The sequence below is a fragment of the Lepisma saccharinum genome, chromosome 11, assembly GCF_977018435.1.
Source record: "Lepisma saccharinum chromosome 11, izLepSacc3.1, whole genome shotgun sequence".
Lineage (NCBI taxonomy): Eukaryota > Metazoa > Arthropoda > Insecta > Zygentoma > Lepismatidae > Lepisma > Lepisma saccharinum.
The window spans coordinates 27,936,844-28,008,932 of NC_139239.1; the positions used below are offsets into that span (position 1 = coordinate 27,936,844).

General features: G+C 38.1%; 1 protein-coding gene across 1 annotated transcript; it reads right to left on the reverse strand.

The window, feature by feature from the left end:
• Positions 1–25,404: 25,404 nt before the first annotated feature.
• LOC145994978 (uncharacterized) lies at positions 25,405–27,099 on the reverse strand. Its single transcript, XM_083131511.1, has one exon. The coding sequence runs from the start codon at positions 27,097–27,099 to the stop codon at positions 25,405–25,407; it is 1,695 nt and encodes a 564-aa protein (XP_082987637.1).
• Positions 27,100–72,089: the final 44,990 nt, after the last annotated feature.

Genomic DNA, 72,089 nt, shown 5'->3' on the forward strand with positions numbered 1-72,089 from the left:
AAAAAGACAACAACAGGTATATCAGTTTTGTCCGATGGTGTCAATTCCTGCCATGTGCATGCTGTACTCGACTTCCCAACATATTTTCTTTCGTTTCATACGCTTGACACTTCCATTTATAAAAGCATATGTTTTTGTACCTTTTCATTTAGGCTACATGTTCTCAGTGGCGGCGATTGGGTTCCAAAACCTGCGGGGGCAAATACAGTATATTTCTCTTTGCAGATAAGGTTTAGCATAGTACGAGGGCAAAAGTGGCGAAAAGTGTGTGGGGGGAAACTGCCCTCCCCCTCGTTTGGCGAATTTGCCGTTCTTTTCCCCTCTGACCCTCCAATCGTGAAAATTGTAAGTGAAATAAACAAATACCAAAAAAAAATTAAAGTTTTTTGAGTTACGATATCTCTTCTGTTGTGAACGATCATCTTTTAAAAAAATCCTAGTTTTAAGGCACTGATAATTCACTAACGCACATTCTCTTACACACAAGATTCTCACTTAGTTTAGGCATAGAAATAAAACATAGTTAATATCGTTTAGCATTCTTCAGGTAGCATCCCGAAAATTTAGAAATGGCTGATTTAAAAAAATGTTACAATGGTGATTGTTCAAGTGAGTTAATACAGTTATATACTAGAAGTTATCATATGTTTTTTTTTTTTTTCAATTTGTTTCTCTTTCATCATGAACGAAAGAAATGGTAAAAGTGAACTCAACCTGGAAAGTTGGCAACCTCGAAGTTTCAAAGTGTGGCTTGTTTCTTTGCCTCCCGCTTCCGTTTGTCAGCTAGTCGTTGCGTGAAGAAAGAGATGATGAAAAAAAGGGAGCAGAAAAGCTGGGAAAAAAGCTATATGACATCCATCCTGCTGTGTGGGGTCGTTAACTCCCCCTTTGCTATATGTCATGGTTTTTTGTCTGTGTCATTCAGCTCCTCGACGCTAATGTTTCTATTATGTAGTATTTCATCCAGAAATATACCATCGTCAATGTTCTTGTCCTTCCAGGGCTTGGCATTTTTGTGAAGTATGTTCATTGGCGTAGATTGGGCTCACAGATGCCAGCCAAGTATTTTTTGTATGGTTTTTGGAGCGCTGACTTCTCAAATGACGTTGTGCAGGCACAATAACATCGAAAAACGTTCTTGAGTTACTTGGATTTTAAATCCACTTTATGCACAGGGCCTGCAGTATAGAGTGAGATCCGAACTACCAGTACCTCCACCGAGTATCGAACCTGGACACATTGATTACCAGGCGACAACGTTTCCGATGCGTACATCGTTGTCCGAAATTGGTTACGAGTGGTTTAAAATGGTATGCTAAACATATCTTGCATGCATACTAAGTCGCAAAATCATGCAAATTTAGATTTGTGATTATTTAGTCTTTCTTGCAAATGTCACCGCATTTTGCACATATGTTCTAGAACATTCTTGGAAAATCAAACATTTTCCACTATAAAAACATAATGTGTCAACGTGGTGCGCGCAATTATGTGCCTCTACCGGGTATCGAATCCAGAGCCCCTTCATTATAAGGTTACTACGTTACTATTAGGCAATCGGGGAGATTCGTTTTGTAAATATACGTATAACTCCAGTACATATCACTTGAAGCCGTTGACAAATCGATTGCTAATCAATTCCGTCAACTTAGAAAACTTATCTAAACGGCATTTTACTAGAGTGGTTGTAGTTTACCAGCATGCCAATTTTCGTAATTATAGTTTTTGAGTTACAAGCCAAAACGTATCTCAAACACAGTGACCAATTTTAAGTGTTGCACAATTGGACTTCGTTACAGAAAATAAACAGCATGTGCCAAAAGTTTCACTTTTAATATATTTTATCTTAGATAAGACATTCCAACAAACAAAATGACACCTATCTCGCAGATTCATTGGGGGGGGGGCAACCTCCTTTAGCCCACACTCAAAGATGATGTATGAGTGAACTTTATGCACAGAAAGGCTAATCGTGACTCAAGGGCGCCCGCAGGATTTTCTGGGGGGGGGCAGGGCCATATAAACTTTCATTATTATTATTATTATTATTATTGCTATTATTTCTGCTTGTATTGTTGCTATTATTTTTGTTACTATTATTATTATTACTACTTATGTTTTTTTAAAATTACATACATTTGTAATTTCCATATTCTGTATATCTATGTACAATTTGCACAACTGTATACTGAAAAAAATCTGTTTCTTATGGTTAGATAATCAGTGTAAAATAGACTAAGTTTGAATGTAATCCTACTTCAAATAATAATAATAATAATAATAATAATAATTATAGTTGCTGCTGTAACTTACGGCACAGAAAATAACATTTTTTGTTATATAATATCTCAACAAAGTCATCATTCGAATTACCTTAACTCTTTCCAGAAATCTCAGGGGGGGGGGCAAGTGCCCCCTTGGCCCCTCCCTGCGGGCGCCCTTGTCGGGACTGGATCTACAGTTTAAAGTAGGATCCGAACCCTGATGTGCCTCCACCGTGTGTGCACCCGAGACTACTGGATTAAAATGCTGCCTCAAAGAAAAGCGAAACAAAAAGAGAACGAAAGAGGACAAAGGGTAAGCAAAATAAAAGAATTGGGACAGGGAAGCGAAAAATAAAAAGATGTAGAGAATGAGAAAGTAAAGGATCCAATCAATCAAGATTCTCCCAAGCACCTTTCCCTTAGTGCATCTACATGCTTTCTAAATATACCGCTAGGGTCGGTAACAAACATTTATCTGACGAAACTTTCCTTTTTACCTGTTGCGCTAAAGTGCATCCACAAAAAGAGTTCATAATCGGAAAATTTGCGTACATTAATATACATGTTGATAATGCACCTTGGTGAAATTACAGTGACGTTCATGTGACTCGAAAATAACAACAATGGAAAGAAGTAGTGTTATGTAATGATAACATTCTTTTCACTTGTAGCTTACACTTCAGTGAAAGAATAATGCAATTTTTATTTCATCATCAATCTTGTCGATTGCATAAACATTTGTCATTAATGTGATTTGCTACTTAAAACACGGAAGTAAAATGTTCGGGAAATCACAATCCATTTGGTCTGTTTCCCACACTTGCAGTTATCCTTTGCTAGTCTATATTATTTCACTATCTAAAAGTCTAGGTGAGAAGGGGCAAAGGTGGGCTCTAGTTGCCCACCCTATTAACCAGGGAAAGTGGAGATCAAGAATCGTACACACACACAAAGAGGAAGGGGGAGAAAGAGGGAGATAGAAAGAAGAATTCAGTCATAACAAAAGGTAGAGTAAATGAAGAAATAAAGAGGGAAAAGAGAAACAAGGAAGAAAAACAGAAGAGAGAGAGAGAGAGAGAGATAAAGAGGGAGAGAGAAATAAAATAGTCACAAATTGAAAGTGAGGAAGAAAGGAAGAGAAAGAAAATAGTCACAAATTGAAAGAAAGGAAGAGAAAGAAAATAGTCACAAATTAAAGAGAGGAAGAAAGGAAGAGAAAGAAAATAGTCACAAATTGAAACAAAGGAAGAAGGGAACAGAAAGAAAATAGTCAGAAATTGAAAGAGAGAAAAAAGGAAGAGAATGAAAGAAGAACAAGGGAAATGAGAGAGAGACATAGATTTTTGACCAAAATTAGGGAGGGAGAGAGAGAGATAAGAGAGGAAGAATAATTGAGTCAGACGCTCAAAGTCGACTCTACAAGGATAGAATCAGTGAGGATGAGAGGAAGAGGGAGAGATAAAAGAGAAACAAGAAAGGATAGAAGAGAGAGAGAGAGAGAGAGAGAGAGAGAGAGAGAGAGAGACAGATTCTCTATGAAAATCAGGGGGAAGGGGAGAAGATTGGTTTGGTTTATTTTACTTGGCTTTTCTTCCAATTTTGGCTAGACGCAAAGATGAGCATGAGTGATGATATTAGATGAGGGGATCTAACAAGAAAGAGAGAGAGAGAGAGAGAGAGAGAGAGAGAGTTTCTCTCTCTCTCTCTCTCTTCCTCTCTTTCTCAGAAAATGAAAGAAAGGGAAGAAATCTCCCTATCTCCCTATCTCCCTCTCTCCCTATCTCCCTCTCTCCCTATCTCCCTCTCTCCCTATCTCCCTCTCTCCCTATCTCCCTCTCTCAGAGAGAGAAAGAAAGAGAGATGAAAAACTCTCTCTCTCTCTCTCGTCTCTCTCTGTCTCTCTCTCTCTCTCTCCCTCCCCCCTCCCTCCTTGCATAGACCGGAATTCAAACACGGGACCCCTGTCGTCGTAGCGCGTTGTGCTAACCACTCCGCCAAGGAGTTCGGTTGGCGGATTTCATTTGTTTTAAATAAGTGTGTACAAAAGTCATTTACCAAAAGTTATTTGAGGTCATAAAGAGTATCGATTGCAGAAGTGGATCAATGAAGAACAACGCTCATTAATACAATCTAACACATTTGCACTTTTTATTTTATATTTAATGTAAAGAAAACATTAATAAATTCCCACTAAACGAATATTCTGTGTACATTATGTTACTTTACATTAAGGCTGACATATTTTTGTTATTATTTAATGTCGCTTTTCTGCAACCTTTGGCTAATCGCGAAGATGACGATGGATCAAATTAATATTCTTTCTGCAAGAACTGATTTTATATTAACGGAAGGCTCTATCTTAAACATTCAGTGTTTTCAATGAAGATAGAAATTATAATAAAAAATATATTTATGCATGACTAAAAACGATCTATATACTCGTATGTGCGTGTGTGTTCGTAGTTGATTGAAACACGTAGAAGCAAAGATGCTCCTGACATCTACTGTCTATTGATGGAACTCTGTCGAGCTCTTAAACACAGAGCGCTCCAAGCGGTAGAATGTGGAACTTTCTGTAGTAACTCTGAAGAGAACACAGAGCTTTGCTGTAATAAGGAGTAAACAATAGAAGTAATTCATTGCTGCTTTCACAAAAAAAAAAAAAAAAATGATATATAGATTTATAGTAATCGGGATCTTCTTGGTGTAATAGGACTCCAGGATTATGTTTTATGCATCAATCTCGAAGAGTCATGTAACCAACATCAAAACCAGGGGCGCCGACTTGTCAAAATTATTGGGGGGTGGGGCTCTGATCACTGAAATAAATGAGTGAATGACTCTCCCCCTCCCTTTTTAAAAATAAAAATTACGTCCTCGCATAGCAGTTTGTAAGCAGCTATTATTATATTCCTCATGCAAATGAAATGTAACATGAAAAGCGTTTAGAAAATGTTTCAATGTCTCTTTTTCCCTTTTCTGTCTGCTCATTTGTTTTTTAGATAACAATTAACATTTTTATTGAAAGTATGTATTTACATTACGAGGCCAACCTAACAGTTTCATGCCGGCCTCGGTAGCCGAGCGTGTTGGGTGGTCGTCTCAACTCGCTTTGATCTGGTAGTCTCGGGTTCGAATCCCGGCGAGGGCATGGGTGTGTTTTAATGTCCGCAACAGACCTGTAAAGAAAGTTTATGTGACGGATGCAAATAACCTTAGTGTTGATGTACCCATAAAAATAACGAATATTTAACAGTTTTATTTAATTATTTACATACATGCTAAGACAAATCGCAGGAAAATAGTTTTACTTTTTTGTTCTTGCTACAATATTTTACTTTTTATTTACTTTTTAAATTTCTTCTTTAACTGTTACATTCTCCCCTTCAACTCCACTAGAATATCAAAAATGTCAATTAATTTGAAAATTCTCAAAAATTGAAATAAATTTATTATTACGTGAAGATGCAGTGTTTCGTCTGTCCAACCCGTGACACAAAATTGTTCACGTACGACTGCAAATCTGGGAAAGTATTTTAAGGGAGTTATGTCTATCTATTTATTTTAAAATGTTTTTAAGCTGCCGAGAACAGCTTTTCAGCCTTAATACAGTAGTATTACATGTTACAAGGTTACATATTACAAATACACAGTATTGGACAAGAGAGCATTTCAAAATATTTAGCAAACATAAACTAAAACTACAAGAATTTTAAAAATGCATTAAAGAATATACAATTGTTACATTTCAACTATAGATCTATAAAAGATTTCTTAAATAATTATCCATATATATGAAGTTGAAATTGTTTTAACAACATTATCAATATCTATCTCACGGTATTCGAATTATAACTGTTTATGAGATACAGAACATACTTGTTATTTTTTTAGTTCTTATCAAGACATAATAATTCGCTATTTCCTCTCAAATTGTATGATTTCACCTTAAGCCATATCATACGAAGGAGTTTTGGTACCATATAATTTCCCTCCAAAATTCCTTCCATATAAGATATAATTCGCTTTTCAGCTCTGACATCAAGTCTATCTATTTCTAGGTGATTCAGCAAGTTATCATACGCATAATAGTATTTGAATAGCTTGAATTTGTAATATATAGAAATGTGATAAATCTGTCTTGTATTTTTTCTATTGATTGTTTCATCTTAGCACTACATGTGTAATACCAAATCGGAATATTGTAATCCACTATAGGTCTGACAAAAGTTGTAAACATTAAAATTAGAAATTGTCAGTTATTTGAACAACTCCATTTTTTCATAATAAAGGTACATTGCTTTCTTGCTTTATTTATGATGTGATTAATATAGTCTTCAAACTTTAAGCGTCTGTCCAAAATAATGTCCAGATCTTTCATGTATTTCACATGTTTGATGATAATATTACTGATAAAATAATTAAAAATTTTGAAGTTTTGAAGTTTCATATTTCATTGCACAGAAGCTGTAAGAAAATGTTGCTTAACTATCAGTAGAATAGTTACTTTAATATACAAGGTGCGTCTGGAAAGTTCGGTGAATGATCCCATATTTGAAAAACCGCGCTGGTTAGGACGACGCGCCCGCGCATGCGCATTGAGAGACATGTCAACAAGCGCCCTCTATCGTGCAAATCACCGAAGTGAAGCAGTGGTGCACGCTGCGACCAAGCTAACGGAGTGAGTGTGCGAACTCGTGTCATTGCAACATGGAGCGCAAAATGGAGCAACGCGTTAACATGAAGTTTTGCTTCAAATTAGGGAAAACGGCGACGGAGACTCGTGGAATGTTAGTGCAAGTGTACGGTGTTGAAGCAGTGAGTAAAAAGTGTGTGTTTGAGTGGTTTAAACGCTTTAGAGACGGAAAGGAAGGTGTCGAGGATGAGCCGCGTTCGGGTCGACCGTCAACAAGCACAATCCCAGACAACATCGAAGGAGTGAGACGGATGCTTGCGGATGATCGGCGACTGTCGTTGAGAATGATCGCAGAAGAGTTGCAGATAAGCAAAGACAGTGTACGCACTATTGTTCACGAACATTTGAAAAAGCGAAAGATTTGTGCCCGGTTTGTACCGCACACGCTGACAGACGAGCACAAGCAAACTCGGATGGAAACGTCTGGAGATGTCATCGACATGTCTGACCGGAATCCGCAGTTCTTGGAAACCATCATTACTGGAGATGAGACCTGGTGCTACCAATACGATCCGGAGACCAAGCGACAGTCAATGGCATGGTGTTCATCGTCTTCCCCGCCTCCCAAAAAAAGTCGGCTGACAAAATCCAAGATTAAGACGATGTTGTTCGCCTTTTTCGACAGCAAGGGCTTGATCCATCATGAATTTCTATCCGCGGGTGAAACTGTCAACGCGGAAGTTTACGAGGGATTTGAAACGGCTGCTGCAACTCATCCGGCGGGTTCGGCCAGAACTGTACCGGAGTGGACAGTGGACTTTCCTCCACGACAACGCCCGTCCGCACACTGCGATCCGCGTGGTCAACTTTCTCGCCCAACACCAGGTGACTGTTCTTCCACACCCTCCGTATTCTCCAGATTTGGTGCCGGCAGACTTCTTTTTGTTTCCCCGCCTTAAATTAGCCCTGAAAGACTTCCGCTTCGCAGACGTTGCGGTTATCCAACAACGCGTGACCACGGTGCTTCGAGCGATTCCACAAGAAGCGTTTGCTGCCAGTTTCCAACACCTTTACAACCGATGTCAGACGTGTGTTGTAGCTAATGGTGATTACTTTGAAGGCCAGTAAAGGTATTTTGTTTGTAACTCTTGTTTCTTTTATTTTCTGAGACCATTCACCGAACTTTTCAGACGCACCTTGTAAAATATGTATTCTGGGTATCCCACGCGCGACAATGGGATGACCCATTGACACACACGGAACACAGAGAGAGGATGACTATAAAACACACAAAAATTGTAAAATTTGCAATATTCCTATGAAAAATTTCAACAAAATGTTCACTGTGCATATCGTCTACACGGAACAAATGCTGCTTTCACTTAAATATCTATTTATATATTGATATGATGAAGAAAGTAAAAGCCATTACTGTAGTGAAAACTCATTCTATGCTGTTCGGAATTTTTGATCATGCAATGTGAAACGGAACTATTTTTTAATTAACTCATGCATATCATGATTGATTTATTTTACTTCACTTTTCTGTCCCTTTTAGCTAATCGGGAAGATGAGGATGAGTGATGTGATGACATGATGAAATTGAAAAAGAGATACTCACAAACATACATGTACAGTCACGGACACTTTTGTGACGTCGCCTTGTAATCAAGGGGTCCCGGGTTCGATTCCCAGTGGAGACACATAGTGGTTCGGATTGCACTTTAAGCTGTAGGTCCAGTCCGGATTAGCCTTACTGTGCATAAAGTGGACTTAAAACACAAAATCAATCCAATCAACAGACCCTTCTGGGCTGTAACTGCCCCATATACTTTCAATGGGATCGCTACAACCCGGAAGTGTCCATGATTGAACAGGATACAACTCGAGCCCCTCTACACCCTGTCCCACCTAACTGTAGAGCAAGGCCGCGCATATCGGCAGAGGAGGAGGAGGAAAATCGAGTGGTGAAAGCGCAGTGTTGCCACCCGTACGGTCCAGACTTTAGTCCGTGCGCTAAATGCACGGCTTGTGAAAATTTGCTCTTGCAGTTTTATCCCTAATGTTTCCCTAAGAAATTCTTAAACAAAGTGTACGGACCTGGAGACAAAAATACGGTCCGTTTGCCATGTGCGTTCGGTATTATCGTTTTCAAAAGTTTGCAACGCTGCATAGCGAGGGCGTCGCACATTACATAATCCCGTTTCTCTCACTGTTCATTGGTGGAGCCGTCTCGCGTCACTACTTGCGCAGAGACTTGTTCTCGTTCGCTTGGTCTACAGTTAGCTGGTACGGAGTTTAAGAATTTTGCTGGCTGCAGGTCCAGACGCCAGGGCCTCGTTTGTCTGTAAAATGTAGTCCAGGGTGTGCTACGTGGAAGTGAGGTTGACATTTAGTCTTCGCAAAGGGTTGTATTGAACCCTTAAGGTTTGCACACAGTGTGTTTAAACAGTGAACATTCTCTAAGTGATTACAGTGTCATTATGGTATACAGTGTAAACTATGCCTTATCAAAAGTGAATATTACTTCATTCAGATCTGTAAATGATTATAAACTTTGGTTCAAGGATTTGACTATTTGGTTATTATAGTGTATAGTACATCATGATTTAAGTTTTCATTGTCGATGCAAAGAACACCAGTGATAACGTAACATTAAAATAAACAATTTAAGGGACAAAAACTTTGTTAAAAAAAAAAGACAACAAGAAAAACTATTGTGCTGGTAATGGTTGTTCTGTATTATAATGAACTATACTAATTTTATATTCATAGGTTTAATTAATTAACTTACTGCTTTTTGGTTCTTAATGGGTATTTAGTTGTTTATGCATTATTTATGCATACTAATAAGTATTATGGATGGGTACTGGTATTTTTTTTTGCTTACCAGGCTTGATAGTTTCTTGATGTACTTCTATATCGTTTCAAAGGAATTGCTAACATGTATGAACCAATAAATGATACACTCAGACAAGCAACCATCGGAGATGACGCTTCTTGACAGGGAGGTATGTTGACTTGTAGGTAAAAATTAGAAGGGTACTTGAAACGAAACATTACGGAGACAGGATGTTCTCGTCGGTTTGGAATGCAGACCTTACAAATTCCATTACTTGCCTCGTCCGTGGAAAGGTACCAGCCTGACAGACGGATATGAATCGACAGGTATTGGAATTTGTATAGCGAAGCAACCGAACCGATCTGAGAAGATCGGAAGGGAATTTCGGGATCAGTATTGGATTTGGTTTTGGTGTGTAAACATCGAGGAGGACTGAGCGCAGGTATGTACCTGGAGGACGGAGGCGTCACTCCGAGCATAGAATGGTCTGAGCCTTGTTACTGAACCTCTCGCTAGTACCTTTCCTTACTTACACCCCGGTAATAAAACAAAATAATAAGGGAAGCGGGAAACAATACAGTGGTTCAGATCCTACTGTAGGACCAGTCCCGATTAATCTATCTGGGTATACAATGAGCTTAAAATTTTAAAAATAATTAGCTCTATATTCTGGGCGGGTCGGTGGCCAAACGTGATTGTGATCGACTTGCTATCTCACGGCTGAAAGACCAGAATTCGGCAAGCTTCTAGTGTGGACACAGGCATTTCTTTGTAAGCAGGATGGCTACTCTGTGACCTACATAAAATTCAAGAATAATTCCGGATATTCAAGGTGAATTTTCAAAAAGAAATTCAAGACAAAAAATAATAATTGTTATAATAAAAATAAATTTGTATAAAATTTTTTACACTAAATATTGACGAACAGTTTCTTATACAGCTAACCAAGTACATACAGGGTGATTCTAAAGGTATAGTACAAACGAAACCCACAGATACTTCCCATGAAATAGAGACGAAAGTTTCCCTTCCACTTTGCCGAGAGATGCCTCCGTGAGGAGCTAGACAACGTCCAAAACGTGTGAAAATGAACTTCACACCTCTGTACAGCCAGTACCAGTGAAGATAGAAAGGCGGAACAAACGAAGTCAAAAGGAACACCAAAGTCGCCCATCCGAAAAACACTAGGCGGCAGCTGCGCAACGCATGCGCATGGGGTTCCACAAAGGAAATAGGAGTGTCCCGCAAGACAAGTGAAGGTAAAGGGTAGCGATCGACAACGGTAGAGAGAAAAGAAGCTATGAAGCATGAAGTAACAATTGCACAGCGGGAAACAAACACCATGACTGAAGCAGTGCAGTCGAGAAAAGTAGTGCGGGGTTGCAGAACCACGGGAGGATGACGTAGGATGTAAAAACACACCGAGAATGCAAGCAAAGTGGTCCGTGACACTCGACAGGCAACAGACGCGTACATGGTTCGGGACAGAAATGGCGGTGCTGGCGGTGCAGCGCAAGGGGAGTCCCCTAAACACAGTGGGGAGACACCGCAGCAAGAACACAGCACGGTGCACCAAAAGAGAAAGAGGACCGGACGGGGAATGGTACCTGCCAAGGAGACAACAAATGCGGGACGAGGGATTCCCCGTAGCAGCACCGAGGGGATGTCACACAGAGGTCGTGCGCCAGCAGGACAAACACAGCAACTACGGGCACAGGAGGTTATTGCTAATGAAAGGTGCACGTACAGATAGGACCACGTACCCCGTATTGACGTTGTAACAAACGTCGTGATGGGGCCCAATCAGCCTCTTAGAAATGAAGCCGGAGGCACATCGCTGGGTGGGAGCGGGCGAAAGGCTGCTGGAGTGTCGTACGGACCCCACCACTCCGTACGGTGGACGACACTAATGGACGAGGTCGGAATGTTTCCATCCCGATCACCAGGTCCACCGTTCCCAGTCCTGACGCGGCTGCTTGCAGCCGAACAACTCGAGTCCCTCCTCGGCCGCAGCCTTCCCCTCCGAAACCAAGCGTGGCCTCACACCACCGCAGCCGCACACTGCCGCGTGGGTGTGAGACCGGGCCGAGCAAGGCTGGACAGATAAACTGCGTGGGACAATCGTGTAATGAAGCTACGTGGGGGTATGCACGTCTGTTCAACTGATGGGTTACCCCACATTGGTGTACACAAACACCACACGATCGTACGTAGTGCTCCCCGTCGGCTCGAGCAAGACGGACGAAGTACGTGTTGTGGGTGAATGGGGCAAGAATGAAGGACGCTACATGTGATCCACGATGACAAGGCCCCAGAGTACATGGCCCCACCTGACGGCAGTGGTCAGGTAGTGAAGAGCACAGGCACGGGTGGCTCAGGAACGTCAGCTGATTGTACCACAGCGCCGTGCGGACGTGTGGGCTGATTGGAAGTGCAGCGTCAGGGAGCGTGTCAGTGAAAGAGCCGGTGCGGTGGTGGTGTGCTTGACGTACGACAATTGAGTACGTTGTTTCGAAGCCGTTGTGACCAGTGTGTGTGTGTGCCACCTGTGCACTGCAGTACAGTATTCCATAATTGGCACTATCCTCACAGTACCATGGAACGCTACACATTTGAAGAACTGAGGGACATGCATTTTGTCTACGGCCTTGCAGATGGCAATGGCCGAGCAGCTGCACGCCTTTATCGCGGACGGTATCCGGAGAGGCGACAACCCGACAGCAGGTTGTTTTCGAACGTGCACCGTACCCTTGGTGAATCGGGTGTGTTACGTGCAGGCCATCATGTCGGTCACCCAAGACATGTGCGCACCGCGGCGGTCGAGGAGGACGTACTTGCTCGCGTTGGACGACACACCGTCCACTAGCACCCGTAGCATTGCACGTGCAGTGGGAGTATCACAGTCGACAGTGTGGCGTGTCCTTCATGATGATCTGCTGTATCCCTATCATCCACAGCGATTCCACGCGTTGCAGGCTGGGGATTACCCACGACGTGTGGAATTCTGTCAACGACTGTTGCAGTTTTGTACCGACGATCCCCGTTTTTTGCGCCATGTACTTTTCACGGACGAGCCAACATTCACCCGTGAGGGCATCTTCAATTGCCGAAACAGCCATGTGTAGGATTATGAAAATCCACATGCAGCAGTCGAGGTGCACCATCAGACCCAGTTTGCAGTGAATATCTGGGCAGGTATCATCGATGAACAGATTATCGGTACATACCTGCTGCCACCACGTTTAAACGGCCGCCTCTATCGCACCTTTCTTGCATCAGTCCTTCCAGAGCTTCTAGAAGGTACCCCTCAACGTGCGACATCGTATGTGGTTTCAATTGGATGGAGCGCCTGCACATTTTGATGGCACAGTGCGAACCCTTTTGCACCATACCTACCCACAGCGCTGGATCGGCAGAGAGGGCCCCGTCCCCTGGCCCGCCCGTTCGCCTGACCTCACACCAATGGATTTCTTCTTGTGGGGCCATGTGAAAACACTCGTCTACGAGACCCCGGTGCCTGACAAGGAAACATTGGTAGCGCGGATACTTGCAGCATCGGCCGAGGTGTGTACCATGCCAGGGATTTTTGATAGGGTTCGCCAGAATTTCCTGCGACGCTGCAATGCCTGCATTGAATGTGGTGGTCGTCAATTTGAGCAACTTTTGTAACAACGTCAGTCCGGGGTACGACTACGTACTATTCCTATCTGTAAGTGCACCTTTGCGTGGCAATAAACCTCCTGTGCCCGTAGTTGCTGTGTTTGTCCTGCTGGCGCACGACCTCTGTGTGACATCCCCTCGGTGCTGCTACGGGGAATCCCTCGTCCCGCATTTGTTGTCTCCTTGACAGGTACCATTCCCCGTCCGGTCCTCTTTCTCTTTTGTTGCACCGTGCTTTGTTCTTGCTGCGGTGTCTCCCCACTGTGTTTGGGGACTCCCCACGCGCTGCATGTGTTTGTTTCCCGCTGTGCAATTGTTACTTCATGCTTCATTGCTTCTTTTCTCCCTACCGTTGTCGATCGCTACCCTTTCCCTTCACTTGTCTTGCGGGACACTCCTATTTTCTTTGTGGAACCCCATGCGCATGCGTTGCGCAGCTGCCGCCTAGTGTTTTTCGGATGGGCGACTTTGGTGTTCCTTTTGACTTCGTTTGTTCCGCCTTTCTATCTTCACTGGTACTGGCTGTACAGAGGTGTGAAGTTCATTTTCACACGTTTTCGGCGTTGTCTAGCTTCTCACGGAGGCATCTCTCGGCAAAGTGGAAGGGGAACTTTCGTCTCTATTTCATGGGAGGTATCTGTGGTTTTCGTTTGTACTATACCTTTAGAATCACCCTGTATATGAATAAGTATTGCCCCACTTCCACACGAGACGTCCAAAACTAACAATTAACATCCTCCTTTGTACGTCCTAAATGATAACTCACTCTCTTACCATACTTGACGTATGCTTAATCGCTTTAAAAAACAGGACACTAATTGTATTTCACCCTTAAAAATATAAGGTTTAGTATAGTGCGCGAGCAAAAGTGTCAAATCGCCGCCACTGAATAAACACCATTTTCTTGGTATACTTAGAAGTCATTAATGCAAAACAATTGAAAATCAATATAGCAAACGTTTGTTTGGATGAGTTTTATTCAAGTCTACTTTATGCAATGGAAGGCTAATCGGGACTCGGCCTACAGTTTAAAATGGGATCCGAACCACTGTGCTTCCACCGGGCCACCATGTTGGCGACACGAAATAACGAAACAACGATTACGGTTTGTCCTTAGGTTCAGAAACCCGTACAAAATGTACAGGACAAGTTTTGGAAGTGGATAAAAATAATTCTCTAAATATAATATTTAGCTACGGCGCAACGGAACATAATAAAAGTGAATTGCCAGTAACTGGGTCACGATCCGTTTTGGCAAATCACGTAATGCAGGATTCGGCCATTTTTGTAATACAAGACACCGCGTAAAATGAACGCAGTGTAAGAACTGTAAATCATGTCCTTGTGAGGCGCCAAAAGTACAGTCATAACAAGTTCAAATTCTAGTAATATGAATGTTTTTCTCCCTGCCTTCAATCCAAACCCCATTTCCTCCCAATTGATATTGAAGAGAAGAGAGACGAAGTACCTAGCTTGTCAGTACTTCCCTCTTTGAAGCACAACTCAATTATGAAAATTTTGACCATTATGTATTAGTACGTTGTCAAATTATATGAGATATTCACTAATAATACAAACACTGCACTTCCAATACACACTTTTGCAATCATTTTAACACTAAAAAAAAGGAAAATGACACTAAATCGCTATTAAAGATGTAACAAGACAGGCTCCTATCGGCAACTACGTACAACAAGGATTCTGATTGGTTGATCTATGCACCCCTTGTAGAAGTGCATGGACAAAAACATTTTGTTCTTCTCAAGAGATATAACGTGTCAGATCGGGGCATATTTATTTTTCTCGAGCGGACACATGGAACCAGGTACAGTAAATGAATTTACTAAGGAAATATATTCTGATTCTCCCATCGCCCTACAGCATGCAGCATGGTGACAAGGTGTAAACTTTTCCTTGTTATATATTTTAGAAAAATACGTACAAGTTGAACGTTCCATTATTTTAAGCAACCCCCTCCCCCCAAACTTTGATGGCGCCGTCCGCGCCATTATCCCCTGTCCCTATTGGCACCCCTGCGCTGCAATTTACAGATTTCTGTACAATATTTCGGAAAAAACGCACATGGAAATGTCTTTATATTTGTGAATCAGAAGTTGTTCTGAGTTTTTTTTTTTAAAAAAAAATGTGTTTGGGTACAGCTACTCTGTAAGAAGTAAATAGTATATTTCATCCTACAAATAAGAATCACCTTGGTAATATGTACCATCAGTCTTCGAGGGGAAAGTTAGTTTTATTTTCATAGAACCTTGCTTTCTCCCTCCTAAAGAGTAAATTTCATAGTTGATTTTATGCGTAAATATAAAACCTGTTATCTTCAAATTTTTGTGGGATATTGTCAAAGATGAAAACAAACCCTATGTGTCACAAACGGTTTGATTTGTACGTACATTAAGTTTGGCAACGTTGTTTCGAAAAATCATGAATTGGTGCATGCAGAGAGGAAGACTGCGAGTTTGAGCCGTGCCTTTTTTCAACGCTGAATTAGCTTCTAGTTTCTGTGCAATTGCGGTATATGGAATTTCTTCACATTTGTTTCCCCAAAACAAAACAATGAATGATTTCTTATTCTTAAAGTTGTACTTCTATCTACACCTATGCTTACAGGCCGAAACCAAGTGTTAGGTAATATTCAAAATCTAATTATTGATAACAACTCGTTTGAACCAGTTTCCAAATTCAAATACTTAGGAGTAATATTAACAAGTGAAAATTATATTAAAGAAGAAATAAAAAGTAAGCTTAATTCAGGAAATGCATGTTACTTCTCTCTTCATAAACTTTTGTCTTCTCGTTTAATATGTAAGAAGCTAAAAGTTAAAATATACAAAACAGTAATTTTGCCTGTTGTAGTATATGGGTGTGAAACTTGGTCCCTTACATTGAAGAGGAACATAAATTGAGAGTACTTGAAAATATGATCCTTAGGAAAATATTTGGACCTAAAAGGGATGAGGAGACAGGTGAGTGGAGAAGGTTACATAATTTGTATTCATGTCCAGATATTATTAGAATAATTAAATCAAGAAGACTTAGGTGGGCAGGCCATGTGGCAGAGAGAAAAGAGGAGTTTACAGGATTCTTGTTGGGAACCTGATTGCAAGAGACCTATAGGAAGGCCAAGGCGAAGATGGAGGGACAACGTTGAGATGGACCTAAAGGAAATCGGTAGGGATGGAAAAGAGTATATAGATCTTGCTCAAGATAAGGACAGATGGAAGTCCTGTGTTGCTGCAGCCATGAACCTTCGGGTTTAAGAGAGCTAGAAAGTTAGTTACTTAGTTAGTACTTCCATCTAACGACATAACTACCTAACAGGATTAACAGTTAAAAGCATTGGCGAGCCGTGCAATACTATCAGCTTGAACTAAAGTAACCTACGAAAAGCACACTAAACGACCCAAATGTATCAATAACCCAATAAAACAGCACATTAAATGTTTCGATAAAGTCACGTAATTACGAAATTATGTTTACTTCCCACGCAAGCACAAGTAACGTCCAGGAAGCAGCAGCGAACGAGCTAGAACACGCAGGGTGAACGCCCCCAGCACTATCTAGCGTTAGTTTTGGTAATTACAGAACCGGACGTATCGCATCAGCTGGTGTATTTGTCCAAGTTAACGTCTTTTTCTCCAATTTTTGTTACCTTGAGCACCTTTCCTTGGCAGCTGTATGACGAGGATGATACATCAGAGCCAAGTAGTAACGGTGATGGAAATAAAAAAGTAAAAATTTACTATTCCCCGAACACCTGTAACTTCTTCGTTTCGTCATTTTTAATATTCGTACTTACCTGTCTGCTTCGCGGAACATTGTTTAAGGTGTATTCACGTTTTTTTGATGAAAGTAATTACAATTTTTCACATTACGAGTACTTCTTTCTTGTAGTTTTCGCTTGCGGAAAACACAATATGGCGCGTACACCTTCGTGCCTCATCGCGCGTCGTGCTTGTGTTTTGTGGATTTGCATCCGCTATACAGTGTTTCAACCTTGGTAACCGAAAAAATACTAAGTTGACTTTTTTAAACTTTTCGCATTGTTTTACGAACAAAATTTTTACTATGCTTGCCTAACCTAACCTTGCCGGAAATGGTTCGTGGGGCTATGCGTGAATGGTTTTTGGGGCTATCCGTCAATGGTTTGTGGGGCTCCCGGTATGAATTTCATCACGCATCCACGACACGTCATGTTTGTATTTTTGGTTGGAAACGCAGAAGGTTGCAACACTGCATCCCAATGAACATCAACAAAACACAATCACGAGGCGTGATGATCTACCAAGCTATACGCGCCAAAGGCTATTGTCCGTCGGAGAATTAATTTTCAACAAAAAAACATGAATTTCCGCTATGGTACATTCCCCCATCACAGAAAACACCTTCCAGATGTTAAGACAATGCTACAGGAACTTATTACCCTAAGTAGTTTCTTCTGTAAAAATGAAGAAATCTGTTCGGGGAATAGTCAATTAGTACCAATAAGGATTATATCACTTGGAATTCAATTGTCTAGTGAGAAGATGCAGCGTGTAGTCCTCGAACCCGTCTCGTCTTATACGACCCGACAGCAGCTTATTGGATAGCGCAAGCAGTTAAATTCGAATAACATCTATTTGGTTAAGAAATATTTTCATCTGTGAATTAATGTGTTGTTGCCATAGTAAAGAGGCTTTACATACAAAGAAATATAATAGTACAAGAGGCCAGGCCCGTATCCAGGAATTTTTTGAGGGAGGGTTTGATTAATTCATTTGCTTTATTTTAGTTCGCTTTTTGTGCCACTATTGGCTAATTTGCGCAGATGGAAATGAGTGATGATATGTTGGAATTTTTTTTGAGGGAGGGGCCAGATCCGAAAATATTTATATATTCGCATTGCCTGCGAATCAAATCATATCAGGTATCAAATCAAAGTATATCAGGTAGTGGTAAAGCAAGTGGTGACATATGGAGCAGAGACATGGACTTTCGCGCAAGCAGATGAAGAACTTTTGCGAAGATGGGAAACAAGGGTACTGAGGAAAGTATACGGGCCAGTAAATTAGAATGGACAGTGGCGAATAAGGAGAAACGATGAAATTAGAGCACTCTATAAAAAGAAACAGATATAGTTTCCGATATAAGCAGCATGAAACTAAGGTGGCTGGGACATGTGGAAAGAATGCCTGAAGACAGAGTGGTTAAGAAGGTCTATAAAGGAACACCAGGAGGGAGAAGATTAAGAGGAAGGCCAAGGAAAAGATGGTTGGAGGACGTTGAGGAGGACCTTTGGAGGATGGGAGTAAGACGGTGGAGACGTCGAGCAGAAGACAGAAGAGAATGGGCTATCATTGTGAGAGAGGCCAAGGCCATTTAGGTGCTGTAACAGCCAAGGAGTAAGTAAGTAAGCAAGCATTGCCTGCGAACATCGCAAGTATAAACAACCCATTAAACTTCAAAGTTTCTATTATTTCCTATGGCTCGCCCCTGTGGGCCATGGAAACCAGTAAACAGTACATTAAAAACAGATTGAGATCTTCACAACGCAAAGTGATACTTCGCCTAACGGGTGCATTCAGAACAACCTCAACCCTGGCTCTTCTCATGATTGCGGGCCTACAGCCTATTGAAATCGTTATTAAAACTAGAGCATCAAAGTATTACTTTAGAAATGGACAAGAGGACGAAATCTATAAACTAATTGGAATACGCCCTGCCACGGTACCAGACATTTACAACCAATTGTTTAGCGTCTGGCAACAGGAATGGACACAAGCTACGCAAGGAAGGAGACTTCACAGCTTCCTTCCAAACATAAAAGAACGACTTTCGATGGACCATTTCCATCCCACGAGAGGTCTCATACATTTCCTAACGGGACACGGTCCCTACGGTCAACACCTATATAAGCACAACCTCCGACAGACTGATAAATGCCTGAAATGTAAAACCGAGACGGACACACCGGAACATAAAGCCTTCTTTTGCCAGACATCAAACAAACAAATCGAAGATTTAAGACAAAAGCTACCAAACTTCAACACGTACCAGTTAATAAGAAATCCCGAGCACTTTACGTCACTAAACGACTTAACAAACCTGGTGTCGAAAGAGGAACATTCCCTCTTCAAATCCGGCATCACTCACCTCCCCATTCAACCCCTACCTCCGGAATGTAATATACCCCCCAGAAGATCACAAAGAATCCACCTTCGACAAACTCAACAATAGGACATCCCTCCTTAGGACTAAGATCACCAAGAGGATAATGAAGCAGAACCTCCCACAGGAACATCAAGAAGGAGACACTAATACAGAAGACAGTGATACGCCAAAACGAAAAAAGGTTACGTCTCCCCGGAGAAAGGCAAAGGATAACACTGCAAGGACTCGACCTAGGAACCAACCGAATTTAACCAAGATTCTTCTTTTTCGTTTCTTTCTTAAATTGTAATCTTACACCCCCTTCTTTATTCTCGTTACTAAACACACTGCAAACTTCTCTCACTGATTCTTGACAATTCTCTATATTTCCACTACCGAACGTACTAATGTACCCGATACTTCCCAGGAAATCCCTCCCTACTTCTTCCCTTCCTGATGATGTCCCGGGTACCAACCGTCGTACCGATGTTCATCCCAGTCCGACCAACTCTTGCTGGTCTCCCGCAAGTCTCCTTGCATCAGGTACCACTCGTTCTTTCATATCTCTTCCTACTATTAATACGTACATCTCAAAGCCAATAATACTCTCACTTTCTCAAACATAACATACTAGAACATAGACCCTGCTTAACATTCATAGAATCGTGTTAATGTCCATTCCTCATCTCATCCATCAACACTAATGCACACGACACACAATAAAACTTATCCTAAGAAAACATTACCCACCCAATTACACACTTATGTAATTTCGTATCTGTGATCATAAATAATATTAATGTTAAACACTAACACTTATTTACTTCCTACTATTTCTAACCTTTATCTTAATCTTCTTACCTTGTAGAATGATGTGAAACCAAATTTGTTCAGGAAAACCGAATAAATTTGGTTCTTCACACTGGGACATTCTTGCCAATGTCACAGTGAATTATTGTAATTAAAAAAATAATGGAAATCAAGGATGAATCAAAGAAAAGCGGGGGAATCCGTAAAAAATTCACGGAACTGACGCCCTGGGTTAATTTTCAGGTACCAGGGCATAAGCACATACCTCCGAAAGTAGCTTGACTACTTTTATCCGTATACATAAAAAAAATAATAATCGTTCTATGTAACCATATCTTGTATACTGTTTAGGAAATAAAATTCTTTGTAAACTTCAAAGGTAAAGTAAGAGATCTGCTGTTAATGGAACAATGGCAGAGACCGGGGCACATAATGAAGGTATCAAGTCACTCACTATATGGAATTGTGTCGGTCTTTTGATTTTGAAACTACACTTTTTTGTATGTAACTAATTTCTGTTTTATTTTTTTTTCTTGTATCTGTGTATTCTTTTACATTTAGCTTACTGCTCCATACAATTTATCTTATCTTATATGTATTATCATATTGACAAGGGTTAGGTGGCAGAGCAGCCCTTGGCTGAACCTCATACGCTTAATAAAGAAAATTTATCATACAGGGTGACCCAGAGATGTATACCCATTTTGGAATGAACATTACACAGTTAATTGTACACCAAACTGTATTAATTTTGTTGTATAATGTGTGTGATCCATTGCCATTTATTTTACATTTATTTATTGCAGTTACCATGGAGTCGTGGTCGGTGGAACATCACGTGTTCATGTTTGATGCCTATGTTGCAGCTCAGAGCTTCAGCACCTGGTGGTGTTTTTGGAGTTACAGTGCCTGTGGTTCGAAACTGCTTCACTCATTTTAAGATTGTTTTGCATGTTGGAACTGCTCCATGCCGCCTTACGTGGAAGTGCCGGCGGAATAACCTCTGAGCTGCAACCACTGGGTCGTCACCACGCCATGAAGGCGTATGGGGGGTGTGGAGGTAACGCCACACACTTTCTTGATCCGGTCGTGAGTGGGGGGTGATGTGATCAGCATCACGCCCCTTATCGCCTTTACCCCCCAGGGTTTCCTCCAGGTACCCATGTCATGCACACCGGGGACGCTTCCAACGTTAGAAAAGTTCCCGGATTTGAACCGGCCGGGGATCGAACCCGGGATATATATATATATATATATATATATATATATATATATATATATATATATATACCTACAGAGAGAGAGAGAGAGAGAGAGGGAGTGAGTGAGTGAGTTTACAAAATGGTTGAAATGTTTAAATGTTTTTTAAGTGTTCGATTTTTTTTTAATTCTTGCTTTCTGTTAATAATTATCAATAAGATTTCATACTTATATGAGTCCTCCATACGTGTTTTATCTTTATTTTGTACGTGTTGCTAAAGCCTGTACCCATAATTTCTTTAAAGGGGAGGGGGTAGATCCGAATACGTGGAACAAAGAGAAGATCAGAAATGCTGCGAGGTTGATTGTTATTTTAGGTTGCTTTTCTGCCAAGTTTGTCTAATCACGACGATGAGGATGAGCGACGATATGATGAAATTGATGAAGGTACACACTCACATATGCCCAGGCTGAGATTCGAACCAGGTACCCCTTGCGTCGTAGCGCGGTTTGCTAACCACTCCGCCGCGGTGGTCGGAGAAATGCTGTTGGAATATTGTGACCACCAATACTGTGGAAATAAACGTACAATTGTAGAGGTGCCACTTGTGGTCCAAAGTAACAATAAATATTCAACACACCGATACACACCCCACTCCTCATCCCAACAATCAAGCACACAGTCGCTTACAGGCAAATGCGTCCACACAGCGTACAGATCAGTGCTTATTTTTTACTTTCAATTTTCTGAAGTATTCAAATACAGAGCGTTTCAAAACTTGCGCAACCCAAACTTTGAAAATTTATATCATGAAAACCGTAAGAGATATTTACACCGGGTTTTCTGCGTTATAAAGCCTCATCCATTGAGATATTTTTCAATGCTTAACATTATCACTTTACTCCATACAGAAAATCAGATAAATTAATAACTGACGGAAGGCAGCGTTAACATTTTTCCAGAAATGCACTTTTAAGCGAGAAAAAATATAAGAAATTATGAAAGGGCCATAATTAGACGTCTGATGTCATGTAAATCTGTCATTTGCGACGAATATTGATGGATTTAGGACTGGTGATTTTATGTGTTGAGTGAAAAAGTGCCAATTTTGGGACATATCTTCGCAGCTGGCAACACTAGTAGGTTGTTATTTTGTCAACAGACGCACGCAATATGCGCTTAAATATTGTATTTCTGTGTTTCGCAAATTAACAATGTTTTCAAATTTTCTTTAATTTTCTTATACCAACGCCATTGAAAAATCATGATAATTCTGTTCAGAAATTAATACATTTACAAATTTGATGTTGCGTATTAGGTACTAATATTACAATAAAGAACATGTCTAAATGCAAGTTAACAGAAAGAAGAGACATTTTCGCATCACGACTATAGTTCGAAATAAGTCGAGACACGGATTAAAAGTAATGGACTGTCCTGACTAAATCGCTAAATCGGACGTCTGGTAGCCTTGGTTATAAAAATTAAACTACACAATATTGTAGACTACAGGCTTATACACAACAAACACATTGATTTGTGCAAGAACAAAATTGTCGATGTTATTCTCGTAGCTTTTTATAGGTTCATATTAAAATATTTCATGGTTCGAAGGAGGGGGAGGGGCTGCATGGACCCTCCCCGGGGTACTGACCTGCAAGACACATCTGTATATATATATATATATATACCTACAGAGAGAGAGAGAGAGAGAGGGAGTGAGTGAGTGAGTTTACAAAATGGTTGAAATGTTTAAATGTTTTTTAAGTGTTCGATTTTTTTTTAATTCTTGCTTTCTGTTAATAATTATCAATAAGATTTCATACTTATATGAGTCCTCCATACGTGTTTTATCTTTATTTTGTACGTGTTGCTAAAGCCTGTACCCATAATTTCTTTAAAGGGGAGGGGGTAGATCCGAATACGTGGAACAAAGAGAAGATCAGAAATGCTGCGAGGTTGATTGTTATTTTAGGTTGCTTTTCTGCCAAGTTTGTCTAATCACGACGATGAGGATGAGCGACGATATGATGAAATTGATGAAGGTACACACTCACATATGCCCAGGCTGAGATTCGAACCAGGTACCCCTTGCGTCGTAGCGCGGTTTGCTAACCACTCCGCCGCGGTGGTCGGAGAAATGCTGTTGGAATATTGTGACCACCAATACTGTGGAAATAAACGTACAATTGTAGAGGTGCCACTTGTGGTCCAAAGTAACAATAAATATTCAACACACCGATACACACCCCACTCCTCATCCCAACAATCAAGCACACAGTCGCTTACAGGCAAATGCGTCCACACAGCGTACAGATCAGTGCTTATTTTTTACTTTCAATTTTCTGAAGTATTCAAATACAGAGCGTTTCAAAACTTGCGCAACCCAAACTTTGAAAATTTATATCATGAAAACCGTAAGAGATATTTACACCGGGTTTTCTGCGTTATAAAGCCTCATCCATTGAGATATTTTTCAATGCTTAACATTATCACTTTACTCCATACAGAAAATCAGATAAATTAATAACTGACGGAAGGCAGCGTTAACATTTTTCCAGAAATGCACTTTTAAGCGAGAAAAAATATAAGAAATTATGAAAGGGCCATAATTAGACGTCTGATGTCATGTAAATCTGTCATTTGCGACGCTTAAATATTGTATTTCTGTGTTTCGCAAATTAACAATGTTTTCAAATTTTCTTTAATTTTCTTATACCAACGCCATTGAAAAATCATGATAATTCTGTTCAGAAATTAATACATTTACAAATTTGATGTTGCGTATTAGGTACTAATATTACAATAAAGAACATGTCTAAATGCAAGTTAACAGAAAGAAGAGACATTTTCGCATCACGACTATAGTTCGAAATAAGTCGAGACACGGATTAAAAGTAATGGACTGTCCTGACTAAATCGCTAAATCGGACGTCTGGTAGCCTTGGTTATAAAAATTAAACTACACAATATTGTAGACTACAGGCTTATACACAACAAACACATTGATTTGTGCAAGAACAAAATTGTCGATGTTATTCTCGTAGCTTTTTATAGGTTCATATTAAAATATTTCATGGTTCGAAGGAGGGGGAGGGGCTGCATGGACCCTCCCCGGGGTACTGACCTGCAAGACACATCTGTATTATTTTTCCATGAAGAAATACGAACACATACAGTAATATAATAGTCCAAGAGGCATTTGTATATATTGGCGTCGAGGGGGGTTTTCTCTTCCATCCATAAGAAGCGGTACTTTGATGGCATGTCAGAGTACTCTTGGTAAGTTTTCTGAAGGTGCAGGCAATTACAATGCTACAGGCCGCCAAGGAATCATCAAAAAGTAACTCTTTACACGCAAAGGCACTTATACTGTAAACATGGGTGGAATTTGCCCGCCTAGGTTGGGTAAAGTGGCCAGCCCCTTCCAATATTACCTGCATAGGTAAATGAACAAATCACATTGATTCAGAGTGTGTATTTAATCAACACAAGCTGAAGTAATACATGTTGCGGTAATGACCGACTTATAATTCGTTGAGACTCTGGTTATTTAAGTTAACTGTTTTACCTTAGGCGTAGTTCTACCAGATGAATAACACGGTACATCGATTTAGATTTTAGAATATTTATAATACTAAAGAATACATATTGGTATGTAGAAACGTAATTACAACTGTCTAATATCGTAGATAATAGGAGACGCGCGCGTAGTATGTTGCACGGCCGAGCTCACATGAGCAAGTTCCCCCGTCTATTCGCTGCGCGCGCATGCGCCGCAGACGGCTCGCAGCAGAATGCTTTCATTCCCGAACATACTCCCCCCGGTTGAATGAACATAATTCAACTAATCTCCGTCTTTACCTATAGGGAGGAGCACAATTTTACTAACACTTCTTCTAAAAACTCCGTCTTTCGTTTTCACTATCACTACACGCACTAGTCCATCGTTCCCAGGATGCACCGCTTCCACCTTAGCTAGTTTCCACTGTAGTGGGGGTACGTCGTCCTCCTTCAGCAGTACAACTGTCCCTGGAGATAAGTTCTTCGTGGAGGATGTCCACTTCTGGCGTTGTTGAAGAGAATGTAGGTATTCTTTATTCCACTGCTTCCAAATGGATCTTCTCATCTTCTGTATCAGCTGGTATCTGCTGAGTCTATTGTCAGGTATGAGGGTAAGGTCAGGTTCTGGGAAGGTTGTTATGGGTCTGCCAATGAGAAAATGCCCTGGAGTTAATATCTGGTAATCTGATTCGTCGGGTAAAATGCAAAGTGGTCTTGAATTTAATATTGCTTCAATCTGGCAAAGTAAAGTACTTAACTCTTCGTAGGTTAGTATGGTGCTTCCCATCACTCTTCGTAGATGATGTTTTAGCGATTTAATCGCCGCTTCCCAGAGTCCACCGAAATTTGGCGCTCTTGGCGGTATGAATTTCCATTCAAAATGCTCATTTGCAGCGTAGTCTTGAATGACATCTTGAAACTGGGTAGATTCAAACATATTGCGTAGTTCCTGAAGTTCTCTGTGTGCACCTCGAAAGGTACTGGCGTTGTCACTGTAAATGGCTGCGCATTTTCCTCTTCGGGATATAAATCTTTTCAATGCAGCTAAAAATGCTTCGGTTGTTAAATCGGTAACAATTTCAACGTGTACAGCCTTCGTTGAGAAACACACAAAAAGTGCAATGAAACATTTTCTCGTCGATTTGCTCCTTGGCGCTCCAGTCTTTATCCTTATCAGTCCCGCGTAGTCTACGCCACTGTACATGAATGGATAAGCTGCTCGGATTCTGTGCTCCGGTAGATGTCCCATCAGTTGTTTACTAGCTTCTGATTTGAGTCTATGGCATTTAACACAATAGTGTAGGATGTGCTTAACTATTTGTCTTCCCCGGACGATCCAATATTTTTGTCTGATAGAGGAAAGTAGTAACTGTGTTCCAGCATGAAGTAATCTGCGATGTTCGTATTCAATTAACAGCCGTGTAAGATGGGCCTTAGGAGGCAAGATTATCTGATGTTTAGCTTCAAAAGCTAGATCGCTGTTTTGTAAACGTCCGCCCACGCGAATAATGGAATCGGCGTCGAGAAATGGATACAGATCTTTTATTCCACTGTTCGGAGAAACTTCTCTCTCGTGAGTCAAGTCTTGTATTTCCTGCGCGTAGAATAAGGCTTGCGTTGCTTTAATGCACGTATCTGTGGCTCGTTGTAAATCCTTGGCATTCAGTTTCGAAGTACAAACATTTCTCTTCGTGGGCCCCTTGCAATTATCAATGAAAATATGACAAAGTGCCATAACTCTTATCATTCTCAAAAGGTTAGAGAACCTCGTAAGAATTTCATCTGATTTGTGGGTAGTTACCAATGAGGTTATTTTCATCTTCCTTCGTTCTGGTACTTCTGTAGGTGGATTCATTCCAAAACTGATCTCGTTGATGGCTAAATTCGGATCTTGATCTGATTGGCTTAAAAATACTGGTCCTTGGAACCAAAGTGAGTTTTCCTTTAGCTTCAGGGGTTCGACTCCTCTCGATAACATATCAGCAGGATTATCCTTTGACCTTACATGCCGCCAATCACACACCTGTGTGTATTCCTGTATTTGAGCCACTCTATTTGCCACAAAGGGTTTCCATGTCTCTGGGTCCTTTGCAATCCATGCCAAAACAATCTGCGAATCTGTATATAAATATACCTTGTTTATTTGGAGATTCAATAAAGGTATCACTTTATTAACTAATTTTGCCAATATAAGTGCTGCGCACAGCTCAAGGCGAGGCAAAGTTATTTTCTTAATCGGTGCAACTTTCCCCTTGCTGCACAATAACCGTGAATTAACTTCTCCTCCTGCAGTTACAGTTCTGACGTACATTCTCTCAGACGCGTCAGAAAACCCGTGAATTTGAATGTTTATTATCTTCCCTTTAGGTAAAATACATCGTGGAACCTTAATGTCTGAAATGTGGCATATTTGTGCTTGTAAAGCCTTCCATTCGTTTGGCTCCATTTACTTGTAGTACCACATTCATGAAATCACAAAAAAACATTATAGGAATTTTGTACTATTTTTGTACAATTTTGTACACCAAATCAAAAATTTTGTACAAGTCAAATAACTGAGTAAAATCAAAATCAAAAGTGGTACTACAAGTAAATGCTGTAGTACCACTTTCTAGAATTCCAAAATAAACAGTGCAGGAATTTTGTACTATTTTTGTACAATTTTGTACACCAAATCAAAAATTTTGTACAAGTCAAATAACCGAGAAAAATCAAAATCAAAAGTGGTACTACAAGTAAATGCTTTAGTACATTTTCGAGAATCCGAAAATAAACAGTCCAGGAATTTTGTACTATTTTTGTACAATTTTGTACACCAAATTAAAATTTTTGTACAAGTCAAATAACCAGAAAAATCAAAATCAAAAGTGGTACTACAAGTAAATGCTGTAGTACCACTTTCTAGAATTCCAAAATAAACAGTGCAGGAATTTTGTACTATTTTTGTACAATTTTGTACACCAAATCAAAAATTTTGTACAAGTCAAATAACCGAGAAAAATCAAAATCAAAAGTGGTACTACAAGTAAATGCTTTAGTACATTTTAGAGAAACCGAATATAAACAGAGCAGGAATTTTGTACTATTTTTGTACAATTTTGTACACCAAATCAAAAATTTTGTACAAGTCAAATAACCGAGAAAAATCAAAATCAAAAGTGGTACTACAAGTAAATGCTGTAGTACCACTTTCTAGAATTCCAAAATAAACAGTGCAGGAATTTTGTACTATTTTTGTACAATTTTGTACACCAAATCAAAAATTTTGTACAAGTCAAATAACCGAGAAAAATCAAAATCAAAAGTGGTACTACAAGTAAATGCTTTAGTACATTTTCGAGAATCCGAAAATAAACAGTGCAGGAATTTTGTACTATTTTTGTACAATTTTGTACACCAAATCAAAATTTTTGTACAAGTCAAATAACCGAGAAAAATCAAAATCAAAAGTGGTACTACAAGTAAATGCTGTAGTACCACTTTCTAGAATTCCAAAATAAACAGTGCAGGAATTTTGTACTATTTTTGTACAATTTTGTACTCCAAATCAAAAATTTTGTACAAGTCAAATAACCGAGAAAAATCAAAATCAAAAGTGGTACTACAAGTAAATGCTTTAGTACGTTTTAGAGAAACCGAATATAAACAGTGCAGGAATTTTGTACTATTTTTGTACAATTTTGTACACCAAATCAAAAATTTTGTACAAGTCAAATAACCGAGAAACATCAAAATCAAAAGTGGTACTACAAGTAAATGCTTTAGTACATTTTCGAGAATCCGAAAATAAACAGTGCAAGAATTTTGTACTATTTTTGTACACCAAATCAAAAATTTTGTACAAGTCAAATAACCGAGAAAAATCAAAATCAAAAGTGGTACTACAAGTAAATGCTTTAGTACATTTTCGAGAATCCGAAAATAAACAGTGCAGGAATTTTGTACTATTTTTGTACAATTTTGTACACAAAATCAAAATTTTTGTACAAGTCAAATAACCGAGAGAGATCAAAATCAAAAGTGGCAGTACAAGTAGATGCTGATGTACCAGTTTCAACAATTGAAAAGTAAACAGTGCAGGATATTTGTACTATTGTTGCATAGTTTTGGACATCAAATCAAATGTTTTGTACAAGTCAAATAACCGAGAAAAAAAATGCACTACAAGTACCACCTAGAAGTGTCAGTGACTGTACCAAGTAGCATGTTTGAAAAGTACCCTTATGCAGCACTTGCTCTTTTTTGATAAAATTAATGTCGCTTATGTATTCCACTAAGATCAATCCCTGCGAGGGTGAAGTGCGAGAAAGATGGAAAGAAAGGATCAAGGTAGTGTAAGGAATCGTTCTTATCCAATCCATATTTGCTCCTGACTGTATACGCCGGTAAATATACCTCAGCATTTCTAAGAATATTTCGGCTGCGATTGTGAGCAGTTCACACGCATCGACTAATTTTCGGCCCCTTCTGTTGTGTTGACCCTGAGGTAGTGTGGGCGAGGTAGTGTCATATTACACTGTTTCTAACAGCATCGCACAAAGAGAATCCGTGACAGACCCTCTTCGGAACCAAAAATAGAATGAACATTCAATTCAACAATCTGACTGCAGTTGCTTATTTACTGGTTTTGTGTCCTTTATAATTGTCCGATTTTTTTTGTTTGTATCAACAAAGCGCCGCGCTGGGTTAGTGTGCTGATTGTTTATAGTTTCTCGGGTCTCAGTTTTCCTGAGACCAACTGCTGAATGAGAAGCAAGGCAAAGCAATCAGTTTCCTCCTTGATGTTAGGTGATACAGGTTCATAATGTGGAGACCCTGGGAAAACGTCCATTTTCACGTTGCCTCAAATAATCTGGAATTTTCACCGCAAGACGAACACGTAAGTATTTTTCCCATTTTAAAACATAGTTGTTAAGCATGGTATTTAAGTTTAAGATGCACTTTAAAATGTATGTGTATTTTCATGAATTTCGGGATTGTATCTAGTAAGACCCCTCGCATACCTATTTTATGTCAAAGGACTCCGCTTTACGCGGCGTGAGCTACACAAGACAAAAGACTTGAAATAAACGCCAACGGAGCACCAGGATCTGTGCCAATCCTATCCTTAGATACACGGCATGGAATACAGAAAGCGAAAGAAAAAGTCATGAATAAACAGCGTGTAATTTTGATTCGCCATCATCAGTAAATGACCAGTCCTCTGAAGTATCTAGATTCTATAACAATGTCAGTTCGAAAGCTTGTGTTTTACGGTTGTTTCCACTCCTCCCCAGTAATCCGCCTACGTTGAAACCCCTCTGCACAAAAAAAAATATATATATTACACAGGAATTCTTCATTATAAAATTGTTGCTCTGCATGGGGTTCTTGGCGGGGATCCAATATGCTCGATATCGAGAATGTGTGAGGCCCTATCCTAGGGTGACCAGATTTTCTGAAACGGAAAGCAGGACATCCATAGATGGGTATTGGGGGTGATTGCTGCTATAAGTAAAAGAGCTCAGGGTCAACTAAACCCCGCCCCCCTTTTTCGCAAAGAAATATTCATACTGCTTACATGTCTCCTGAAATATTACACATTTGTCTTTAATCTCTTTTTTTTTTTGCTGCAGGCACGTATTTAGAAATATGTTTCGGGGGGGGGGGGGTCCGAACCAAGTATCTCAATAATAATAGTAATAATAATAATATTTGAATTAGAATAATTGCATTAAATCAAATTAATACTAATTACAATGCGATATAAATTAATAGTGTATTACTATTATATGAATTGGTAAAGAGACGGTATTGGAATAAAGCATAGGCGTGCGCAGACCCTCTGATTAGGGGGGCAACAGCCTTGATGAAAGTTCAGTCGGGAAAGGAAAACTTCATTTTATGTCACTGTTTTAGTTTCATTGCATTGATGGGTATATGTATACACAAACATACATACGAGGTACCATAACGAATAAATACATTCTCTCTGAAAATTGCAGCGCTCCTTTTCTCAAACAATTGTATTCATGCATTTAAGAGAAGACTGTTTAGCAGCAAGAGTCTGAAGTACTTAGTAGTTATAACTTCTCTCTCTGGCAAATCACAATATGCATAAGATAACAAAATTGAGAGCGAAGCGAGCAAGACAATTTTTAGATCCGAATTTTTGCAAACTGAAAACAATATTGATTTAATATGTCAAAAAGATCATGGGGTCCATCGCATTCTCTTTTACGATATTTTCCATTTAGATCGTTCGGCGCCCATGGCCAACTCTCGTCGCTCCCTAGTTACGGTCCTGAACTTGACAAGACTGTAGGAAGAAGAGAGTGCGAGCGAATAGTGCAAGGAATTTTTACGAAATGTATTTTTATTTGTACGAAATTTGATGTCGAGGGGAGGCAATTGCCCCTTTGTGCCCCCTGCAGGTGCTCTTGGACGTCTGGAAGAAATAATGCAAGAAAAACGTGGAAACAAATTCCATCTTGAGTATCCTTTTGTCTTGCTACTCTTAGATTCTACTAGTTTAACTTTCCTTTACCTCAATGTTTGTCCCTACAGTTGATTTCCGTCCGAGGTTGCCTCTGCAACCCTGCTTTGAACTTAAATCGGCTTGAAAATACTTGATAATATCGTTTAATACCGGCGATAAGATTCCTCTACACTAAATTTCTAGGTGAAAATATAATAATGTAGGGACATGGAGTTCTGGAGGGGAGGGGGAGAATGGCACACCTCCCCCTAGAAATCCAGAGTGGCGACAGACCTGAAAAACCTGGAAAAGTCAGGGAATTTTGTCTTGATTGACTTCTTTTTTAAGATATCGTTATGGAACTCTGCACGGGGACAGGAAATCTTGTTACTAAGTTTCGGAGGCCCCTTTTCGGAGGCACAACACAACCACAGCGCCAGAAACCAGTGATGGCAGGAGGAGAGAGAGAGGGAGAGAGAAATTTCCGGAGGGGCAGAAAAATGTGTTAAGCCTCTATTACGTGGAAAATACATTGAATTATCATTTTTTCTTGTCCGTATGGGAGTAGTAAGGGGACAGAACTGTCAACAGATGGAGGGGATGGGAGCAGGTGGCGCCGTCCGATAGTTGTCGGACTGCGTAGTAAGGCATTTTGTTGGACAAACTGAAGGAACATAGAAACAAAGATAAATACGAATTTTGTCGAGTATCGCCACCTGACAAAGTATCTCACTACAACATGCGACAGAAATTGCATGCATGGCACTCGTATGGAATTGATTTTTGTTGGATGTCTTCGGACTGCAACATCCAACAAAAATCGCATGCATAAACAAGAATAGCTTTAGACTGCAAATATGCTGCTGGAATTTTATTACTCTTCCGGCTCACTTCACCTTACTTAATGTAGCAATGCTTACGAAGGTTTTCTTTATCATCCTGACGTATTACTGGTTTTGCACAAGTTAACATACGTTTACAATAACATTGCACTATTCTTAGATATCAAGAAGAATCCAACAAAACGGGATATACATTGAATACTATCACGAAAAAGTGGAACATAAGTCTGCATTGGTGAACGTTATAAAAATTGGCAAGTGCATGCTCCCAACCTCAAATTTACTGCAACACTAGTATTGCAATGAAATTAACGCCACTCTCTGTCCTGTATGTTTAAACTCGTGAGAGATGGTCATTAATCTCTCACTGAGTAAGTTAATGTCCAATATTATGAGATAAAATACTAATAAAAAATACGTAAATATTTCAATATCATGTTTACTCGAATCATTCAATCATAAAAGCAAATCACTTTCTTCAATAATTGACTTTTCTCTGCCAGCCCTGCTAAATTTTCACTTTCCATCTACTGATTTATACGAGGGGTGGCCATAAAGTAATTTCCAATTAGTAGGGACATTGATTTTTCGCAAATGCGAAAACCCTGAAAAATGGTAATTGCTGCGAAGTTGTGTTTATGAATGTGCAGTGATGTCTGGACACATTTTTCGCCCGTTCGAAATATCGAAATAATGCGACTTTGGCATAAAATGCGAATTGTTGGCGTTTTTAGCGATTTTTTTAAAAAAAAATGTCCTAAAACAACAAAAAATTCCATGAAATCCAACATTCTTGTATTTTCTAGGCCATGTTTGTATACATAGAAAGTGCAAGTTTTCCAACATTTTATTCAAGAGTGAACTATAATGGAATAATTCCGACAACCACATTAAATCATGTATTTCCAACGATTTTTTCACTTTCTATCAAAACCATTTGCATCACAGAGCAAAGTGGCAAGGTTCTAACAGGAGATCGAGTGCGTATCTACCATCACACAGGCACCACATCTTCAGTATTTGTAGCGCGAGATGTGTTTTGAATTACCAAGCTAAGTGCGCACCATCGGCATTTGTCGAGCGATAAATAATGGAGCTCAATCGTTAAAGCGTCTGACTACCATGCGATTGACCCGGGGTCTTCCCTGCGGGGAAGAACCGGAATCTTTTCCACCTATTCAAACTGCTCCGGCTCCCACCCAGCGTCATATCAAGGTTCCTGGAGGAAACTTCGAGGGATAAAGATAGCCAGGAGCGTGGTGCTGATCATATCACCCCCATTTTCAGCCGTGATCAAGAAAGTGTAGGGCCCAAACTCCACACCCCTGTACACCTTCATGGCAAAGTGCAGGGGAACACTTTACTTTTACTTCCTCAAAAATCTGTTCCAACATATCAAACTGTCACGAAAATACGTAGACCATGTGACCTAGAATTTAAAATAATAGTTTAGAAGCACAGTGGAGTATTAAGTTTCGGTATATTTGACAGAAAAATGTCCTGAAACAAAAACACGAATTTTGGGAAACGTAACACTAACAAGTCAAAAAAAGTTAATGCCAATTTTTGGTGCTATAATATATCGGTATCTGTCACGTGAGATTGATTGATTTAAATTTTTTGGGTGCGTCGCCACTTATGGTCATTATGCACCCTTCAGTATATACGGGGAAAATTCCATTATCTGAAACCCTTACCTTAAAATTAAAAGGCCGGTATGGAAAATAACTTTCCCAAAATAACTTTCAAGATATGAAACTCTCACGAAGACGCGTAGGCCATGTGACTTACAATTTGAAACAGTTGTTTAAAAACACCATGAAGATATAATTTCAGATATTTGCCAGAAAATGCGCTAAAATAAAAATGTGAATTTTGGGGAAAATAACACCGAATAGTAAAAAATTAAAAAAAATAAAAATACACCAATTTGAAAAAAAATAACAAAAAATCAAGATCCCTACCGATTAGGCATAAATAAAACAAGAATATCAGTTGTAATTTATTGCATTAGTAACAGTGAGTCCTAACCTAATTTTCGGCATAATCACCAGCGTTGTTCTGGCATTTGTCGTAACATGGCACTAAATTTTGTTGTCCATGGCATATGCGTCTGACAGCAAAGACTGTCTCTACCGCAGTGTAGCTGTCAAACCCTTGTCCTGCCAGAATCCTCTTCAGTGAAACAAGGAGATGAAAGTCGGTACATGCAAGGCCAGGGCTGTATAGGGAGTGGTCCAAGATCTCTCACCTTAAGTGATGCAAAGGGCCCGCGTGTACTCAGCTGTATGGGCTTGTGCACATTCGATTGGTCTTCCGTGAATTGTCTGCACCATCGTCTGACCATACTATCACTCACGACGTCCGGTTTGCACACCTCACACGATTGCTGGTGGCTCTGTGCCAAATTCTGAGCCTGCAAAAAGCTGATTACTACACTTAGGCTACATCGCAGTCTGTGGGAGACTGTATGAGAGCTTTAACCTAGAACTGTCCTAAAACGGCTGCATTGCAACTGTACCAGATTACAGCTACATGCCACTTCTTCCTGCCTGCATGTGTGTGTGTGTGTCGCTCTCCGACCATTAGTGCTGCGTGTAGGCACCATTGGAGCTTTTTTCAGGATGTCCCTCGTATATGAACTTTCAGAAGCTGTTATTAACAGAGTGTTTCTGTTTTAATGTGTGGTTAGCTAAATCAGAGGTACCTATACAATGCAATTCTATAAATTCCTTGCTTTAAATTTGTAATGCCTCCATACCCTTTTCGTCAGCAATGATTGTGTAACTGCATGTTGTCAGTTTCACAGTACTTCACTTGGATATACTGTACTGAAGCAGAAATCCCATTGATAATGTAAGGAAATATGACACTTTCTTTTGTACAATTCAATTGTTTCACTTATATGCAAGAGTTAAGTTGTTTGTTTTACAGAGAAGAGAGAAGTGGCTTCATGCACCGAAAAATAAGTCCGCACTCATGGTTCTTGCAAGCAGAGGGTTCCAAACCTCAGTGGAAATATCAACATATAATAACGAGAATGTATAAGGAGACTGATAAATTACAAATTGTATTTCGAAATCAATCACTCTTCGCTCGTATCTCATTTAGTCGTAACTTTAAAAATAATCAAGTATTTTATTTTAAACTTACTGCGTATGATAAAATTCCGTAATCCTTTCCTAGCTTGTGAATTGCAATAATTTTCGAAATTCATTATTTTGCATTTTGAATTCAAATCATAGAGAATAGAGAAATAAGTCAATTTCATAGAAGATAATATTGGTACTTAACAAATCTATACCTGGATCTGTATGAGTTTATTATTTACATTTGCAAAAACATCGATTTAGTTTAGTTTGTAATAATCAGGGAAAAATGTAAATTTTGTCCTGCAAAACCTGGAAAAGACAGGGAATTTCATTTCTGCTTGTTTGTAGCCACCCTGAAATCGAATATGAACCTATAAGTATATATTTCACACGTATAATTTGATTTCAGTCATAGTAATTTACATGATTGCGGTAATTTCAAATTCAAGTGGTGTTTTTTGAGGGGACAACACTATTATCGGGTTGATATGCCCCATTCTAAAATACCTTATTGTCCTTCCATGGAAAAAATCTGCCCCCCTTGCCCCCCCCCCCTCATGCACACGCCTATGGAATAAAGATGTAACAGCTTACCTGTAGTTAAGATCGGAATAATTTATGTAAAAACAAGTACCCTGGCAATGAATTTAATGTAAAAAACATGAAGAATTGAATATTTATTGAATAACAGAAACAATGTTAGATGGAGTTGGAGAAAAGTAAAGTTTCTGATTAATATTTTATGCACATTATTATGCGTAAAAGTGGCCGGTAACGCGTCTGACTACCATGCTCAAGGTCCCGGGTTCGATTCCCGGCCGGTTCAAATCCGGGAACTTTTCTAACGGTGGAAGCGGCCCCATCGAATAACATGGGTACCTGGGGGAAACCCTGGGGGGTAAAGGCGGTCAGGGGCGTGATGCTGATCACATCACCCCCACTCACGACCGGATCAAGAAAGTGTGGGGCGTTACCCCCACACCCCCTATACGCCTTCATGGCGTGGTGCTATGCACAGGGGAACACTTTAGTAGTGTGTATAAATCTTTGTAATGTCATTCAAAGCTGTATGATCCCAATATAATCCTTGCCTTCCAAATAGCTCAGAGGAAATTAATAACCATCGATTATACAAAAAAATGATAAACAAGCATATTATCATTATTTAATTTTAGTACTTGGTAATCCTTTCGGGCGAGGTCCGGACTCCCTGGGCCCCGTCTAAATACGTCCTTGTCTTGATTTGATTTTTGTTATTTACCGTCGCTTTTATGTCTTTTTGGCTAATTGCAACAATGAATATGAGAGTGATGATACGATTAAATTCATGAATGGACACTCAAAGAACATCCATGCCCAGACTGAGATTTGATCCCAGGACCTGGCTTCTTAGCGTTCAACCACTTCGCCATGGAGTTCCTCCCTTCATACATTCTTCTCTTTTCATTCTCTCTTTTTCGTTCCTCATTTTGCTTATCTTTTAAATTTTACAGATTAACCTTCCTATCTCTCCCGTTCTAACTGTTCTTTTTTTTCTGTTTCCTTACTTTTTTTATTATAAGACATCCACACACTGTCAAATACTTGTAATATTAAAATATTAATCAATACTGAAAATATATTTGTCTCTTGCCGCAGTTGTAGTAATAATCTCATCAATGCATCAAACATGCAAATCCCCAGAATTGGGCTATTTTCAATTTTCAAAGCGCCCCGGCATATACTTTTAGTCATCACTCGGTACCAGTGGCGGGGATTGGTTCGAGAACCTGGAAGGGGGGCAAGGTGGCAAAACTGGAGAGGGCAAAGACTGTATATTTTCATTTGTAGATAAGGTTTGTAGTGTTGCCCACGAGACGAGACTTTGGCCTGTCTCGTCTCGTGGAAATGCTGTCTCGTCTCGAAAATATTCGTTTGTCTCATGACACATGGTCAATCTCGTCTCGTCTCGAATTTTTAAAAGCCTGTCCTGTCTCGTCCCGTGGACAACACTAAAGGTTTGGCATAGTGCTTAGGCAAAAGTGGCGAAAAGTGAGGGGGGGGAACTGTCCCCCTTCGCCCAACCCTAATCACCGGCACTGTTCGGTGGCTTACATATCATTATCATGAACAGACTGCTTGCGGTAGACCAAGGTCGCGAGCGAAGCGAGCGAGAAATATTTTAGATCCACAAGTATTTCTATATAAACTAACAATGCCTAGGTTCTATTAATTTAAAAGGCACTAACAGTTTCACAGATTTAAACAATTCGTCTGGATATTTTGCTGGACATTCGCAGGACGCTGTTTGAAAAATAGGACATATTTCCATTTTTGGAGTAGCATCGCAGACAGCAGGACAGACTCAAGGACTGTCGTGCAATCAAGACATCTGGTTACCCTACCCTATCCTCACACCCCGACATGTGTCTTCATGGAACGGTACAATGCAAAGGGGGCATCGTAATCTCTCAGTCTTTAGAATTTTATGTGCCAACTAGAGCAACGAATGTTAAAAATTTTAATCACTTGCTCACGTTCACGTACCTTTCCTCGCTCCCTCAGGTTGCGTCTAAATGTGACAATTCGGATTCGATGTTTATGGGGATTATCCACGAGTAAACAAACAGCAACTTCCTGTTCAGTCTAAATGTAAGAAGTAATGTGCTATTATTCAGGAATGACATCCGTTTACTGCCCGTTGTTGCATTTAGCCATATTTATACTAATTTAATTGTAAGTACTGGTGTCCACACAAGACAAGCGCTTACAGCATACAATTATGTTTGAGATCAGTATGTGAAATTTTAAAAATCCCGACGTTCGTACAAAAGAAAGTCATTTCCCCACTAAATCGGGAAATTTTCTGTGAGAAAATTATTAAAAGTTTCTTGACATTCTAATTCTAAAATAACCGAAAAAAATGTTTAAAGTCGATAATACCGTACGCTTTATGAAAAGCGTAGGAAGGACAAAGAGTCAAGGTCAACATTTTAAGGTGTGTATCATTGAAAAAGGTTCAGAACAATCGTCACCGTAGTAGAGGTTGAACGCGATAAGGCCGGTCGGTGTTTAATATTCGCAATTCATTTGCACGGGTGTTAATTAATTTGCACGTACTTAGAACTTATTTGCGCGTACTTAGAATTTATTTGCATGTACTTAGAATACTTTACATTTATGTATTTGCATGTTTATAACTTTTTATGAATATATAATTATTTATTTTATTAAAAATATGTATATAGAAGGTAATTAGAGGTACTAAAGGCTATGCATATGGTTTTATATTCATTACTGCAAAGTATGTAATGTATAAAATGTTAATATTAATGTTTATAGTATTGAAAATAAGTTTTCTATGGTTTATGAACCGCTATGAACGGAGGTAATGGGTGTAGGTACAGGTCCAATTACGATTGGGGACGGTCCCGGTACTCGAACCCGTGATATGTAATATTATTAATTAGTACTATGTTTTAATGTTATTATGTTATGAAACACGATGGTGCAACACGCTAGACAGAATACGGTCTCAGAATTTCGACTCCGCTCTGATGCCAGACAGAGAGAAAGAATTAATATTCAGCGCAGGTAGAGAAGAAAGGAATTTTGGGGAAGCGCGGTGATGCCAGACAGAGAGAATAAATTAATATTCCGCCCAGGTATCAAGAATGAAGCCTCTGTTAACGTAGGTCAAGGCGAAAGGGTTGTGGATGAGACGGGATGTTGTTGTTGTGACGGGACAAATACACGACAAGTTATTTTGGAGAAAATAAATTGGTTAGAGAAACAAACCGCTTCGATTTCAGGTGGAAAAAAAAAAATGTATCACGGGGTGATTGTGTCCTTTGAAAGAAAACAAAAGATTGTAAAATGCTAATTTTTTAAAAGTCTCCCGCTAAGCGGAAACTCCCTCTCTGTGTGGGTGTGGTGGGGCGATACGGACTTTAAAATAGTAATCGCCAAGGCAGGTACAGAATTTGGACGAAAAAAAGGATTTTAAGTTAAAAGGACATGAGTGGAAGGTGATATAATTCAAGGCGGGTGGATGTAAGGAATTTATCTAATGGAAAGAGAGGCTGAGGGTTTTAAATTTGGACTCGTAGAGTTAACAAGGCAGCGTGAATTTAAAGGGAATGTTAGTTTCCAGTATGGAAAATAGGGGCGGCCCGATTGTGGGGTATTTAAACTTGGGAATCCGAATTTGACCGCACATTTCTACTTTTTCTAAGGTGTTTGTTGCTGTGTTTGTCTTTTGAGTTTTCTGTTTTGAAGATGATGATCCATGTTGTAAGTATTGCATTTTTTATCTAAGTACAAGAGTTATACGAGAATGGAATTTGACTAGTGTTTTATTTTAAATACAAACTAACTTGTCAAGTTCTATCTCGGTTGTGTTTTTTTGTTTAGCGGCAAAGTGTTTAGCGTGGCGAGACGGAATAAAAGTGAATTCTAGTAACACTCGCGATTAATGTATTTGAGATTTGTGCAAGATCCGTAACAAGGATCGAACCTACGACCGTTTGCACCAACAATATTAGCTTTTTTTTTACTCTACATATAACTATAAAACTTTTATTTTTAAAAAGAAATAAAACGCACAAGTCTACTACATACAAGTTTATTGTTCTAAAACTAATCTACTACAAAATAAATACAGAGTCAAATTAATTTTACAAATTATTTATATATAGCGTTTACACAACGCTTTACAGTTTTTTTATAAGTCAGGTTATACATATACAGAATACATAGCGTTAACACAACGCTTTACAGTTTTTTATAAGTCATTTTGTACACATGTTGTAATACATAGCGTTCACATAACGCTTTATATTTTCTCAAGCAAAATTGTACATATACATTTATATATAATGAGTTTTACATAACTCATACAGCTTTAACACTACGCTGCTATATTTATATATTATAACTACTCTAAATTACAATGCTTTTAAGTTGTTACTTTGTGGAACAAATAGCTTCCCAGAACTTGTTCTCCAAAGAAAAATCATATGAGTGAAACCGGTGCGAATCCAACGCACATATACATTCTGGTATATACATATATCCCTGCCCACAAAAGTGAAACTTTTTTGTTGGCTTTTCATTATATTTAAACACACAGTGACGTACAGGATTACCGTACAATTCTCTTCTGCGTAATGTCTGTACTGGCGCCCCAGAAAAGTACACTTTATTATTATTACAGGTGATAAATTCATTTATATACATTACACCTTTTTGTTCTGTTTTTGATTTGTTTGGAGCCCACAAATCATTGCATGTATATGCAATATGATGATTATTATAGAAAAATGTACTATGCAGAAATTTAGTATACAGTTTCATAACTAGTTCGATATCTACACTGTCCACTTTTGCATCGAACGCCTTTCTGTCACGTATAAATATTCTTTTATGAGCCTGCTGGAAGTAGCAGCAAATAACACCCTTGTAAGTTTTGATCAACTGTTCCATTTTTTTTTTTTCTATGCACTCAAGATTTAGACATTTGTGAAGTTCTTCTTTTGGTTCGCCAAGTTCACATTCAGAACATGTAGGCTTGGGATAATTTTCTACTATTGCTTGTGCAATAGTAGAAAATAAGACAGTGGTCTTCGATGCAGTATTCACTGCAGGCACACTGTAAACTAATTAAAGGCACTTGAGAATTTTGTCCATACAATTCTGTCATTTCTTTTTAAGTTTGTTCCAAACAATGACAGAAAATAGGTTAGGGGTAACTCACGGCACATATAATGTAAAAACATAATACAATAAATTCCACACATTGATGAGTTCGGGTTTTGAACCACCGTTTCACTGATGCACCATGATATACAGTTCTTTTTTATAAATTTTAGTACATTTGCACTAGGAGGCTGACCAAAACTATCAAAGTACATGGCCTCCTTATCACTGTTTATAAACAAACTTGTCCAGTGTATTCCTGGTCCAGATTCATTGTCGGTGTTAATAATCAATGCAGCAGGCAATTGCACATTTTTTGGCAATGTGTTATTAGCAAAAACACCTCGAAAAATAAAAGACAGACATTTGTCTGATTGAACAGTTTTTTCAATTTCAATGTTATTCATTGTTCACTATCCGAAAATGCACTGTTTTCGGAAGAGCAACCTTGCTCGGATAAGTAATACACACTTGATGCGTCGTTGTAAAACGAAGCTAAAGAAGAATATCCACTGTCTGATGTTGAGGTGTTCTGTTTAGGTGCAGTCCTTGTGGCTTCTCCTATAATATGCTGTTGAAGCATGAAGCTACGGAGATAAGATGCGTATAAATGTGCGTCTCTAAGAGCACATTTGATTGTCCTTAATCTGTGATAATTGCGACAGCAATTTTGTGCAGGGAAGGCTAACAGTGACGCTTTAGGGCATCCTAGGTCCTCGAGGTTAACCACAGTGCGGTGAAGTACTGTAATCAGAAACTTGCATTTGTCAGCTCCAAAAGCATAAATAACTGATGCGTTTCTGGTGTACTGGGAAAGTACGGAAACCAATTTTGAATAGCAAAGTTCACCGATAGGCCATTCGAGAGAATGCTTGTTTTGTGTTTGCCACATATTTTCGTTTTTTGCTCCAATATCTAAAGTATCCCATTCGTAAGGTGGTAGAAATATCCATGATTGCATACTATCTGAGTCTGCATCGACTATAGCTAGTTCTTTAGGAATAAAGTTGCCAGAATTGTCTCGGAATCCTTGAAAATCAACGACAGCCCTCATATTGTGATCCGTACTCCTTCCTGGCTGGTACTCAACTGATTATTATTTTGTATTATCTGGGAAAATACCTCTATGGCTATCTATTTGGAGAAGAGAATCGAACTCTCCATAAATAATGCACGTGACCGCCGTAGGCAACGGCGCAGAGAATGACAGTTTAGCACTTACACTCCCATCGCGTAATATGTCCCAAGTAGAGTCAATTTCCATTGTGGGTGAAAGAATAAAGGGATACAAAGCAAATCCATTATCAAAATCTTCTCGGGAGAGACCGTTTCCTGTATCCTGGTAATGTATTCCCGTTCCAGAGAATAAATTGTAATATGCTTGGATAATATTTTTGTCTGTGAAGCTGGGGCAGAGAGGTTGGTTTGGAATGGTTCTAGTTCCAACTTGGAGTTGAATTTTATTCAATCCGAAATGATGGAAATTAAAGGGGTTTTTATGTATTTGACCATTGAAAGCTGAATTTTCAACAAAACCTAATATTACACGTTTAGGAACAGTACCTAAAAATATATTATCTAGATTATAAGAAGTAATATTTTGAGGGATAGTTATTGATTTTACTTCCACGCGTGTAATTGGGTATTTAGCTGTAGTAGTTTCAAGAGCATTTGCATGAGCAAGACCTATATCTGGAGATACAGTAACTCTTTTTACATAAAGAGAAATGTCCTGTATTTCTACACGATAAGAAGTATTCTCGGCGGCCATCAATGAAAATGCATCGTTTGATCTATGTAATTTAATTCTCATGGACACATTGTTCAAGAGAAGGCGAGGTTGGCACATAAAATCAGAATACAGTCGCCCGTACATGTCGAATGACCGACTTTGCGCAGCAAAACTCATTCGTTTTTCAATTCCTTTATTTTCAGTTAGATTTTCTAACTTTCCAGGCGTATCGCGATACCAGAGAGCAGCAGTGAGATGAGATTTTTTAGCCTCATTAGAATAGTTGAGTAATGTTTCAATGTATGCCCTGTAAGCGTAACACCCTGCAGAGGACGAAATCAATTTGTCATTTAACGAAACGTCGACCTGACTGAATGCTGTATGTAGAAAATTGTTTCCGGGGGCAACCAGGTTATCGGCAGCTAAGGCCGTACCATCTGGTTTAGTTATTTTACATTTTAGGTACAGATAAATGTGTGCTGGATCAATGTATTCCCCACTGTCTCCAGTAATGGCAAACTCGACTGGACTGTTACTAGTTAAAGATGAAATGGGACGATACTCCACTAAACAAGAATTTTCAATGCTAGTTTGAGTTAATGGCAGAGAAAACAAATCCAATTCTGTATTTGTGCATTCCGATGAGTTACAGTTTACTAACGACATGGTAGTTAATTAGCGAATATATCTCTGTGTACCCTTCGCCTCTTTTTGCGTGACTGGCAGGTAATAAATGGAGGTTCGAATTTTATACTTTTAGCCTTTCTTTTTTGTCTGCCTTTACCTGAAAGAATCTGAGAAATTTTTCTCTCGCCTTTTTCACGAAGAGCTTCTCCCGCCTGATTTACACGATCTCTGAAAGATTGTTTGAGAGGCCTGTTTTGTAAAACATCCCCAACAAATTCCATTCCCGAATGTAAAGCTTGCTGGCCAATTGCTTTAGCACCCTGTTTTAATAAAGGCGCCGCAAAACGAAACAAGCTTTTAAATATTGAACCGAGGGCTCCGTGGCCTTTTTGATAGGGAGGACCGGAAAAATAAGGTAAACCTGTTCCCGCCTGGTTGAGATAATAATCTCGATACAACTGTCGTCTATCGTATCTCATTGTCGTTTGAAATGTAGTTTAACACTCAGATCTCCGAAAGCAAATGAGAGTTTACGACCTGTGTTGTCTCTTAAAACTATTTCTATTGTATCAAATAAATATTTCGATACAGGCATATAATGAACGGGGTTAAATATTATAGATTGTGACCGGCCATAAGGCACCGAAGAAAATGTAAACATTCTTAAAAGAGGTGCCTTTGTATCTCCTACTAACTGGTAACTGAGTACATTAGTGTATACTAAAACCTGCTGGGGATAACCAATATTTAGGTTGGTCTGTTTCGAACTATGCTGTTGTTTAACAAGATTTCTATTTGGTTCGAATCCTAACTGCAGAGCCAAAATATCAGAGAGGTTCAGTGTAGATAATTGTGCATTGTATTTTCCCTCAACAATATTGCTGGACGGGTTATAACCGAATCGAAATAGCCCTTCTCCAATATGATCTTGATTTAAAACTTGTAAAACAGACTCCACACTTGAATAATATCCAGGGGGAACGATTGTTTTACCGCTCTGTTTACTTGACTGATCCGAGTTTTGGTTATAATAAGTCCACATAATTTCATTTTGTCCTTTTTGAATATTAAACAGACTGTTTGTGAAATGAATTTCAGACAGACCCACTAACCAGCCTCCAGACTCGAGCTTAACAGCATTAGAAAGTTTAGTTAAAAAATGAGAAGGTGTATTAGTCGGAAAAATATTTTTGGATGCATTTGAAACCAAAGTTACATAGTAATCATTATCACTGCCTTCAGAAATCATTATTCCACTTTTTTAAAATGTAATGTAACGCTTGACGCTCCAAACTCAAATGGAAGCAAAGTTCCATGCTCTGTTTTTAATATAATTTCAATTGTTTCAAAGTAACGCTTCTCTACTTTTAGATACTGCCTGGGCTCAAATATATAACTTTTTATTGCTCCATATTCATAATCAACCACACTAACCGTTCGTATTACGGGACCTATATTTGCTTGATATTTGACAATATCTGTGCATATGTTGATTTCACGGGGGATATGATAATCTAAATTACAAGGATAAATAGAACTTGATCTTGCCGTACCTGGACCAATAACCGAATGTATAGATATTTCCGACTTGGGAGTATCCAACGAAAAACCAAACACTGGAGCTAATTGTGGAGATATATACAATTTCATAATTTCATCTTCCTCTAGCGTTGTTTGTGTATACATACTATGCGTGGACAAAGTATAGCCAAATCGGACATGTTGAGCAAGCAGTTTTCTTTTTGAAGGGGGAATATTGTTTAATAATAATTGAATATTGGAGTAGTAACCTTTAGGAACTATACTTTCACTATAAAAAATTTGGTCCTTCTTTTTCGGTTTAAATTGATATGAAATGCTATTTGTATCGGAAACAATATTATAAAAACTCCAAGTTAAATGAAGCTCTGTGGCCGCCACCACCCATTGTTCATTTAATTCTATTGGTTCGCTCAGCTTAGTACGGTAATGTGCTATTTTATTATCAGGAAACAAGTTCAAGTTTACATTGGAAGGTAATGTAACATAGAATTCGTCCAGCGGCATAATGGCAACTAACCTAAACACGCGTAATATCTGTTTTATGTACATAACTTGCACATGCGAGGGGGTAGTTTTTCCATTTTACTAGAACAAAGTCTCCCTTTCGTTTTAGAATTTTCTCGATAGTAAATGGCTTGTCTGGATCAAGTGTAATTTTTTGTAATTCTGGTTCATAGAAAATGCCTTTGACAGGATCGTTACTCCAGTCTTTTATACGATATGTAGGGGGATCAGTACTCATACGATCACTAATTATAAAAATTTCCTCTGTCCAACTAGGTAGATATCCTTTCTCGAATTTCATTTTGGCTTTACTTATCCTTACATAGTTACCGATATTAAATTTAAATTTGATATTATTGGTTTTTTGACTTGTATTGTTTCTAGACTGAGACCAGACCTGCAGCGCATTATTTTCGCTCACCTCAACAGGAGCCATTTTTATAGAACGGTGATACGAATGATTATATGATTTTACTACAAGGGGGAGAATATCTACATAACGATACGTATTATTGGCTGAGAAGTGTTTATACAATTTTGATTTTAAAGTACGAATAAATCGTTCCACTACTGCTGCCTTGAGTTCTGAATAAACGCTATAATGAATAATATTGTACTTGTCAAACACTTTTTTCACTTGAGCGTTATAAAACTCTTTTCCTTGATCTGTCTGGGAGTAAACAGGAGGATATTCTAACATGTTTATAATTTTAGTGATTGCTTTTGCCATAATTTCACCCGTTTTGCTTTTCACTGGTATACAGAACGCTTGCCTTGAAAACACGTCAATTGCACAAAGTATATAGCGCATACCGTCATTGTACTTGGCGATATTCTGCATATCTGCCAAATCCATTTGCATAAGTTCCAGGGGAAAAGTGGTTTCGTAACGTTTACGTGGGAATTTTTTTCTAACTGGAACATGTAAAGTATATGCATCTTGTTTTGATAGCCACTCAGAAATATTCTTTCGTGATTGCGTAGAATGTTTGGATAATTTTTCAGTATTGGAAAATGAAGTCGGTAGTTCATGTGTATAATACAATGTTTTAAGATCCATACTTTATATATCTTCCCATATAAACTCAGCTTTCCTATTTCTTGAAGGGGGTGGGGGCGTGCGTGTAACTATATATTCTTTGGGTATGTTTAGAGAATGAAGGATAGATTGGAACTGATCTCTCCCGACAGGATCTCTACTTTTCTTACGGGGGCGAACAGAATCATTAATCAGATCTATGATATTTGAACCCTGAATTCTTTTTCCATTTATGTACACTGTTCCATATGCGTCCCAATTTATATATTGAGAAGAGAATAGTCTTTTAAGTAAAAGTTCTGTTTTCTTCTGAACAGTTTTCGGTACTGAAGCAAGAATTTCTTCCCTGAGAGTAACACTAGGAGGGGGGTCGTCTTGTTGCACCGGTTCACTTATTTGTGGCAGCTTATTTTCTTCTTCGATCAATGGTAGGTGTGTGGGAATAGGCTTAGTAAAATTAACAAATTGTCGAAGTGCCTGTTGGTAAAGTTTCCATTTTTCACTTTCCCCTATATCTTCACGTGCTAATATTGTACGAATATTAGAATCTAATCTTGATTCGTGTCTCTGAGCTTTCTCAACGGAGGCATGCATATTAGTGGCAAAGTCCTCGGGAACAAGAATCATTTTTCTCACGCTCATTGTGAAAACAATGCACTACCTAACGCTGATATAATCGGACCGATTAAAAATGGTAAAAAGCCGGCGCCTTTTTGAATTAATATTTTCTTTTTATTTTTGAGCGAAGTGCCCTTCGCCGCTAGTTTACGCAAACTGGCCTTATACTTTTGAAGCTTAGTTTTTTGTACCCCTGAAAGCGGAATATTACCGCGTACTGTGTTGGCTGCACATTGTCCTAGTACACGAACTAGTCCTGGTGTTGCTCGTTGCAAAAGGCGTTTCCGTTGAATAGGTTTTAATTTACACAATAATTTAAGTGCCGGAGCATGTTCTTTTAGTTGTGATGTCATTCTGACGTTCGCACAAGAAATGGTTTGTTGACATGCTTTCCAGTGGCATAAATAGCCATTTGTTCATCGGGGAAAATATGCGTCCTCATACGTAAAATTTCAGGTGTATTTTGTGTTAAATCGAACATTAAATAACTGTGGGGTGTTTCAGTTGCATTTTGAAAAGCTTCCAAAACACTTTTACTATTGTCGGGTTTGAATTGTCGTGCTAAATGGTATATTTGGTGTTTGTCACGTGGATTTTTGAATATCACAAGATAGTGTGAGTTGAGGCTTATGTCTCTCATTTTAGCACCTTTGTGAAATAAGTTTTGTACTATAAAAATAACACTTATATTTTTGTGATGAGAATATTTCGTAAATATATCTGCAACAGCGGAATCTTTGCTGCTTTCATTCATTAGATCATCAATGACAATTAATCCAGGAGTTTCAATATCCATATTTGCTACATCAGGGATTCCTTCAATAAACTGAATATTTGTATTTTGGCTTAATTTTAATCTGGGAGGAACCGCACCATACGCCCATATTACTGTTTTTGGAACTTGTGTAAACATTTTATGTTTATAAAATAGAAGCTTATCCACAAAAGTGGTTTTTCCACTTTGTGATGGCCCGCAAACCATCATAGCAAACGGGTGTGTAAAACGCAATTCCATGTTGAACAACACACGTTCTCTGCTTGAAGCGCAGACACACAATGGCCCAAATATATACCACAAATTAATTTTATCTTTTCTTTTCAGGATGAGATCAAACAGGAATGCGAAATTTGTTGGAGAACGGGCTTCAGGGGGAAGAAGGCCCTTATGGACCATATGAGGGCTGAACACCGACTTCGACCGGTCTCCCCTCCCTCGTCGCGCCAGAGGCGAAGAAGAGAGGGGTGATGTAGTGTCTGTGGAAGACAAAGAATTGAGGGGGAGTGCCCCTGGATAAATACACAAATTGAAATTTTGCAGACAATTTTGGGGCTGTAAAAAAAAAAAAAAAAAAAAAAAACAATAAAAAAAATAAAAAACACTCGTTTTTTTATTTAGATACCATATGGAACCGTCTCAAAATTTTCAATTTTTCTTCGTTTCGTGTGCACTGCTTGGTGTGTTTTCTGCTCAGATTCAGAAACAATTTCAAAATTGGCTTTTCGTTTAATTTTACGTGGGTTCTCAACAACTCGCTTTTCAATTTCCCCTTTGACCAGTTGCTTAAAATAATCAAAATTAATCTGGAGTCGAGTTCTGTAATTCATGGTAATGCCCCTTACTTTAATAACATGTTTCTCATCCTGAGGATCATGTTTGTTCACCATTTTATATGCATAGTTTTTGGGACCACCACCCAAAAAGCATGTAATTTGGTAGGGCTCTTTAATCTCATCCGTCATTTCACCAAGAAATGAGCCTGTAGGAATAAGTTTTTCATGTTCTCTTTCTACATAGAACACAGAGTCCGTATCCACGTAGTGAATACTTTCCTTGACTTTGTCCATAAAAGAATATAAGTGCATTCTTCCATAAGCAGTAATAAACGCAGAGACAAGTACATTTGAAAGTACTAACGGTTCATTTTTGCTTTCCAGATCAATATAATTCACTAATAAACAAGATTCGGAAATAGGGACAACATTACTGATTTCATACTGTGGATTGAACACTATATCATGGAATTTCTGTTCTGTATTTACAAAAATAGACTTAGTTTTTAACGTATTTTCTGAGAATTTTCCAAAAAGTGAATTTAGCAGAATTTTGGAAATAAAACGAAGTCCAGGGTTAGGTGCAATTTCATCTTTTACAAGTTGAATTCCCTCATGATCGAAATAATCTTGAATATACTTGTCTTTGTCATTTTCTGAACTGCAGCCGGAAGGATATCCTGAAGACTGTTGTTTCAGTCTAAGAAACGTGTCTACATAGTCTTTGAACACATTATCATTCTGGTCAGCCGAAGGAAAATCCCAAATTTCATATATTTTGAGTATTTTGTACCCTTTTTTTACAGCCAGTTTCAGTTCTTCCGATACCCAGGTGCCATGTAAGTATCTTTCTTTATCTGCGTGTGAACATTGTTTTTGATTCTCGCTTTGTGCACAAGTTCTGCATAAAGCAAACATTAATTTGTTATTGCACGACATGCCCAGTACTGGTAAATATAAATCTTTAGGGGGGAGAATATCACATTTTACAACCCCAAACACATTATCCAAGGTAGGAAACTCTGACGTGTAAATCACTGGTTTCCCTGTAGGCATTTTTCTTTGCTTCATCATTGCAGGGTAAAGGGAAACTACATCTAGCAGTTTCATGCTCGTATTTTCATTCTCTTGTTTTTCATAAACTGCCCTGAAAAGTTCAGTGCGTCCCCCATTAAAAGCTTGTTTTGGGATAAGTGGGTTATTCAGGGAATAACAATTCTCAGCAATAAATTTGCGTAATTCTGGATCTTTTTTAATTTCCTCATTGAATTCACATTCCCATTTTTCTACAACTTTGAACCCCATTTGCTCTAACATTTCTTTACGGGTAACAGTACGTTCGTACCTATGGTCAAGGGTCTCGCCAGTCTCGTTAAAAGGCTTATCTCTGTTGTCAGGAAGACAAATCGGGCAAGCATGGTAGTAGCACCCTTGGAAACTATAAACAGTTTTGCTTTCTTCATGGAGCCCATCCAACTTATAACGTCCTATTTTAGCCTCCCCGAGATTCGCTGCGTGTCTTAGAGTGATCTTTTCAGTATTTTCTACCCACTTTAACCATTTTAAGGCAATTAGAGACTGTTGGTCTTGTTCCCGAAATCCAAATGGCGGAACTTTAATAAGAGTGTTTTCTTTAAGATATTTACTTCTAAATATCAAAGACGCTAACGACGCAAGAGTCGCGCAGCGAACAAAGCACTGTATTCCAGTCAGATCTTCGATCAGATTAGAAAATTTAATACATGCAGCCGCAAGAATTTCCACATCTTTAATACAGTATTCGCGCAACTCTTTTTGAAAATCAAAAATTTTCCCTGCTTGGACAGTTTCCTCGTGCCATTTTAGCATCTCTTCTCTTTCTTTAGGGGACTTGGAATCTATATCATAATATTGAATATCAGGGAATGGACCTACATAATTCTGATTTGCAGGGGTTGAAAACAAATACGGAAAATCGCCTTTCTGCAAATCTTCCGCTAGTCCCAGACTTGCAGGCAAGTCCTTCAATTTCATGAGCATGAAATTCAACGAGTCCCTGAACACTATTTTCTTGGTAATAGACATTTCTATTATTTTCCTACCCTGCATAATTACAGAGGGGGTAATATTCTCTTTAGTAATCAAATAATTTAAAACAAAATGTGAATCGTATCGCCCTGCATTATGTGCAATACACACGATTTTATCAAACCCTTCCCTCGGAGTTTGGATATATTGCATAAATTCTTGAATATTGGGGAAAATATGGACACGGGGACCGCACGTCTCGCAGAAATCTACATCAGTGTCTTTACAGACATGACAAGCTTGCTTAGCAACAGCCAGATTGACTTCGTGTTTCTGCTCATTCTCGCCCTCTACCAGCATACACTCAAAATCATAGAAAATATAAAGAAACTTTGCAGTTGGTTCAGGCTTAACAGGCTGAATATAGCATTTGTGTGCTGGCTCAACAAAAGCATTACAGCTTTTACAAAAAAATTCATCGCATTTGTGTGGTGTTTTGCGCAATCTTTTGTTCACTACTTTGTAACAAACGTTACATTGGTGAATAGTTTGGCAAACACTGGATTTCCGCCCTTCGGTGCGCAAATGATTTTCATAGCATTCCTGGGACAGAAACTTCCTATTACATGCAGTGCATTTTCTGGGGATAGTGTTAGTGGCTTCATTGCCATCATGAGTGTATTCACATAATGAACAATACCTAGTGCATTCAGTATGTTGATACTTGTGAGCGAACCCGACTTGGCATTTGGGGCAGTAATAATGTTTCACAAGAAGTGTGGGGACAGAGTTGACTATATCAAAATGTTGATCGTAATAGAATAAATTAATCTGTTTAGGGGCGAACGGAGTTGACCGAATAACTTCATACTCCCTTTCCCCCTCTTTCATTGAAAACACTACAATTTGGTACTCTGGTCCCAATTGGTTTTGAAATTTAACAATGTCCTCTACAGTGCATCCATTGGTTGGATCAACGCGTGCTTCATGGCATAACCGCATAGCGGCTTCTTTCAATTTATTATCGTATCTACGAAAGGATTTGATTTTGTTTGTGTTCTTGTCGACTTTGGCTTGGGCAAATACAATAGCGCGCGGCAAACATAAATTGTCATCGTTAGTCAGAACAGTGATAGCCCGCTGTCTCTGGTTAGGATTGTTTATTGATAGTAAAGGGGCATATTTTCTGTACAGGGGGTACTTGTTCTTCCCTCTACCGCGCTTGGGTTCGACAATATGCGCCATGCATTTCATAGTGTTATCCACAAAAAAGGATTCATTGCTGTTCAGCACTTTGGTCACATAGTGTTGAATAATTTTAGGATTTAATGCCGAAAGGCGGCGCCAAGGGATATAAATATCCTTATTGGTTTCATTGCCGAAAATAATCAAACCAACCTGACTGTCCGGTGCCACATCAAAGAAAATCTTTTTCATTAGAAATTGAAACATGGACCCAACCAAATATTCAGGGTCGCCCACAACCTGATTAGGTATTTCAATGGATACCTCCCGTCCTAGCATTCCAAATCGTCTAAAATATCTTTCTTTTTCATCCACAATAGAAAATTGACTTGCCCCCACCCCTAATTGACACATTGCTGTTTGCACTGTCTCACAGAAAAAAGTCGGATCACAAGAAGGGATATCGTCGTGGAACACAACTCTGTCACACATATCATAGTATGCGTTAACAAGTTCTAGTGGGGAAGTATACATTCCAGAATGAAAATTACATATAATTTCATCCGAAGTACTCACCGCAGTGTGGTTAGCCTCGTTTGTGGAGCTTGAAGACGCCATTTTCACTAATAGATCCTTCCAGTCGCACGCACACAGACAATAGAATCACCTGTAAAAAATAGAAAAAATAGTTGTAGTACTAGTTCATATTACGCATATTTGTTTCTTGCTTCGGTTCATTATTTGGTTTACGCATTATTTAAAAACACGCTACATATATGTAACAATTCACTTACCTTAATTATAGCTTCTTTTGAGTTCTTTGTCTTCAAATCTCAGACAATAATCACAAGTTGATATCTTTTCTAACACAATGGTTCAGAAATTCTTCTCAAACTAACATTTTCTCGCTTTTACGCGTTTTTTTATACTTCATAAACAAAACTGACGCGTTCTCTGATTGGTTGAAATAAAACCGACGCGTTTTCTAATTGGTTGAAATAAAACCGACGCTTTCTTTGTTCTTGTGGTCTGGTTCACCTTGAACTTCTTCCCATCATCCTTTGTTCTAGTGTTCTCGGTAACCTTGGCATACTTTGACAGAAACATGTTGTAGCATGCAAGCGAGGCACAGTTTCAAAAAATTTAACCCTTGCTGCGCATTCTCAGACATCCTTTGTTGTCTGGTTGAATACCTCCCCTGCCCTACAGTATTGCATAGCTTTCCCCTGTTATTGCGTACTGGTTAACCTTGAAAAAACCGGTTCTGAAAACCTACCGACGCGTTCTCTGATTGGTCAATCAGATTCCTTCTTTGTCCTGACGTTGTGACGTCATTTGACCTTGAACACACTTCCCCAAAATTCCTTTCTTCTCTACCTGCGTGGAATATTAATTCATTCTCTCTGTCTGGCATCACCGCCGAGTCGAAATTCTGAGACCGTATTCTGTCTAGCGTGTTGCACCATCGTGTTTCATAACATAATAACATTAAAACATAGTACTAATTAATAATATTACATATCACGGGTTCGAGTACCGGGACCGTCCCCAATCGTAATTGGACCTGTACCTACACCCATTACCTCCGTTCATAGCGGTTCATAAACCATAGAAAACTTATTTTCAATACTATAAACATTAATATTAACATTTTATACATTACATACTTTGCAGTAATGAATATAAAACCATATGCATAGCCTTTAGTACCTCTAATTACCTTCTATATACATATTTTTAATAAAATAAATAATTATATATTCATAAAAAGTTATAAACATGCAAATACATAAATGTAAAGTATTCTAAGTACATGCAAATAAATTCTAAGTACGCGCAAATAAGTTCTAAGTACGTGCAAATTAATTAACACCCGTGCAAATGAATTGCGAATATTAAACACCGACCGGCCTTATCGCGTTCAACCTCTACTCACCGTCTCTGAGAATTTACGAGTAAGTAAACGACCACACTTTGCCACAAAAGCTGACGAAACACATTACTGCGCGACAAGATCTCTAGAAAACTGAATTCTGAATCTTATACAAAGTTGGTGTACAGCTCTTTTAACACTACCAGCAGCCAAGGACAGTGGCGTACGCATAGAGAGGCTGAAGGGACTACGGACGCCCCCGAAATTTGGAGGAAAATTTTAAAAAGTAAAATGAAAGTAAAGAAATCGGGAAAACAAGAACTGGTAAGTGCAACCTCCCTTAAAATGACCCTCCATAACTATTTTTGACTGAATAACTTTTAAAACGGAGGTTTGATGTGGTAATTGGAGCTCACATCTCATGGGGAAAAAACAACAATAACAGGGTATCAGAAATTAATTTACGGCGATGTATTCTATGATCCAAGCAAAGATTTAATCTTACTAAAGTAGTAAACAACATTGTTACATTGTAACAATATGGGCCATCTATCTACAATTGATGTCTTTCAACAACGAGTTCCAACAGTTATTGCTGATGCTTACATACTTAAGTGGAATGTAGCTAAAAAGAGAACGTACTTTTCCCTCTTTGGATGGTGAGAGAACAAACGACAAATTTGTTTCTTCGGTGCATGGAGAAACGCTTCAGCGAAATGGATCAACACATTTCAGTTGGCTCACGGAAATCGATTTTCCCTATTTTGCGAACGCTCTAAATTATGCTGATAGCCATATTTTTAAATTTCTGATCGGAGAACATTTTAAGAACTTTACACTGATATTTTATGATAGTTCACATTTCGACCTGTGTGGTATTTAAGAAATTTCCAGTGGGGGGATTCTACTGACTATCTAGGGAGAGCATGAGATAATGACTTTATGCCATATAAATTTCCCCCATGGATAAAATTTATCAAGCAGATTGGGGGACTCAAGTACCCAGAGGGGGGATTCCCCCATCCGCCCTACAAATACCACCCTGATTTTGACCACAACGCGGGATTGGAATAAAGACAAGTAGAATTGGAACGAGATGAAAGCAATAAATCATCATTTTAATTGACATTAATGGCTTTTTTATTCATTTTCGAGGGGTGACGCTATTGTTAATTAATCTAGCGCCACGTGGCGACACGTGTCGGGGGTGGAGGAGGAGATGAGTCATCGATGACTCATGCACACGTGTGAGTTTGAAATTAATGGTTTTCCATTAGTGCACAAAAGATACTATTATGTATTCCGTTTTTGACCTAAGCTAACCTTTTGTTGTATATTATATATGCGTTTCTGCCGGATATGAGTCACAGATGATTTATACAGACGTTGGAGTTTGGAATTAATGGTTTTTCCATTAAGGTACAAAAGACACTATTGTGGAGTTCGTTTTCGGACTATTCTAACACTATTGTTGTATATTATATATGCGTTTCTGCCGGATATGAGTCAGGGGTGCTTTATGCACACGTGGGAACTTGGAATTAATGGTTTTTCCATTAATGTACAAAACACATTTTCGGCCTATTCTAAGGCGTTACGTCCGGCCATTTTGGCGTCGGTGGTGAGTCATATTTGGTATAATTAAGGATCCGGATTTACCCGAATTCAACCGGTGTCGACGCGTTCGATCGGAGGTAGAAGATATTATAACACATGTTCGCTTTAAGGGCGAAGAAATTGAACGATGTATCCTATATGCAAACGAAGTATGCGAGCGGAATCCATGTTAATAATATTAACCTGTTACGGAAGAACCTGTTATGTGGTTGCATTCATCGGCACCCCCAAACCGCGCGCGTTCATGGATACGCGTGGGGAAGAAAGGGTCGCCATTGTTACGGTCCCCTTCGCTTGGTCTTCTTCCGAAGTTGAATGGAAGGCAAGTGTCGCCAAATTTTTACACACGAGTATTGATTTTCTTTGAGGTTCCAATTTTATTTGGTGGAAGTAATCTACGCGGTATTTCTGCCGCCTTTCGTAACATTGCAAAGACTATTTGACCAAAACCGTAAGGAATTTGGCTGAACTAAGAACATTCAGTTCCAGTATCTACAAGTTAAAGTGGATGCCAGCCACTATTTGCCCTTATTTCGGGGTTGCGAACCACGGACCATTTGATTATTGCCTTATATACATCAGGATTCACGTAAAATTGACCAGATGTTTTTACTGTTAGGGACAATATTTCCCTTTTTTTGTGTATTTTTACTCAGAAAACGCTATTTGAACGATTCAAGCAAGAGTTCGCATGGCAATTTAGACACACAAACTGTGTTTCTTCAACTTTAGCTGAAATTTAGGTTTATTTTTTACTCTAATATCACAATTTCTTCTATTCAGACAACATTTTTTATTAAATTTTGGACTCACAAAGACATTTTTCAACTTTTAACTTGTTATTTTAAAAGTTTATTTCCATTTTTTACTCTAATATCACAATTTCTTCTATTCAGGCAACATTTTTTATTAAATTTTGGACTCACAAAGACATTTTTCAACTTTTAACTTGCTATTTTAAAAGTTTATTTCCATTTTTACTCTAATATCACAATTTCATCTATTCTGGCAGGAGTGTTTATTCCAGTTTAGACTTGCAAAGATAATTTTTTCAACTTCTTTTATTAATTTTTCTATTTATAGCCTTTTGTATCTTATATTTATTAATTCTTAACTTTGAGTTTTGTTCTTTAATTAAAGAATTTCTCTAATCACTAAGGAAGAAGTACTTTTAAGTAAAACTGTACCCACAAACTTTATTATTACTATTATTATTATTATTATTATTATTATTATTATTGTTGTTTTTTGTTTTGATGTAGTTGTTGAATCTTGTTGTTGTTGTTAGGGTTTATTGACTTCCACTACGGTATTTTTGGTTTGCTTCGTAGGAAAGTTTGTTTATTTTAGAGTTTCCTCGGTATTTTCTTACTGTTAGGGTAGGTAAAGTTTCCTAAATATATGAGTAGGGTTCCATATATTCTTGTTCTTGCATGTTTTTCATATGATGTGATCACCACAACTCTCCAAGTGCTTTTACTGCATGTTTCCATTTTTATTGAGGCTTAGTGATTCCTAGAGCCACTTTATGCATGAGAGAAAGCTTGAAAATTTTGATCTCAGATAGCCGTCAACCTTATGTCAGAGTATTTTCGAGTATATTTTAGTCTTATTATGGCCCACTAGAATATCACGGCTTGCTTATTTTTTAAGTATGTTGCGCAGTTATTGTATTTTTGCTTTTGCTTTCTAGATAAACTGTATGAAATGTTTAATATTTGTACTTTTTGCACTTATAAGAGGCCAAACTTTTACTGTAACTAAAATTATTATGTCTCTAGGCACTGAAACCCCTTTACCAAGAGTACTATAACTGCATGTTTATTAATATTGTTTCTTTCATCCCTCAAATATAACAATTTAACAATATAATGACTAATCACAGGACAAGTCGATGTTAGCAGATGACTACGTGGCTCTTAAGTCCACCTGCCAAACTTTTCTTACCATGCTATTTACTCTTATAGTTTTTTATTCGGGGTACATTTCAAGTACTACTTGACTTTTTGAGTGTTTGATTAACACCAGGGGTTATTTGTATCTGTTATGCTGTATTATTTGAGGCTTCTAATTTTTATTCTACAATCACTATATGTCCATGAGAACTAAATTCCACTGACTGAAGCTTAAAGCTTAGGCTCTGCAGCATGTTGAATGGTTAAGCACTGGGCAATATGAATTTTACAGAGGCTAGTAGGAGGCATAGGAACACACGCCAGAGCATTATTAGCGTGCAAGAAGCACTTTCAGGGAGTACTACGAGGAAACGAAGTTGATTTTTTTGAGGGCTTTACCAGTTACACAGCCAATATTTGCTATTTCAAGTGACTACATGTACCAGAACATTTTACAGCCCATCACTAACTAGACTTCAATTTATACTATATTAGGGGCTAAATGTAGCAAGAACACTGATTGTACATACTTTTGAAAAACCAAACTATATCAGGATTTTTTCTATGTAAGTATATTTTTATTGATTACTAACTTTAACAGACCATTCAGGAAGACAACAAAATTCACTAAACTTAGTACTATAGTGTAGGTGATTGCATGAAAAGTAGAAATTATAACATCCACAAGATTTCGCTTTTTTTTTTTTTGCTTTTGTGACTAATCGTGACGCTGAGGATGAATGGATGGCCAAAAATCTTAAGGACTGGATGTATTTTACCACTACAGACGCCTATGTAGAAACACTAGAGTACTGTTAGCTTTCAAAATTGAGGATATACTGTACTGTTTCTTAAATATTTTGTACTTGGCACGTTACAGTTATATCCATTTCAGGACAAATATTGCTAAAACTCTCAAATTTACTGGTACAAGTTGATATTTCTGCTATCAGAGGAATTAACAACCCTATTTTACAAACAAATGGTATTGTTTACACTTTATTTACTTCAATCTGAGACTAATATTTTACAGTAATTGAATCATTCAACCCTAGTCAATACTTTACTGCATCAGAAAGTTTGTTATTAATCTAATAAGTATGCTATTTTGTGATATTCTAATGCAAACGTTGTTTAATTCACTGGTTATAATGCAAACTTTTGCACAAATTCGATATATTCACTACCTTCAAACCAAACAATTGTACTTATTTAGTGCATTTCATTTATATTTCTTGTAATTAACTTATGTTTCTTATAATTAACAAACTAAACTAATTACTTTGGCATGTTAAAAACCTTATTTTTTACTATTTCCTATTCTATCAGGTTCTATATTGCTGTTTTTATCAATTATGTAAGACCACACTCTGGTAAATGCACATAGAGTATTAGTAATCCCAAAGTGGTGTTTTTGGTGTCCAAGTTCAGATGAGAGTCTGCTATGTGCCTTTTGCAGGGGATTGCATGTGAAGTGTATGCATATTGAGCATTATTGAGTGTGTAGGCTTCGAAGTTTTGCTGTTATTTTCCTATAATTCTGCGAGACTGTAGAGAGTTCTCCCTTTTCAACCAGTTTTCTTTCATTGATTGGATACTTTTTGGGAACTTAGCAGTTTTTTATGTTATGAAGCAGATTGTTGTAGAATATTTTGCATGGTCTTTTGTGATATTGAGTGCCTGCTGTAACGGAAGTAAGTATCTTTCCTTCTTGTGTTGATGTTCTCGTGTAGGTTTCCTATTTTCGGTCAAGTTGCAGTAGGGAACTTAACAGTTTTTTATGTTATGAACCAGATTGTTGTAGAATATTTTGCATGGTCTTTTGTGATATTGAGTGGGTGCTGTAATGGTAGTAAGTATCTTTCCTTTTTGTGTTGATGTTCTTGTGTAGGTTTCCTATTTTCTGTCAAGTTGCAGTACTTAGAATAATCGCTATTGTCTTATTGATCTACGAAGCTCCTTTGAATAATCATTTGCAGGTGACCCTATACTCCACGCTGTACTTTGTTCTGGGAGCTATCTTTTGAAGCCTTGGCATTCTGCTAGTACAGTATTATTATCGTAGAGGTAAATTAGTTCGTGAAAATATGTATTTTTCTGATTAACTATAGTCGCTTAGTTGTTCTAGCAGGTATAAGTAGTTACTGCTGATGTTGTTAATTTTCTATTCGCAGGGGCTATGTATGATGTAGCGTATTTGTGTTGGCTGTCCCTTTTATTCCTATGTTGTTGAGTTTCTCCATAAGCATGTCCTGTTTTACTCTATTCTATGCCTTGTTGCTGCTAGATATCTGAGGTATGTTGCTGGTTCATATCTGAGGTAGCTTGTTTGACTATCTATTATTTTTGCTATGGCTCTGGCTATTGATGTCCCTTTCTGAATTCCATGTTGGTTTCTGTTTATCCTTGTTGCTGCTTGTTATCTGAGTTAGGTTGTTTGACTTCAGGACTATCCTTTTTTAACTTTATTGTTGATTGCTGTTTTGTTTATTTCCTTATTTGTTTTTATTTGTTTACTGAATCTATTTGTTTTGTGTCTTGTAATATTATTTACTATAGTAACAAAATTATTTTTCTTCCATCCAACATTTATTATTCTGAAGAACAGAACTTCTCCTTCTTTCCCATATATTTGATTATTTCTGGTGTAAAAGTACAATTTTTACAAAGTTAATGTTTAAAAGTACAATTTTTTCAAAGTTAATGTTTTAAAAGTACAATTTTTTCAAAGTTAATAATTTAAAAGTACAATTTTTTCAAAGTGAATGTTTTAAAAGTACAATTTTTACAAAGTTAATGTTTTAAAAATACTATTCTTTCAAAGTTAATAATTTAAAAGTACAATTTTTACAAAGTTAATGTTTTAAAAATACTATTCTTTCAAAGTTAATAATTTAAAAGTACAATTTTTTCAAAGTGAATGTTTTAAAAGTACAATTTTTTCAAAGTTAATAATTTAAAAGTACAATTTTTTCAAAGTTAATAATTTAAGAGTACAATTCTTCTGCTATTTGAACTTTTGTACAATTTTGTTATTGTTGTTAAAATAAATATGTTAGTTGATATAAAATTACAGTAAATTTTCATAAATTTATATATTAAATTTCAAAATAGTGTTACTTGCTAAAGATAGCGGACAAAATAAATTAAACTTTGACAAATACCGAACAAGAAATATACAAGTATGTTGATAAATATCAATTTTTAAAAATAATTTTGTTACTATAGTAAATAATATTACAAGACACAAAACAAATAGATTCAGTAAACAAATAAAAACAAATAAGGAAATAAACAAAACAGCAATCAACAATAAAGTTAAAAAAGGATAGTCCTGAAGTCAAACAACCTAACTCAGATAACAAGCAGCAACAAGGATAAACAGAAACCAACATGGAATTCAGAAAGGGACATCAATAGCCAGAGCCATAGCAAAAATAATAGATAGTCAAACAAGCTACCTCAGATATGAACCAGCAACATACCTCAGATATCTAGCAGCAACAAGGCATAGAATAGAGTAAAACAGGACATGCTTATGGAGAAACTCAACAACATAGGAATAAAAGGGACAGCCAACACAAATACGCTACATCATACATAGCCCCTGCGAATAGAAAATTAACAACATCAGCAGTAACTACTTATACCTGCTAGAACAACTAAGCGACTATAGTTAATCAGAAAAATACATATTTTCACGAACTAATTTACCTCTACGATAATAATACTGTACTAGCAGAATGCCAAGGCTTCAAAAGATAGCTCCCAGAACAAAGTACAGCGTGGAGTATAGGGTCACCTGCAAATGATTATTCAAAGGAGCTTCGTAGATCAATAAGACAATAGCGATTATTCTAAGTACTGCAACTTGACAGAAAATAGGAAACCTACACAAGAACATCAACACAAAAAGGAAAGATACTTACTACCATTACAGCACCCACTCAATATCACAAAAGACCATGCAAAATATTCTACAACAATCTGGTTCATAACATAAAAAACTGTTAAGTTCCCTACTGCAACTTGACCGAAAATAGGAAACCTACACGAGAACATCAACACAAGAAGGAAAGATACTTACTTCCGTTACAGCAGGCACTCAATATCACAAAAGACCATGCAAAATATTCTACAACAATCTGCTTCATAACATAAAAAACTGCTAAGTTCCCAAAAAGTATCCAATCAATGAAAGAAAACTGGTTGAAAAGGGAGAACTCTCTACAGTCTCGCAGAATTATAGGAAAATAACAGCAAAACTTCGAAGCCTACACACTCAATAATGCTCAATATGCATACACTTCACATGCAATCCCCTGCAAAAGGCACATAGCAGACTCTCATCTGAACTTGGACACCAAAAACACCACTTTGGGATTACTAATACTCTATGTGCATTTACCAGAGTGTGGTCTTACATAATTGATAAAAACAGCAATATAGAACCTGATAGAATAGGAAATAGTAAAAAATAAGGTTTTTAACATGCCAAAGTAATTAGTTTAGTTTGTTAATTATAAGAAACATAAGTTAATTACAAGAAATATAAATGAAATGCACTAAATAAGTACAATTGTTTGGTTTGAAGGTAGTGAATATATCGAATTTGTGCAAAAGTTTGCATTATAACCAGTGAATTAAACAACGTTTGCATTAGAATATCACAAAATAGCATACTTATTAGATTAATAACAAACTTTCTGATGCAGTAAAGTATTGACTAGGGTTGAATGATTCAATTACTGTAAAATATTAGTCTCAGATTGAAGTAAATAAAGTGTAAACAATACCATTTGTTTGTAAAATAGGGTTGTTAATTCCTCTGATAGCAGAAATATCAACTTGTACCAGTAAATTTGAGAGTTTTAGCAATATTTGTCCTGAAATGGATATAACTGTAACGTGCCAAGTACAAAATATTTAAGAAACAGTACAGTATATCCTCAATTTTGAAAGCTAACAGTACTCTAGTGTTTCTACATAGGCGTCTGTAGTGGTAAAATACATCCAGTCCTTAAGATTTTTGGCCATCCATTCATCCTCAGCGTCACGATTAGTCACAAAAGCAAAAAAAAAAAAAGCGAAATCTTGTGGATGTTATAATTTCTACTTTTCATGCAATCACCTACACTATAGTACTAAGTTTAGTGAATTTTGTTGTCTTCCTGAATGGTCTGTTAAAGTTAGTAATCAATAAAAATATACTTACATAGAAAAAATCCTGATATAGTTTGGTTTTTCAAAAGTATGTACAATCAGTGTTCTTGCTACATTTAGCCCCTAATATAGTATAAATTGAAGTCTAGTTAGTGATGGGCTGTAAAATGTTCTGGTACATGTAGTCACTTGAAATAGCAAATATTGGCTGTGTAACTGGTAAAGCCCTCAAAAAAATCAACTTCGTTTCCTCGTAGTACTCCCTGAAAGTGCTTCTTGCACGCTAATAATGCTCTGGCGTGTGTTCCTATGCCTCCTACTAGCCTCTGTAAAATTCATATTGCCCAGTGCTTAACCATTCAACATGCTGCAGAGCCTAAGCTTTAAGCTTCAGTCAGTGGAATTTAGTTCTCATGGACATATAGTGATTGTAGAATAAAAATTAGAAGCCTCAAATAATACAGCATAACAGATACAAATAACCCCTGGTGTTAATCAAACACTCAAAAAGTCAAGTAGTACTTGAAATGTACCCCGAATAAAAAACTATAAGAGTAAATAGCATGGTAAGAAAAGTTTGGCAGGTGGACTTAAGAGCCACGTAGTCATCTGCTAACATCGACTTGTCCTGTGATTAGTCATTATATTGTTAAATTGTTATATTTGAGGGATGAAAGAAACAATATTAATAAACATGCAGTTATAGTACTCTTGGTAAAGGGGTTTCAGTGCCTAGAGACATAATAATTTTAGTTACAGTAAAAGTTTGGCCTCTTATAAGTGCAAAAAGTACAAATATTAAACATTTCATACAGTTTATCTAGAAAGCAAAAGCAAAAATACAATAACTGCGCAACATACTTAAAAAATAAGCAAGCCGTGATATTCTAGTGGGCCATAATAAGACTAAAATATACTCGAAAATACTCTGACATAAGGTTGACGGCTATCTGAGATCAAAATTTTCAAGCTTTCTCTCATGCATAAAGTGGCTCTAGGAATCACTAAGCCTCAATAAAAATGGAAACATGCAGTAAAAGCACTTGGAGAGTTGTGGTGATCACATCATATGAAAAACATGCAAGAACAAGAATATATGGAACCCTACTCATATATTTAGGAAACTTTACCTACCCTAACAGTAAGAAAATACCGAGGAAACTCTAAAATAAACAAACTTTCCTACGAAGCAAACCAAAAATACCGTAGTGGAAGTCAATAAACCCTAACAACAACAACAAGATTCAACAACTACATCAAAACAAAAAACAACAATAATAATAATAATAATAATAATAATAATAATAGTAATAATAAAGTTTGTGGGTACAGTTTTACTTAAAAGTACTTCTTCCTTAGTGATTAGAGAAATTCTTTAATTAAAGAACAAAACTCAAAGTTAAGAATTAATAAATATAAGATACAAAAGGCTATAAATAGAAAAATTAATAAAAGAAGTTGAAAAAATTATCTTTGCAAGTCTAAACTGGAATAAACACTCCTGCCAGAATAGATGAAATTGTGATATTAGAGTAAAAATGGAAATAAACTTTTAAAATAGCAAGTTAAAAGTTGAAAAATGTCTTTGTGAGTCCAAAATTTAATAAAAAATGTTGCCTGAATAGAAGAAATTGTGATATTAGAGTAAAAAATGGAAATAAACTTTTAAAATAACAAGTTAAAAGTTGAAAAATGTCTTTGTGAGTCCAAAATTTAATAAAAAATGTTGTCTGAATAGAAGAAATTGTGATATTAGAGTAAAAAATAAACCTAAATTTCAGCTAAAGTTGAAGAAACACAGTTTGTGTGTCTAAATTGCCATGCGAACTCTTGCTTGAATCGTTCAAATAGCGTTTTCTGAGTAAAAATACACAAAAAAAGGGAAATATTGTCCCTAACAGTAAAAACATCTGGTCAATTTTACGTGAATCCTGATGTATATAAGGCAATAATCAAATGGTCCGTGGTTCGCAACCCCGAAATAAGGGCAAATAGTGGCTGGCATCCACTTTAACTTGTAGATACTGGAACTGAATGTTCTTAGTTCAGCCAAATTCCTTACGGTTTTGGTCAAATAGTCTTTGCAATGTTACGAAAGGCGGCAGAAATACCGCGTAGATTACTTCCACCAAATAAAATTGGAACCTCAAAGAAAATCAATACTCGTGTGTAAAAATTTGGCGACACTTGCCTTCCATTCAACTTCGGAAGAAGACCAAGCGAAGGGGACCGTAACAATGGCGACCCTTTCTTCCCCACGCGTATCCATGAACGCGCGCGGTTTGGGGGTGCCGATGAATGCAACCACATAACAGGTTCTTCCGTAACAGGTTAATATTATTAACATGGATTCCGCTCGCATACTTCGTTTGCATATAGGATACATCGTTCAATTTCTTCGCCCTTAAAGCGAACATGTGTTATAATATCTTCTACCTCCGATCGAACGCGTCGACACCGGTTGAATTCGGGTAAATCCGGATCCTTAATTATACCAAATATGACTCACCACCGACGCCAAAATGGCCGGACGTAACGCCTTAGAATAGGCCGAAAATGTGTTTTGTACATTAATGGAAAAACCATTAATTCCAAGTTCCCACGTGTGCATAAAGCACCCCTGACTCATATCCGGCAGAAACGCATATATAATATACAACAATAGTGTTAGAATAGTCCGAAAACGAACTCCACAATAGTGTCTTTTGTACCTTAATGGAAAAACCATTAATTCCAAACTCCAACGTCTGTATAAATCATCTGTGACTCATATCCGGCAGAAACGCATATATAATATACAACAAAAGGTTAGCTTAGGTCAAAAACGGAATACATAATAGTATCTTTTGTGCACTAATGGAAAACCATTAATTTCAAACTCACACGTGTGCATGAGTCATCGATGACTCATCTCCTCCTCCACCCCCGACACGTGTCGCCACGTGGCGCTAGATTAATTAACAATAGCGTCACCCCTCGAAAATGAATAAAAAAGCCATTAATGTCAATTAAAATGATGATTTATTGCTTTCATCTCGTTCCAATTCTACTAAGACATCTAGATGTAGTACGTGGTCCAGGGGGAGGGGGTTAACCGTAAGCTAGTCATTAATACTCGTATTGTGGCCATGCTAACTGCTATAAATTCGGATATTTAATCTGGTGTTTTCTTAGAATCTAGACACCTCAGATGACTAATCTTTAATTGTACTTAAGTGTAATCCCACAGTTTCCAATATTATGGACTTCAAGACAATAAAACTTTGACGAATGCACTTGTCGAGGTTGATGCGCAATATAATGCAACGTCCAACCACCTACGGCCACGCTACGTCTTTATTATATGTATTACTGCAAGAGCTTTCCCACACAATCGGGCCGGACCATGTGGCCGAGTGGTTAGTACATCACGCTTCGACGCCAAGGGTCCCGGGTTCGAATCCCGCTCGGGTTTGGTTGTTTGTGAATGTCCATTCATCAATTTCATTATTTCATCACTCATCACCATCTTCGCAAATTAGCCAAGAGCCACAAAACGCGAAGTAAAATAAATTAAATCAATCGATCAATCTCAGATCTTACTGGGCTGTAATGATGATAAAACTATAACAAATTGTTTTTAGTTAGAAAGAGAACACTTCGTAGAACGCTGCCACATATTGTAAATCAATCCAGGCCATCCCGTTTTTTTTTTTGTGAACGAGCGCTCTCGTATGCAAGTGCGGATTGCTGAGCTAGCAGCGTTGTTAAAAGGAGCGGAAGGAAAATACCGACGGAGTGAGCTAGACGACAGAAAGGTGCTTCATTGAATGCGAATATTTAGTACCAAGCAGGGATGGGAATTTGCTGCAACTGTCGAAAGACCTAAAATTTCACTTTTCTTGTTTTCACTGTTTAATTAAATTATATGTAGTAATATTTGTATATAGACAAATAAATATTAGGTACACCCGGCCTCCAGGCCTCATAGCACATTTCATCAGGATTGTAAAGAAAGTTTAGCACCCAACCATTTCAAATGCAATAGCTCGCTGTACAATAAACAGCGCCCCGTCTTTCACCCACAGATGGTGTACACTGTATGACGTGATGACTCATCAAGTAAAATAAGGGACCTAAATTTAACTTTGGGCATCATTTATGGGATATTTACACGTCTCACTTGTCGAGAGTCGATCGATCTTGTACTAGCAGGATCACAGGGGATGGCGAGTTTATATTGGTCGAAGACCTATGCAATTTATTACTAGCATGTAAACGTGCAATCATCGCACCTACTTAATTGTAGAACTTGCCACTTAGCAAACAATCTAGATTACCTTGCTTACAGAGTAAGACTTAAATTAGCTCTATGTCCGAAATTGCTTAGGAGAGAAGTTAGAATGTGCAATTACATTGCCCTTGGCCTGCGATCTAGCTGAAAGATTATGTACTGCACTTCTAGCTATTGGGAGGCACTGCACCATTCACAACTACTATATTTCAGTGTATTTTCAATTATATTTAATTGCACTAGTTCATGAGGCCTACTTCCCAATGGCCTCACATACCAATATTCATTGAAAAGAAGTGGCATTAATAAATTATGTTCCAACTGAAATGTACTGATTACGAACTTTTATATTAATTATATATTATCCCGCTTCCAGAGCGGGAATCAGGCATTCCCAGGAGGAGAATTGATGGGCTGTATACCTCTTTGCTTACCATAACCTAGAAAGAAACCTTCTACAAAAGAGAATACAGCACAATATAGCTTTGACATCTAAATCAAGAAGGAATATTGCACACTCAAATACCGGGCACGCTACAAACTCTACACGATCTTAATGAGTGTTCTCTGCTATTCACTAGTGTTGTCCACGAGACAGGCGTTTAAAAATTCGAGACGAGACGATATTGATCATGTGTCCCGAGACAAACGAATATTTTCGAGACGAGACCAGACAGGCCAAAGTCTCGTCTCGTGGGCAACACTGCTATTCACGCTTGTGTTCTCTGCTATTCACGCTTATATCAATGAAGATGAAGGTTTTAATTTTTGTAAAAGGTATGATTGTGTTGTATGAAATGTTAGAAATTGAATATCTGCGGTAATATTGTGTTTTAAAAAATTATTCTGTATCTCAGATAGATTGACCACAATAACCCTTAACCATATTGATGGAACTGAATGAGGCAATGGGTTGTCACGAAATCGTCAAGTCCTTAACGATAACGTATCGAGCTGAGATTGAGCACGTAAATTAATGCCATGCCAAAATTATATTCTAGCCCACATTATTCGATCTCATTTTATTTTTATTTTTGACTCACCCAATTGTATATTGTCCCATGGAAAAGTTACAGTTTGACAAGTAAACTTCTAGCAAGTACCTAGGCATCCCGACAATAATGTTGATGCTGTTGTTGCCTTGTAATCAAAGAGTCCTGGATTTCATTCCAGATTTACGTATATTGCACAATGGTTCGGGTTCTCGGGTCCAATCCAGATTAGCCTAATGTTTAGTGGACTATGTGCTACTATGGAATTACAACATGAACGTGCTTAAGGGACGAGAAATAAACTAAACCAATCATTCTACATGAACGTGTTGTCTGCAACGTGGAAATCAAAATTATTTCTTATTTAAATGATTGAACTGAACTTGGTTTCGTGTTTATATTACTTTTTTACCCTATTGCTTAGGTTCATGATTTAAAATCTTTGCAGATTTCGTATGTCTCAAAAGTACGAGTACCACGTCGTGGAAGGCCCTGTTCTATTCCAATTGACAAGTTGAAGCCATTCTTTCTTGCAGAAAAGGAGGCTATTAATCTTGGGAATGGAAACATTGCTTCTAGAAGCGACAGTGTCTGGAAAAGGATAAGTGAAGCTGCGAAAGATGTGTACAGTACCACACCAGAGGCCTTACACACATATACCTACCAAAATCGATACGGTTTGCATGAACTTCTAGATATTTCAAAGGAAAGCATAGATCTTTCAGAACCCATTTTAGTGTATTCTTCGGAGGAGGAATCTGACACAGAATGGAATGATATACCTACAGACTCAGTACAGAAGAAATTAAGTGGGGTGCCTGACAGTGAGCGAGTTGGTGATTTAGGTCATTATGCAATGGAATTTAATATTGAGTTTAGTGCAGACGAGTGGCGGGAAATGGGACGAGAGGAAGTTGCTTACAACCGCAAAACGCAAGGCAGAACTTCATCACGAACAATGCAAGTATTGAAGAGGAATGTTTGGACGCACAAGGTTCATGATCATTTTCATGCACAAACAAGGAGCCCATGCAGAATGGTTTATTCTGGGGGAAAAGTTTGTGCAGAAAATGATCGGCAATATGTCAAGATCACGGGAATATGCAGATGGTGCGGTTCATTTCTTGAAGGTAATTAGCGGGAATAAGAAGAAAGGATGCAACCAAAAAACAATGTAAGGAACATAAGTCAGCTGTCTCCATTAGGTGTGAAGAAGCTGAAGCAGCAATGGAATTTGGTGAATCTGAACCCAGTCACATCCCAACATTAAATGCACTGAGGATTGCCAAGTGTTTGGGAAAGAAAAAAAGTAGGTTGCATGAAAATCCTATTTTGGCTTTATGTATTGCGAAGTACATGGAACCTTACAATTCGTCATTGAAGGACGTGACATATGATAAGCTCATTGTTCATTACTGGTCCCATGAACAAGTGTGTGTTACACAGGCAATATTCAAAGCAACAGATATATCGCGGTTATGTATTGATGCTACTGGTAGTGTTGTTAAGAAACTTGAAAGAACAAAAGAAAGGATGTCCTCTAATATATTTCTATATGAAGCAACGGTGCCTTATCCTGAGGAACAGAAACAATATCCTGCCTGTAACATGATCAGTGAACGCCATGACACAGAGACTATCAGACATTGGCTATGTCGGTGGTTGATCGATTGTAAAATTGTACCCATGGAGGTAATAACGGATATGTCCAAGGCCCTGATGTCTGCCTGCGTGCAAACGTTTACAAACTTTCAGACCCTTGCTAGGTATTTAGATAAGTGTTCAGAGATCATGTCCATAGAACCTGATGAAAAACTACAAGGCCTTCCCACTTGCTTCATACGATCAGATGTGTCTCACGTAGTCAAACTCATGAGTCAATTCGGAAGTCTTCGTGGACAACTGAGAAGAACTCGACAACTTTATCTAAGATCTCTTGGACAAGTTATTCAATCCACAGACTTGAATGACATTGAAACGCTTTTAAGCCACATTTTCACCGTTGCAATGAGCGAGTCTGAGGGTGTTAACACTGTTACTGGAGAAAAAACGCATTGCGAAGTTAGCAAATTATATTTGCAACATCGAATTGCCGGGTTTGAAATAGATATTCCTGAACAATCTGAAACGGAAGTGTCTTTACCACCTGACCCACTAGTTGAAAGTGAAATTCCAAAAGCAGCGGGATTTCGCATCTGGGCAGAAAGGATTGCAGAGGAAGTTAAGAGAAATGTAAATGAAGATGGGAACAGAGGAAATCAACAGTACTTGCCAGATATTGTAGCTGATATTTTGAACTTGTGCCACCTTATTCCTACATGGACAGCTGTCATGGTGCCACATTTCGGTTATGGTGAAAAGACAGCTTCCAGTGCCCATGTAGAAAGCAATTTCAATAATACAAAGAATAGAGTTTTCCAGAATGCCAAGTTGCCTGCCCGACTGGATGATTTTGTTCTTACACACATACAGTACATCAGCGGTTCAATGAAGTTGGCAGCCTCGTCATTTGCGTCACGGAAATTGGAACATGACTCCCAGAGTGTAATGCAGATCAGTAGCAAAACTGCGCTTTTTGTAGAAAGAGAATACCAAACTTCCAAACCTGATCACTGTGTTGATTCTAATATGAATTATTGTCATGATCCAGTACAGATAAGGACGTCTGGAAAAGGAACAGAAATACACGACCATAAAAGAAAGGAAGCACAACCCCCAACAGAAGTGTCTAAGAGAGATGATAACCCAACCTTGTTGGAAGGTACAGTTTCCAATTCAGTTAATACTATTGACACAGACAAATTGGCAGAAAGTTGTGCTGTTGAAAACTGGAAAGGTCAAGGAGAGAAATTAAGACCGAGATCTTCATATTTAGAACATAGTACTGAACTTCTTCGAACTGACATGAGCACATCTAATAAATCAATGCCAATTGGGATTTTAAAAAATGGAAATAGATGTCATTTGCGCCCAGTCAAACTTGGCAAAATGAAAGTAATGGTAAGGAATACATGTGGATTTGATTCCATTGTCCAGTTAGCTTGTGTTGCATATTGTGACAGCCAGAAATACTATGAAATTATTCTAAAGAATTCTGAATTAAATGATACTGCCTACATCGTGACACAGATGATGAAGTTTGGACCAACAGCAGCTACATATCGCCTTCGTGCGAAAGCATTACTAGAATTCATGAAGAACTATAAAACTTTGCCTGCAGGAATTACCTCATTGGACGCCCGATTACCAATATCGCAGATGATTCAACATGCTTGGAGTGGTATGGCTTCTGGTGAAGAAAAGCATTTATGTTCATCAGCAGTATGTCCCAGAAAAACTGTGTCTTTACCCATTGCTGTATCAAGCATAAGTAGACCTTCCAGATTAGATAGTATTGAGGAAGAAGTTGAGAGATTTGACAGGAAGCAGGACACACATGTGCCGTTCTGAGATAAGGGAACTTCATGATTTTTCAGACGATGATGCTTATGTAAATCTAGAGGAATCACAGTACCCTCTTTGTGCAGGATTGCGTACTATTAACAGAACTCCTTCACGGTACCATATTTTTGTAGAAGTTGTTGAAGAAAATTTTGAAAGAAATGTACAGCTTACCTGCAAATTATCTGAAATACCAAAGATTCTAACAATTCAAGGAATACAATATCATCTGAGAGGTGTAATTCGCTATACAGGTGCATGTTCAAAAGATAGTCTAGGTCATTTTACCGCCTGCTGCCTACGTCTCAATGATGAATGGGAAGTGTACGATGATTTGAGAGACAAAGTATACTCCATCAATCCTGAAAAGCAATACGTCCTACATTCACTATTCTACACTGTGTAGATAAAATGCTACCCATTTTATGTATATGTTCTTTCCTCGACAATTTTTGATATTTTCATGCGTAATCAGTTGAAAGAATTGTCGTGTTCTTCCTTATTTTTATATGTGTTATCTATTTGAGCTAATTACACAAACAAATTAGATAAATTTCACAAAACGTTATAGGTGTAAGTACATTATTTGTGTGTTCTCGTAAAAGATTCCACTCTTGGCCATACATTTACAAATAAATGTGCGGTGCCTGTGTGTTTTATTGTTCATAACTTTGCTCATGCATAAGGGTTGTTGAGTAGATAGCGGGGTCAATGTAATATTCTGAAGTGTTGAATACTCGGAATTCGTAGTAGTAATTACCTGTATTATGATTACAGTGTTTCTAATCTTTACTTGTTACCTGTATCTTATAGTATTCTAAAGTGCGTAGTGGCTGAGTTTT

Coding starts and splice junctions, on each gene's coding strand:
- LOC145994978 (XM_083131511.1), bottom strand. CDS start 27,099: ATGTTATCGAGAGGAGTCGAACCCCTGAAGCTAAAGGAAAACTCACTT.